The 70,863-nt window shown below is 45.0% G+C and overlaps 3 protein-coding genes, 2 long non-coding RNA genes and 1 pseudogene across 5 annotated transcripts; 1 reads left to right on the forward strand and 5 right to left on the reverse strand.

The window, feature by feature from the left end:
* Positions 1 to 15,788: 15,788 nt before the first annotated feature.
* On the reverse strand, positions 15,789 to 17,830 carry LOC120846227 (annotated as a pseudogene).
* An 8,488-nt stretch (positions 17,831 to 26,318) lies between these two features.
* Positions 26,319 to 30,315, reverse strand: LOC120846228. Its single transcript, XM_040217918.1, has 7 exons — positions 30,307 to 30,315; positions 30,121 to 30,228; positions 29,697 to 29,804; positions 29,485 to 29,592; positions 29,273 to 29,380; positions 29,061 to 29,126; positions 26,319 to 28,744 (listed from the first exon to the last, which is right to left on the reverse strand). The coding sequence occupies exons 1-7, from the start codon at positions 30,313 to 30,315 to the stop codon at positions 26,510 to 26,512; spliced, it is 2,742 nt and encodes a 913-aa protein (XP_040073852.1). The 3' UTR covers positions 26,319 to 26,509.
* A 90-nt stretch (positions 30,316 to 30,405) lies between these two features.
* Positions 30,406 to 30,858, reverse strand: LOC120846218. The gene is made up of 3 exons (XR_005716984.1): positions 30,757 to 30,858; positions 30,545 to 30,652; positions 30,406 to 30,440 (listed from the first exon to the last, which is right to left on the reverse strand). It is a non-coding gene; the product is annotated as an uncharacterized LOC120846218 (long non-coding RNA).
* An 89-nt stretch (positions 30,859 to 30,947) lies between these two features.
* Positions 30,948 to 33,089, reverse strand: LOC115321142. The gene is made up of 10 exons (XM_040217919.1): positions 33,039 to 33,089; positions 32,864 to 32,965; positions 32,667 to 32,759; positions 32,455 to 32,562; positions 32,243 to 32,350; positions 31,817 to 31,924; positions 31,605 to 31,712; positions 31,393 to 31,500; positions 31,181 to 31,288; positions 30,948 to 31,076 (listed from the first exon to the last, which is right to left on the reverse strand). The coding sequence occupies exons 1-10, from the start codon at positions 33,048 to 33,050 to the stop codon at positions 30,948 to 30,950; spliced, it is 984 nt and encodes a 327-aa protein (XP_040073853.1). The 5' UTR covers positions 33,051 to 33,089.
* Positions 33,090 to 33,108: 19 nt separating this feature from the next.
* Positions 33,109 to 37,047, reverse strand: LOC120846219. Its single transcript, XR_005716985.1, has 4 exons — positions 36,001 to 37,047; positions 33,397 to 33,498; positions 33,208 to 33,267; positions 33,109 to 33,125 (listed from the first exon to the last, which is right to left on the reverse strand). It is a non-coding gene; the product is annotated as an uncharacterized LOC120846219 (long non-coding RNA).
* Positions 37,048 to 50,100: 13,053 nt separating this feature from the next.
* On the forward strand, positions 50,101 to 56,539 carry LOC115321146. Its single transcript, XM_029981440.4, has 4 exons — positions 50,101 to 50,404; positions 52,498 to 52,565; positions 53,603 to 53,819; positions 55,678 to 56,539. The coding sequence occupies exons 1-4, from the start codon at positions 50,116 to 50,118 to the stop codon at positions 55,812 to 55,814; spliced, it is 711 nt and encodes a 236-aa protein (XP_029837300.3). The 5' UTR covers positions 50,101 to 50,115; the 3' UTR covers positions 55,815 to 56,539.
* Positions 56,540 to 70,863: the final 14,324 nt, after the last annotated feature.

Consider the following 70,863-nt stretch of genomic DNA (forward strand, 5'->3'; position numbering starts at 1 on the left):
CCGTGGTGGGCGGTGCACCCGGGCACTGAAATTCCTTCCCATCTTTATGGGTTCCAAAACTAAACCAACTGATCGGGCCCTGAAAAGGACCCGCACCGAAGTCATTGACATTTCCACTAAGACCCCTGATCTTTTCAAATTTCTGAAGTTTCTTGTTCTGCGCTCTGAGGACAAAAAGCCACTGGCTAAACTTTCTCCTTTTTTAGTTTCCGAAGTGGTTGAAGGTGTTATCGGTGCGAACTTTAGCGCCAAAAAAATATCAGGCGATTTCCTTGTGGAGGTAAATACAAAAAACAAAGTGACTCACTTTTAGCCCTGAACTCCCTCTCGGACTACAAGGTCAGTGTGACCTCTCATTGAAAGTTAAACACCATCCAAGGGGTCGTCTCTGAAGATGACTTGCTTGACTTGACAGATACAGAGCTGGTTGAGGGTCTCTCTGGACAGGGAGTTGTTGCAGCACGACGCATTACCATTCGTCGCGATGGCGTTGAACGCAAAACAAGGCTTGTTATTCTCACTTTCGACTCCCACGACTCTACCCACTAATGTAAAGGCAGGCTACCTTCAGTGCCGTGTCCGGCCTTATGTGCCGAACCCTCAGCGCTGCTTTAAGTGACAGAGGTTCGGCCATAGGTCGCGGAGCTGTCGGGATAGCGAGACCTGCGCCAAATGCTCCAGTAAGGAGCCCGTCGCAGATGTGTGTGAGAACGAAGCTCAGTGTACTAACTGTAATGGAAAACATCCAGCATACTCCCGATCTTGCCCGTTATGGAAGCAAAAAAAAGAAATTCTCACCTTGAAGGTTAAAGAAAACATTTCCCACATTGATGCAAAAAAGCGTTTTGCCTTTCTCTCCAAAGGCTCTTATGCCCAGGCTGTACGTAGGGGACCGGTACGGCCAATGGTTTTGACTGGAACACGGACGTCTACGGACGATCTGCGCCTCCCGTCGAGGTCTCCTGCGTCCTCGGGAGCGGTGCCAGTGACACCGCTTTCGAATCACAAGGTGGATGCTGCCTCCTCAGCATCCACCTCAGGGCAGGGGCTGACCCCCCCTGCTCCACCTGGCCCTTTGGCCCCTAAGGGCCGAGGCCTACCCCCTCGCACCTCTGCTCCCCAGAGGAAGCCCGGGGAGCCGCCGAAGCAGTCGACCTCCAAGGGTCAACTGCTGGCGGCAACAGACGAGCCTATGGACGTAAGTGGGCACAGGTCCGAGGAGGATGCTCCCCTTTCAGGATCGGAGTCGTCTCTTTCTGTCGCCAGTGACCCAACTTGGAAACAGAAAGATCCTTCTAAAAAGCAGAGTACCCCACGTGTAAAAATAGATTTTAAACCTTAACGGATCTCCCTTTTAGGTCACTTTTATATATTTTTTTTGTCTCTTAATGGCAAAGAACTATAGTATTACACAGTGGAATTGGCGTGGTCTTTTCCCTAATATTGATGACATAAATTTTTTTCTTGATGATCTTTGACCTGTCGCTATATGCCTACAAGAGACTCATCTCAAGGACACACAAACAAATGTTCTACGTCGTCATCAGGTTTTTAGAAAGGACCGTGCATCCCATAGCAACTCCTCTGGTAGAGTAGCTGTGGTTGTGCAGAGTGGTATTGCCTGTGCTTCTGTTCCTCTCAACCTCTCTAGAAGCAGTGGCAGTTCGTATTCTTCTTGACCGCCTTATTACGCTTGTTTCACTGGCCACCAAATATTCCACTGCATTCACATGACCTGCATGGACTTGTAGCGCAACTTCCGCAACCTTTTTTAATCTCGGGGGATTTTAACGCCCACCACCCCATGTGGGGTAGTGCTCGCAAAGACTCTCGTGGTGGTGTGATTGAAAGATTTTTATTGTCATCCGGCCTGTGCCTTTTAAATGGACGTGATCCTACATTTTTTAGTGCAGCTCATAATACTTTCACTTCCATCAATTTGTCTCTTGCATCCCCAACTTTACTTCCCTGTTTTTCTTGGAAGGTTTTAGATAACCCTTTTGAGAGCGACCTGTTACAAGTGTAAACCGAACTCGCTTCCAACCGGCCAACCTTCGTCGGCGGCAAGAAGCGGAAGCATGACAGATGCAGTTCGGTTCCAACACAACACTAACTGAGGGAGCCGTGTGGCCCCCTGTTTAATGTAGAGCCGCACTTCCAGACATCAGGCCACCAGGGGACCTTGTGGTGCTACGTGCTAGCCAGGAATATAACAGTCCTCCCCTCTAAGGTACAAAGACAAGCAACAGCTAAGGGGAGTACCGCTGCACGGCCCTCCTAGTCCTTGTGCTACGGCGCAGCTGGGGTGGACTGATGTTTGTAGGATGAGGAGTTACCCCAGTGCTTGCAACACTGTCGCTTGCACCCACGCTTGTTTCGCCTGGCTCGAACAGAGTGGCGGGAGCACCAGCAGATTCGCTCGTATTTAACCGTTGCGGTTCCAACTGCACTGCAGCACCAACAGGTTGACACGTCTCTGCCTCGGTCGTAGCTGCTGTAGGGGCGTCGGTCGGTCTGGAACGCAGGTGATCACCGTGCCGATGCCACAGTGTGCCATCTTCAAGGCAGACTTGCGCTGAAGATTGACTTGTGGCGCCGACGACTCGAGCAGGCACCCAGGGCATACCCTGGCGGAAGTTCCTGGCGAACACATTCTCCTCAGGGTTGAGCGGCGGTCCCTGTCGGCAGCCTTTATCAGTATACAGTTTCTGTTTTAGCTGCTTGAGCAGCACTGATGATTGGAGGCTGGGACGCAGGACATCCAACGGCGTCTTGAACATCCTTCCCGTCAACAACTCGCATGGTGCTCTGCCCGTGACCTCGTGCGGAGTAGTCCTGTAATGAAACAGGAATCTGGAAATCCGAGTCTGAAAATCCCCAGAGCCACTTTTCTTGAGTTTGTTCTTCACGGTTTGTACAACACGCTCCGCTGCCCCGTTTGACGCTGGATGATATGGCGGCACGAGCATGTGGCGTATCCCGTTGCATGTTAGGAAGTCCAAGTACTGCTCACTTGCAAATGCAGGCCCATTGTCTGACACAATCAGATCTGGTAGACCGTGCTGAGCGAAGGCCATTCGCAGGGCTGTTATGGTAGCCTCTGCAGAAGTTGACGAGACAGGAAACACTTCGACCCATTTTGAAAAAGCATCCACAATGACCAAAAAAGTATGCCCCATAAATGGCCCTCCAAAATCAATGTGAAGCCTGGACCAAGGCTTCCGGGGGAACGGCCAGGGCGTCTGCTGAACTGGTTGTGGAGCCTGCTGATGAGCTTGGCAAATCGAGCAGCTCTTCACATGGTGGGTTATGTCGTTATCGATACCCGGCCACCAGACGTGACTTCTGGCGATCATTTTGCTCTTCTCGATGCCTGGGTGGCTGGAATGAAGCAGACCCAGGACTCGAGCCTGCAGCACTTTTGGGATCACCAAGCGTGCTTCCCAGAGCAAACAACCCTCATGCAGGCTAAGCTCTGAACTCCTTGCACAAAAAGGGCTCGTTTCTGATGCTAGTGCAAGGTTCTCTCCTCTGAGAACAGCGAGAACGACGTGTCCCAGAACAGGGTCATTCTTTGTGGCTTGAGCCACAACGGAGGGTGAAAGAAGATTCGGATATGCGTGCTGTAGCATGAAGACGTCGGCCGGCACGTTCTCTTCAACGTTGCTCCCAGGTAATGGAAGTCTACTGAGTGCGTCAGAATGACCTAAATTCCTTCCTGGTTTGTAGGTCAGCTGGTACTTGTACGCTGAAAGCTTAAGAGCCCACCTGACAAGCCAAGGTGACGCGTGGACAGGAACTGGCTTGTCAGCACTCAGCAATCCCAGCAGCGGCTTGTGGTCTGTGAAAGCTTGAAAAGGGGTCCCCCACAAGTACTGGTGGAACCGTTCCACCCCGTAGACCAAGCCTAATGCCTCTTTGTCAAGTTGACTGTAGTTTTGTTCTGCTCGGGACAAACTCCTTGATGCAAAAGCAATGGGTCGCTCTTGGCCATCGGCTTCACGGTGCGCCAGAACTGCACCGATCCCGTATGGTGATGCATCACAAGTTAGACACACCGGCTTCTCTGGATTGAAATGAGCTAGAACCGGAGCGGACGTCATCAAGTGCTTGCTTGTGGTAAAAGCCTCTTCTTGGTCTTTTCCCCACTCCCACTTCTTCCCGTCAGTAAGAAGCAAGTGCAGGGGCCGCAGGCGTTCAGACAGGTTAGGAAGGAAACGTCTGTAGAAACTATAATCAATCCTAGGAAGCTCTGAAGCTGCTTGACGTCGCAAGGAGCAGGAGCATGAAGTATGGCCGTGACTTTGCCCAGGCCTGGGGACAACCCTTCCTGGTTGATAATGTGCCCAAGGTATTCAATCTGCGGCACAAAAAAATGACACTTGTCGAACTTCAACTTCAGTCCGACATCAAAAAGGCGCTTGAGAACGGAACGAAGGTTGTGCAGATGATCCGAGTCAGTCGCGCCGGTGACCAGGATGTCATCAAAATACACAGCGATGTGCGGCAGCCCTCGGAACAAGTTTTCCATCTCCCGTTGGACGCACGAGGACACAGCGCACCCGTAACAAACACTAGGACAACGTTCACAGTCACACCAAAAGAAAGGGACACTTACACAGCGCTGACTTCAACTCTTTGTATATTCCCGCCTTTTCTCTTCTTTCACGTCTAATGCATAACCTAGGCCTCATCTTTTTCTTTCTTTGCTAAAGGTTAACTGTAAAAGTTTTAAGCCAGAAATTGAAAATTAAAAATTAAATGAAAAATTAAAATTGAAATTACTGTAGATCAATGATGCAAAGCTAAGTAATCCAGCTCTTTTTGTGACAGCGCTATAGATGGATTACTAATACACCTGCCGTTTTGCCTGGCAATGTTCTCCGCTTCTATTATTTCCCTTGTGAGCTGGTCTCAGCTCCTTGCCAACACCACACACTTGTCAAGTTCCGCTGTGCACCCACAGTCCCGAATGTGTATGCCAACATGTCCAGAGTTGAACATAGTGACAGTTGCGCACACAGGGACAAGGACAGAGAAGAGGAACACATAGACGACAGACAAGCACACACTCACAACTCATGTATTAACGAAAGAAGAAAAGAAAGTGGTACAGAACGCGGAATCCGCTCGAGCGTTGGCCACACAGGCACGAGGGACCAGAGGCCCGAGGGCTCGAGGGGTACTGTTAAAATTACCCACACGAAAATGATTTTAAAAAGGCAATTTCCTCCTCTGTTAATGACACAGACGGAAGGCTGACACATCGTTCGCCCATGCTTGGAATAATGAAAGCTTCAAAAATCTCTCTGGTGTGTTTTTCCCGGTACCTGCCTATTATCTTGGTGTCCGCTAAGGATGGCGTACAATTACACGATTTACAGTGAAGGGGTAGATGGCCCCCCACCGTAGACTTTAGAGAGAGATTGTGCTCTCGTAGCCGGTCGTTCACACACCGTCCGGTCTGTCCAACGTAGCTTTTACCACATGAAAGAGGGATACTATATACTACACTCAGGGAGCAGGGCACATAAAAGTGGGAGTGGTTTTTGTGGCACGTATGTTTTTTAAAATTGTTTACCTTAGCATGAACTTTTTGACAAATTTGAGCCATTTTTTGGGGGGCTGACATCACTAAAGGGACCCCGTAACGGCTAGCCACCTTTTTAAGATTGTGGGAAATTTTATGCATATACGGGACGACCACAATTCTTTTTTTGTCAAAAGCGGGCTTAGGTTTTTGAACTCCCTTCACTCTCTTGACCAGAGTTCCCACTACCTCAGTCAGCACCTGCATAGGAAAGCCCGAGGATGTCACCCTCTCAATTTGTGCTTCAAAACTACATTGGAGGGTATGATAACAAGACTTATTTAAGGCGCTTGTAAGGCATGACATAGCTATACCCCTTTTAACGACTTTGGAGTGAGAGGACGTGTAGTTTAGGATGCCTTTCTTGGAACGAGGGGAAAAGGTCCAGCACAGGTGATTGGGTAGCAGAGAAAGCGAAAGGTCCAGAAATTGCAAAATTCCTTCCTTTGGCGTTTCACAGGTAAAGACAAGTCCCAAACCACATTTGTGGAAAATGTCCATTGTCTTACAGACAACATCATTATCGACCGTTTTTTTGTACACCAGCAAGAAGTCGTCGACATATCTAAACACTTTTGTGACAGTCGTGGAATCAATGGAAGACTCAATAGCACGGTCAACACCCGAAAGAAAAATATCGCTTAAAACCGGTGCTACACATGAGCCAATGCACACACCCGACTTTTGTAAATAAACCCCATTTTGCCACTCTATGAAAGTGGAACTAAGGTAGAAATGGAGAAGTTCTAGGAAACTTTCCAGCGTTATCCCACTTGAGTTCCGGAACGAAAGTTCATCATGTGACTCAATGCAGGACCTGACAGAGGCGAGCAAGGAATCATGGGGAAGTGAGTAGAAGAGGTCTTGAACATCCACGCTGAAGACACTGTGATTGTTAAAGTCATTTGTCTTCAGAAATTCAAGAACAGCCTCCGAATTGCTGATCAAAAAGGGGTCGTTAATTTTTAACCCTGAAAGGTGTTTCTGCAGATATGTCGATACTTGCCGTTGCCACGAACCTCTTTCAGTAACAATAGCTCGGAATGGGCATGCTTCCTTGTGTGTTTTGGCACTGAAGAAGATTTCTAAGTGCAGCTCTTCAGCTTTTCTGATGTTGGCAGCTAACTGTGTTAACGTGAGACGTTCACACAGACTGAGAGCCTGGCTCTTCACTTTTTTCATCACAATCTGCACCTGTCGGAAGTTCTTTTGTACTGCTGCGCAGGCTTTTTCATTATACATGCCTTCAGGCATTATCACGAAGGAGCCTTCTTTATCGGCCTCCAAACACGCTGTTGGTTGTTGACCAAGAAGTTAACCAGACGCATAGGATCCTGGGTCTGGACTTTCCCCGAGACAGAAATAGCGTCAACACATTCCGATATACATCGAGGTCGTATCTTCTCATCAGTCTTGTACGCCACCTTTCTTGCCAAAGTAAGTAGTTCCGGAGGGCGCAGATTCGGTTGAAGGCAAAACTTGGGGCCAAGATTCAAGGTTGATTGAAGGGAATGGGGTACCACAATATCCCCGAGGTTGGTAAATCTCCCTGCAGCTGTAAAAGGTTTTTCTTCTTTTTGGGGAGGTTTTGTCGAACTCGCTGCCACAAAAACTCGGTAACATTACTCAATGTCCTATTCATTTCAGAAAAGGATCGTCGTTGCCAGTACGAATCGGCCCCATTAGCGCCACAGGCAACCCACAGGCAGTCTTTGAAGAATCTAGCCTGGCGCCAGTACTCAGATCTTAAAATTTTGCAAACCCTTCTCACATGCCCTACGGAGGGTGTAAGATAGCCACTCAAACCAAGTAGTTCAACAGGGCAGGTACCTTGTTTGATGTGCCAGGACGCAGCCCGGGCGCTGCACACACTTTGGGCGGCCAGGTTGACGAGAAGAATAGGGTTAAGGAAGGGAAGATTGCAGGAGACAGAAGAAGAGCCCGATGTACAAGAAATAAACTGAAGTAGAGTAGACAGTTGGGCGAGTTGGTAGTTATTGAACATAGTGACAGTTGCGCACACAGGGACAAGGACAGAGAAGAGGAACACGTAGACGACAGACAAGCGCACACTCACAACTCATGTATTAACGAAAGAAGAAAAGAAAGTGGTACAGAACGCGGAATCCGCTCGAGCGTTGGCCACACAGGCACGAGGGACCAGAGGCCCGAGGGCTCGAGGGGTACTGTTAAAATTACCCACACGAAAATGATTTTAAAAAGGCCAGAGTTCTTGTTGATGGTAGACAAGTTGTGTTCTCTAAGGCGGTGGTTTAAACACCTACCCGTCTGTCCGATATATGTTCTTCCACAGGACAGGGGGAAGGAGTAGACCACATTTTCAGTGCATCGAACGAACTTATTTCTGTGATTCGTTGTGCAGGACGTCGGTGTTCTTGAAGGAGTGTTTACCCTCTTGCACAGGCTGTAGAGCTTGTTCGGAGCGGAGAAAATAACGTCCGTTCCTACTTTGTTTGCTATTTTCTTGAGGCCATGAGAAAAATGATGGAGATATGGCACAATCACTGGTCTTTTTGCCCTGTCCCGATGACTTTTCCTAAATCGCTCATCATGCTTAAATTCTCTGAAAAGTCCTTCCGCCACTGATGTTAACAAGGATGGTGGATATCCAGCGCGTTTTAATCTCGACACTTGCCCATCAAAGCTCCTTTGGATGGAATGGAAGCATGACTTCGTAAGAGAGTTCTTAAGGCACAACCGCGCTATGCCTCTCTTTACTAGTTTTGAATGCGCTGAGTTGAATGGCAGAAGTGGCTTCTTTCCCCTTGGCTCGTAAGTCCAGCACGTATGGTACGGTGACGTACAAAGACGAAGATCTAAGAATCTCAAACTTCTTTCACTTGGAAGTTCGTGGGTAATCTCCAATGGGTTCATGCACCTTTTGAAACTGTTGAGAATGTCTGGTACCAAGGCTGTCAGATTTTGGTCATCGGTGGCGAGGACAATTAAATAATCGTCGACATATCTGAATACTTTTTTAACTTTTGACCCGTCGAGAGTTTGGTTTAAATTCCTGTCAAGGTGTGCAAGATACAGGTCACTGAGGATAGGTGCAATGCACGAACCAATACACACCCCTCTCTTCTGTAGATATGTGTGTCCATCCCAGGTGGCGAAGGTAGATTTTAGATAGATGTCAATTAAGTTTAAGAATTTGCTTTGGGATAGGCCTGCCGCATTCTGAAAGGCGGTAATGCCATATGTGTCTATGCAGTCCTCGATACACCTTAGGAGATGGGGTTGGGGCAAGGAATAATAGAGATCCTTAATATCGATGGAGAATGCTCTTAGATCTAGGTCGCTATTTTGATCGAAGAAGCTGATGACGTCATAAGAGCTATGAATCAAGTAAGGATCATCGATGACTAGCAGCTTCAGTCTTTCTTGCAAATATACACCTACCGACTTCTGCCAAGTTTCCCTTTCTGAAATTATTACTCTAAGAGGGCATTCCGGTTTATGAGTTTTGGCGCTGAAGAATAATTGAAGGCTCAAGTTTTTGCTGCGTTCAATTCTGGAGCAAAGTTGATTCAAATTCTGTGACTGACAAAACGTTTTTGCTACCCGTTTCACTTTTTCCAGGGAGATCTCGCCGTGGCTGCTGAAGACAGATTCGACCGCTGTTAAAGCTTTTTCTCCGAACGTCTCCTTGTGCATGAGCACAAAACCGCCTTCTTTGTCAGCTGGCGTAAGTGTCAGAGAGTGTTCTTTGAGGTATGCTTCTACTCTTTTGATAGGCAGAGGTGTAGGTGAAGGCTTGTAACGAACGAGCATGTCCACTCCCTCGGAGGTGCATCGATCTATCTCGGTCTCTGGAGCTCGTCGCGACACTTGCCTAATGATGGAGAGTAGCTCCGGTGCCGTCTTCTTGGGTTCCACTGCAAACTTGGGGCCCAAGCTTAGAACGTGCCTCACAGAACTTGGTATATCAATGTCCCCTAACGTGTGTACTGGGTTACTTGAAGCCGTTTCTTTCTTGGGTCGGGTGGTCCGGAGATGCCTTAACGTGAGTGTCCGAAGATGCTCAGTCGTACATTCCGTTAAAGAGGCGTAAGTTTGCCATATTCTTCTGCTGGAAGAAAGAGTGGTATCCTCATGCAGTAGTGAGAACAGGCTATTTCGATAGTGCCGTGCCTGCCTATGCCACTCGGCCTGGAGTATTTTACAAATTCTCTTCCCGTGCCCTACGGATGGTAGGAAGCCTCCGAAGAGGGCCATGACCTCAGGGGGCAACATCTTTACTCGTATGCAGTACCCAAAGGATCTTGCTTGGCAGACACATATGGCGATTAAGGTGACAAGGCCGTTACGGTCCAAGGAATGATGGCTAAAAGGGCCCGATGTACTAGAAATGAAGCTTGTTAAAAACAGAAGTTCGGGCGAGTTGGTAGTTCATGACGCACGAGGACACAGCGCACCCGTAACAAACACTAGGACAACGTTCACAGTCACACCAAAAGGAAGGGCTACAGAAGCTCCCCCTTTAGTAAGAAGGTTCAGATTAGGATCTGCTTGCGAGTAGTCTCGGGTGCCATGTAACAGACGGTCGCCGTTTTCGAGGGGTTTCGTGGCATGTCGGGTGCAAAGAGCTCGGGAGCTTCTGTAGCGGACAAGCAAACTGGGGTGGTAGAGAAAGCAGAAGCGACACGCGGGCAAGGCGGCTCGAGTCAGAACACACCGACGGGACAGGTCTGCGATGTATGTTGGATGTAGATATTTCATATTGTAAATAGTCTCCACTGTAAATAAATTGAAGAGACCTCTCTGTCATGTTCCACTAGCTCTCTCCTCCTGGACATTTCAAACAATTCTATTAATCAACACGGGAGGAGCGCCCTGTTTCCCCTTCACCTTCCAAGCACTTCTGATGCCCCTGTTTATGGCCATGTGATCAGTGCACTGATCTCTACTATAGGGGGCTGGATGGCGCTTAGCTGCTCTCCGAGCCTGGCGCAAGTGAAGCCACCCGAAGTTGGATGCTTGTCCCGGAAGTCGGGCGTGCGCTGGGCTTCCTAGTGCATTCAGTCGATATTTGAGACCATATTTTTTGTGTCTTTGATTGGATTTTAATACTCTCGTTCTGGATTAAATCCCGAGAATGAGTCATTTGAACGTGGGACATATTCACGCTTGATCAACTAGAATCTCAAAATGTTTACATTCAATGGCTTCCCATGATACTTCTCGGGTCTACATGCGCTCTTACTACGCAACAAGCAAGCTCCCTCGAGGGAACAAGTGAAATTCCAACGCCCTCGACGCTTTTCCAACCAGCACTCGGAAGGGTTACAAAGCCTGCCAAGCGCTCACTTCCGGAACAAGCCACTTACTTCCGGTGGCTTCATACCTGTTTGCTCAATGCGCCATCCAGCCCCCTCTAGTGGAGATCAGTGGATCAGTGGCTAGTTGTAAGGAGCCTTTATATGTGACTGCTTGTAGAATATTATTTAACAGCTTTTAATGCAAAATGTGTTTACATGTTAGTTTTCATGAAAAAGCTGCAAGATTGAACCGTCAGATGGAAGTAGCGGGTCAATGATGGTGATATGGTCACATGCCCATGATATGTGGGGTCATATGACCATTATTCATTGTCCATGATCATGTACATCATGCATTTGAGTGATCTCAACACATACTGTGCTTTCCTGGTCTTTGTCAGTATGATCAAGCTGGCCTAAATTTTTCCACTGCTATTTTCTCTACTTCTATTTTGCCCATTTTGCAATTATTATTATTATTATCTACTTTTATTATGTCTCTTTTCATTGGTATATTTTTATGCTGTCATCTGCCAGTGTGCAATATTTGCCCTTTGAAATATTCGTATATCATAAATTACTTTTGTTTGTTGTGTGTTGACATTATTTCATATGTTGCCACACAATGAACCTGGTTATTCTGGTGTGCCAATTAAATTGAAAACTGGTACATTCTGATTAATATTATTAGCAGCACTGCTATATTAAATGCAACATATTTTGGATAAATAATGTAACAGCTTCACAATATTGTGAGATTATATGTGTTTAAGTGCATACATTTATGCCAGAGGTCATTTTTCTTATTTCTTGCAGTGGGAGCTTGGCATTTAAAGCGTCAAAAAAGTAATTCAATAACCTTGTAAAGGTGTTTGTCCTCAGAGTTTTCCAGGCCTGGCTTTCTCTGATTCTGATAGAAGCGTGTGCCAAAAGCTGTGCTTCGACTGAAGAGCTATTAACCCATATATACCTAAACTTAGAAACAGTGAATAAAACTTGAAACGTTTATTATTACCATTGTTCAAATGGTCTAAAAGAGGCATACAAATATTTTAGTGGCTTTGCATCCTTTGCATGCCTTTCATCAGGGTTGTCTACATTTCGGACTCTAGGCATGTACACTACTAAGGAGCGCTGTGATACAACTTGAAGCATTTGGCATGGATACCGACGTTGCACTTCTCGCATCGAGTGATAGTTTTCTCATGACACTGAGCACACCTTGTTTCCTTTTCTTGTGGAATGACAAAATGGTCCGTGCAGTCGAAGCGACCTCGTCTTTGCAGAGCAGACTGTCGACCCTTCTCTCGAGATGGCTTGCAGCCGCATTTATTCAGGTAGAACAGTGCAATTGACCTACGTACTGTGAGGGGCTCAACATTCTCGTTCGCTTCCTTGTGTAGCTGCAGTGCGTTGTCCACTGAAGGATCCAGAAGATACGTAGAGAGGCAAGAGTACAACTTCTTTTCTCTGAACGAGGTGCGATACTTGGCAATGTTTCGATCAACACGATCTGCGCCACCCATCTGGGCATTGTAGTTTGCAATCAAGAAGGGCTGCTTCACCTGAACGTCGCCACTTTTTTCTCATGAATACCTTTTCACTTGCTGTGCAGGCTGAACACCATGATAATTGGAGATGACTGTCACAGTGCTGTTATCTTTCCAGCAGGAAACAACGATTTCATCAATAACGTCCACTCTGTAGTCCTCTATCCTTGCATCTCATGTCCTTTTGCGAGAACAAAGGTCATTTTTCAATTCTGCCTTTCTAGCGGTTCCTGTGCATCTCACCCCCATTGATGACAGCTTTCGCACAAGCTTTAGGCTCGTGATAAAATTATAAAAACACATGAAAACAGTAGTCAAGCTTGGTCTTGAGTCGACTGACCATTTCGACGACAACGGATCCACCTAGACCAAGGTCGTTTCTTCCATCAATGTCTACTCCAAATTTGCCTTGGTAGGGCTCCGTGGATACCAGATATCCCAGTGGCGTGTATATGCACCACAGTTTGTACCGGAAGCGTATCGGCTTTCCCCTTGTCAACTGTCTGCAGCCGTGCTCCCCAAAGTACTCGCACATGCCTTTGTTGATGCTATAACACACTTGAGCTGGTACATACAAAAGAAATCGGTGGTTCAAGAGCTTGAACAGAGGGTCCATCTTGGAGAACTTGTCATCTTGTGGGAGGTGATCATTGTCTGCAACATGGAGGTTTGTGACTATAGCTTCAAATCGGTCACGCCTCATTGCATTTGCGACAAGTTCATTGTGAGAGTCCTGGGAATTTTCCCACAGCATTCTTCGCCGAGGTACAGGAACGTACCCGCTTAGAAGGATTCCCAAAGAACACTTCATTTCATCATCTGTGACGGCTAAACTGGAATTTTTTTTGCTGCGCATAACGGTTGGTTTTTTGCGCCAGAAGGGCGATGACATCTCTATCAAAAAGCTTTTCGAAAGCATCGACTGGAGTCATTGAGTTTCTGTGCAGTAGTCTAGTCGTACCCTCGGTTTTAGGAAGTTTGGTCTTGATGTCGCGCTTTTTCCACCTGCTGTCGCCTCTTTTTGATTTCCTAGGTGGCTCAAGATCATCTTCCTCGTCTTTGTTGGGTTGGCTATAAAGGTCCACAACTTCAGCACGAAGGCTACTTCCCGGGAGATGATTCAAGTCTGTGTCATTTTCATCGCCACTTTCTTCGTCGGTCACACTCGCTGCATGAGTCTAAGGAGGAAGAATTGCAAGAGATGATGGTACGTCTGCACCATTGTCTTTGCTGTCCAAAATGTCAGTCTGCCTTCGTGAAACTTTGTTCTTGTCATAGAACTCTCTACATGGTATTTTATCTCTGCAAGGAAAAACAAAAAAAAAGGAAATTAGGTCTGTTGCACTCGGCCAGGGAGCGCGAGCGCGTCCACAAGAAACAAGCATTTATAATGTTGGCTTCGGCGTCTGCAAAATGCGACCATAAAGGCGGCGTTGTAGCGTTCGATTAGCAATGAGTCACGTTCGAAAGCTAGCATCTGTCAGTGTCTCTTCATGGCCATGAAAACATCTACAAAAAATTACAGATTGTAGCCTTATCGTCTATCGAAACACAAAGAACGCATTCTCTTCAGTTGTTTCATTTCTATTTTTTTCACAGCGCTTTTTAGCAACGTGATGAAGTGTAAGAGCTTGCAATTCAAATGTGTCCTAAAAATATTTTATTTTGCTCGCGAGGGACACTGCTCAAACCTTCAGGGTAGAGAGCCAGAGTTGCGCGGCGCGTTCATCCCCGTAGCGCCGTCTTTCCTGCACGGCATGTTGATCCTGCTCACGTGACTAAATTCGGCGAATAGCGGCGAACACACGGCACGTGCAAAGGCATGGAAATGTACGCTGGGGTGCGTGCAACATCTACTTTCCTGCACGGCATTTGATCCGGATTCTCACGTGATCGGATCTCGACGAATAGCGGCACGTCGGCACTTAGACGCGCAACTCTGGCTCCTGAAGAGCTGCATGTGCACCTCATCTGCCTATTGTGCTAAATATGGGACGGTGCAGTGGGTTAGGAAATAGTTCTCGAACAGTTAATAGCAAAGCACAGAGCTTTACTAACGCGTTTACCAAGGAGGCTCTATAGAAGTTCTGGAGCGGCGGTCCCCCATAGCCGCCAAAGCGAGCGGGTGAGGCCAAGCCAACCCGCGGTGGCCATATTGGAAGAGGCAAAAGCGAGCGGCGCGGTCTTGTCGCGGGCGGGAGTCCATGCAAGCGGTTTATTGTTGTGCGCAGGGTAGATTCCCCATGAAGAAAATGCAAATATTAGCCGACCACATTCTTTCTCTTATTTTCTTCTGCTCTGGGAAGTCTTCTCATCCAATAGATTTAAGCAAAATGCTTGGTGTCTCACAATAAAATTTGCAGAAAATGGCCCACGAAAAATCTGAGTTTTTGCATGTGTTCGTCTGAGTCGAGCCCGAGTAGAGGTCATATTTTATGAAACGAAAAAACCGACTCCTTTTAAGAGTGCCGCATGCTTTCAAATTGGCCAGATTTGTTTTTGAATTTTCACTTTGTAGAGTAGAGACTAAACACTTCATCTTTTTTGCGCAAATGCATTAATACCAGTTCATGGAAATTTTCCACCAGGTATGTCTTGTTCCCAATTTTCAAGCGAAATCGATGTTAGGGTGCAACCTTTCTTTTAAAATACCTGGTTTATAGCTGCTTCAGATTGTAAACATAACCAAAGCATTTACTGAAAGGACAAGAACATAGTTATTTAGAAGTTTTAATGACTAATGTCCCAATACTCCTGACAGGTGCAACCATACGGTGGAATTCTCATATTTTAAGCTTCAAACATGTCTTGCTCAAGGCACTGCTAGCAAGAAACGTTGGAAAAATAACCTGCAACATTCTCGTTAGCAAAAGTGATTTTATTTGGACAACAATTAGAAATGAGTGAAATGAGCTCGGACAATACAGTAAAGCATCTGCGTAAACCTTGCACGTCGCATGACTGCACAGCCACTTGGAAGTTCTTGACTAGTTATTGGTTCTTAAATATTATCAGCCTGCAGTGGTGGTCCAGCCATTTTAGGTTTTGGAGCAATTTTTGGAGCAAGAAAAACCCAATTTTGGGGCAATTCGTATCACATAAACTCCCCTTTTGGAGCAGGAAAAAGCTCGTTTTGGAGCACCTTGGTATCAGGAAAACTAAACATTTTGGAGCAGCATGAACATAGACCAGTTCTGTGCCACGTCTTTATTATTATATATATATTACGGCTGCCCTTGTCAATCTTACCTCACCCCCCATATATATATATATGTCTGTGTGTGTCACGAACATCTGAATTTCATATAGTAATTTGCAAAGAAAAAAACTCGCCATAAGAAAACCATTTTATTGATGACAGAACATTCTTGCAGCTAAAGCTTAACTATGTAACAAAATATCACAGATGAAAACTAAAATATTGCTTAATACTTCTTGCCTTTTGACTGTAGGCTATATATCACAGGTGAAAAGAAAAATATTGACTCGATGCTTTTTGCATTTCTTTTTCAGTTCGTCCAGCTCGCAAAGAGTGCGTGACAAAGTAGCATTGGCTTCAGCTAACATAGTTTGGCCACCTTCTACTTTTTCCAAGCTTTGGCACTTCAGTCCTGCACCAATGGTCTCTTCCGCCCTCTTCAGCAACGCACGGCACGAGATCACCCTTTCCCCCAACTGCTTCTTTAAGCGCTTGTCATGCGAGTTGTCAGCATCAACTTGTGTGCTGTCAGGTTTTTTTCTCTTCATGTCGGCCTCTCTGCTTCTAATTCTGTCTTCATACCGGGCTCTTGCTCTTTTGACGCTTCGCAGAAGGTCTGGTGACAGGGGCACCTTTGTGGCATCTCCATTATACCTCTGCAGGTAGGTCTTCACTTGCCGCTATCCGTTGATGCTCGCAATGCACAATGAGGCTCGGCCTTCAAGGAGATGCTTATTCTCACTGAAGCCTCGGTCACAGTCCGCGTTGCCATGAGGTAGAGGGAGCAGCGCTTTTACTAGCCTTGACAACAGTGGGTACTTCTGCTGACCAGCTGCGCACTGTTGTTGAAATACTGTAGCCCAACGAGTGTCGATCCATCCATCTTCCATCTACTAAAGGCTGTTAGCAGAGTCACATCTCAGCAGATGCCACTCATCGACCAGTGATGACACGTGGTCGCTCTCAAGCACTTGAGGCAGCTGGGAAGCAAGGTATCGCAAGGATCGGACTTCTGACTCCACGTCGCTGGGCTGCAATCTCAAGAGACTTGTGTGCTGAAGGACTTTATTGTCAAGAAGCAGCTTCTGCAGGAGGTCTTTCGAGCAAGCCAAGTAGAAGGCACGGGCCCCAAGAAGTAACCGCTTCTTTTCACCTGGATCCCATTTCAGCATTGCCTGCTCAGTGTCCATACCCACTTCTGGTTTGGTTTTCCACAGGGTAGAGTCCTGCACATCGAGTTTCTTCAGTTCCTTCGCACTCTTGTCCACATAGGCTGCACTCCTCAAACAACGGCTGAGGATTCGCTGGACTAGAGACAGCAACTCCGCGTGGAGTATGTGTAGCAGGGGCTCTTGCTTCTGAAACAGTGTCTGAAACCGAGAAAAAAGCTCGGCACAGTTCTTCAAGAACAACACCTTGGTATAAAGGTCTTTCTTTGAAAATGCTGCAGCAAGCTTGCTGTGAAGATTCTAAGTGTCCACTCGCTGCTTTGTCATGCTTGCCTTGTGAAAGTATGACTTCAGCGCTTCAAATTGTTCTAGGACACGACACAGTGAATCTTGAAGTGTGAGCCGTGATTGGAGACATGACGCAGAAACACATGAGAAGCAATCCCTAAAGCCTCCTGGCATTCTCCGAGGGCTTCAGCACGAACAGCGCTTTTGAAGTAGTAGTAGACGTTTCGGACGACCTCCTCAACATCCGAGCCAAACGCATCGAGACCTTTTGCAAAAGCATTGTGGACTTTGTGAAGGTTGCAGTTGTTGACATCAACCAAACTTGATGGCATATCCTTTTGGAGCTTGTTCCTCACGCTTTTCATGACGTTGGGCCCGTCACTGAAAAAACAAACAAGCCCTCTCTTCGGTAGCTCAGTCAGCGCGTCTTCTACGCAGCCCACACTTACTTCCGCGGTGGCACGCCCGAGGTTGTCCGATTGCGCATGCTCAACGACAACCTGTTGCTGGCTGTTAGAAAAGTACCTAACAAGCACATCCAGTTGCTGCGTTCTTTGCTCTGGCTTTGGGGTTTCGTCGATCATCACGGAGAAGAAAACATTTGGGTGGCACAGCTTACTCACAACTCTGGACTTGAAGTAAGGGCTGAGTCCATCGGACACGATGCGTGATAACTTGGACCTGCTGCAGCTAAACTTCTTAGCAACCTTGCTGTCCGGAAACATACACTCGTACATTCCCGTAGCACTGTCTCCCCACGAGAGAGGGATAGACTTTGAAACAACGGACTAGCGAAAATTGATTCCGCTTTCCACACTTGGTCTTGGAGTGATGTGCCAGAAGCACCTTGTGAGAAATCCATTGCGGCTTGCACCAATTTGGGGGGCTGAAGTTTTCCGTCCTCATCTCTGTGCCTTGCAGCAGCTTCAACATGTTTCTTCAATGCTGCGTGACGTTTGATGGCAGCTACTCCATGTTGTGCGCAGGAAATTGATGAATTGCAGAGGACGCAAAATGCATCAGTTTTGTGAGTCCCCTTTTTGCACCAGAGACTAATTAAATCATTATTTGAGCCCACCTCACTGAGTATTAAGTTTTTAAACTTGGTGCTTCGCTCTAGAAAAAAAGGAGAAAATTACAGTTTTAAACAAACTATGAAAATACGCCAAAGCTTTTTTGCCATGATCTACAAGCAACGACCACGCGATCGAAAAGAGTACCACGTTCGGTATTGATGCCGCTGGTCTGCAGGTGAACGAGCGTCTGAGCAAATTTCTACTATGGGGTCTGTATCTTAAAACGCGCATGCAGAAAAAAAAAAGTACTCACGTTGGCTCATCTTCAAGAGGACTTAGTAGTGGCGATGCAGAAATGAACAGCCACAACGCCGCATATCAAAACGGTGGCAACAAAACAATAATACACAATAATGCCACTGGGCCGGAAACCTGAATTGGATTGTGATGGCTATGGTAACGGCTCTATACTTCATATCGGGTGGCAGCTTGCGCCACCTAGCCTAGAAAATAAGACTCCCACCGGGTTGCCAGCCGAAAACGCCATTCTTCCAAAAAAGGATTAGTTCACGGACCGACTAGCCCTTTTTGGCGCAGTTTGACCCAATTTGTGTCTTTAGGCGGAGCAAGGCGCAGGTAAAGGAGAATTTATCAAAATGGCGCAGTTGGCGCAGCTGGACCACCCCTGAGCCTGGACAGCACTGTCTGCATGCTGTCTTTGCAATTTTCTCTGTTAACCTCTTTGGTAATGTGATGAATTCGTATCATCTAGTAATACTTGACAATCTTCTTTGATACCTTGTAGATGGGATGATCTAGTGGGTCACAGTCAAAGAGGTGGGGCTCAAGTTGTGCAAACAATGCCTTCTCGAAAACCAGAGTCAAGATTTCTATAACTAGGCTCTTGCATCTTACATGCAACATTTTCGTGTTGGAGCACTGAGTCTGCAAAACCCTGAGGCCTCTCTCTGCAGCGCCACAAATGGCAAGTGCATCCTTTGAGGGTGCCAAAAGTCCACCATGGGTCTTTGCTTTGATGAGCGCAGGAAGCTCGTTCGACTGGAGAGCAGTAAGGCAGTCTTCACAAAACGTACTAGAGGCAACCTTGCGGACTACAAATCCTGCAGTGTATGGCACGACTGACTCAACCACTGCTGACAGGCTTTGTGGCAGGTCCACCCGATAGGTATAGTCATGGTCATCGTCGAAAGCTAGAGTAGAACATTTTCTCTGCTGAGTGATAGCAGTGGACGGTTAGACGTCTGTTACACCACTTGACACGCGTCACTTCATCCGTAGAGCAGTTGCCTGCTTCGGGCGACTTGAGCTCTGTTTGAATGAGCAGGTGCTTGTAGGCCGCTTTGAATTGCGAGGCAGTTGGATTGTTGTTGTACCCTCCCTTTCCCCTGAAGGAGCCGAAAATTATCTCCAGGTGATCTTGGGACAGTTTTAGTATTAAGATGTACTTGAGCTTCCCTGTTGCTACCGGTCATCAAAAAGAACTTCAATGCTCTTGATGCAGGCTAGTAAGCCAAGAAACCCAGCTTTCTTTAACCCATCCGTTTTCTTTAACCCATGATAGGTCGTCCGCTTGCATCCCTCAGCCCTTTAATGTAGTTCTCTGCTTCTTGCAGAAATGCCTTCCATGCAGCTGCATTCCCGTGGCGCAGTGGTGCTTTGGAAGACCTGGCCAGAGGATTTCTTGAATTCAGGAGGTCAAACAGTCGGTCAAAAATACGTATGAACTGCGCTGTGGCATGTGCACCCTGGAACTGGGGCAGTTTCAGAGTAAATTCGCAGAAGCCAAGAGCATCTGCGACTGAGGAACTCAAAGCTTGCACCGCGAGCTTGACTTTCATTTTCTGCTTCGACCATTCGAGATGAACCTTCGTGAACTTGTTTCGAAGGCTAACCCCTCCTATGCTTGTAGGGCTTCCAAGGCCACAATGTACGACCATTTCACGGGCAAGCCTTTGTCATCCAGTAGGTGACTGACAGACCCCAGACAGTTACAAATTAATTTAATCATGTGGCAAGCGTCTAGAATTACAGACACTTTCTTTGATGCATCTGCTGGATGGTCGAAACTGGTCTTCATTGTATGACTGCTGATGTCGGCACCAAGACACTTGGCCATTTTGAAGTTGGAGGCTGCTCCGTCAAAAGTGAGTCACACAATGTTGACTCCTGTTGACTCGACCCTTAGAAGGCATTCTTTGGTGAATTCTGCTCTTTGTGTGCCTGAAAGAGAATTAATGATAAAGTATCCAAGGGCAGCTTGAGCCTCAAGTCGACTGCCACAAGCATGTAGACACAGACGTTTGTTGCTTCTGGAAGGCTGTCGGCAGGAATCTCTCTGCCAAAATCAATGTAGCCAACAACTTTGTTGCTGACAAGCTGAACATGCTTCTTTATGGCCATGTCATTCACCACGAGTGCTGCCAGCAGAGGCTCATCCCTACCTTGCGCCCCATTCTTCAAGAATTCCATTGCTTCAGATGTGAATCCAGGTTCACTGCTCGCTGCTTTATACCACTCACGCAGGGTGTGCTGTGAGGGCAAAGCATTATTAAACTTTGTGCACACTTATTCATAGGCAGCTGCAGAATAAAAGTGCATTGTTAAAGCGAATGCCCGTAGTTCAGGGGGAAATTTTTTGTTGCCCTTTTCTACAGCTCTTGAAAGCAGCTGCTAAATGTCAGGCGAAAAGGTAGCTTCAATGACTTCCAGGCCTTTCTCGGACGAAAGCTGTTGATCTTTAAGTTCCTTCAGGAGCTCTTGAGCGTTGCTTTAGCACAACGACAGCCTTTGCCTGGTTTACTGTAAGGTCTTCACCTTTTTTTTGAGTTGCTGGAGTTTGTCCTCAGACTCCTCTGCTTTTTGGCGGTACCAATCGTTTGTTGGTGACGTCACTTTAGGCTCTACATCAGGTCCCGGTTTAGCGGCGATATCAGGCGGTGTCACGGGTGCCATCTCCCGACACTTAGGACATCCAGCAAAAGCATTTTTGCTTTTGCTGGATGAAAATAATACAGCAGAAACGAAATGACTTTTAGTGTCTTACGATAATTTTGTTGACAAAATCTGGAGTTTGCTGCAGAAGGACACAGCGCGTGCTAAGTACAGTACAGGTCTTCATTTCATAGTACACGTAAAGAAGATTTTATATTCGCATGCTGCTATTTTTTGTAAGCTAAATATTACGAAAGGTATTTAACCAACCCAGGTACTCACAGGCTTCTGCAGATGGGCTGGGAATGCTGGGAAGTTTGTAAGTAGGCTGCCAGGCCGCAGTCTCACTGTTTGCCCAGTTTTGTCGAAACAATCAACTTCGAAGTGAACTGAGCAGAGACGGTCGTTGTCCTTCGGTTTCCAGCAATCTCGCCGCACAGCACGTTCCCAGGCAGCACGCGCACTGCTTTCTTTGGGAAATCTGCAAACACGGGCAGTATGTAGCGCAGGTTTCATGCTTTAATTTGAACGTATTCACTGCTTTGACCTGCACGGAAGCATTACAGGAGCATATATGCAAACAGACTGCTAATGTTTGCAAAAAGCCTCATGCTTAAAGTGCTAAGAGAACCATAGGACAGGAAACAGGAGCAAGTTCAATACATGGGAGAACTGCTGTGAGCAACATGAATACACAGAGGAGCTCGACGACTTTACCAAGCGAAAATGAATTCACGCCAAATGTTGCTGCTTTGCGAACCCCCCCCCCCCCCCCCCCCCCCAAGCAAAGAAAAAGAAACGCGCGGGCTATTTAAATTAGCTGACCGGCGGCGAGCGTGTTAACTCCCTTTTAACGTGCACATAGGACCAACACGAGCAGCTGGCGGTCCGGGAAATCGCAAATAAGAGGCGTTTAGCGCTTACATTTGCTGGTTTACGCATGCACAGGAAAATGGAAGGACGAAAGATCATGCATACTTATGAGTGAAATGTTATCCCTGGCGTCTCACACGATGCGTGCACCCGAATACGACGCACGAACCAACCATAATCAGTTGAAGTGCTTTCAGCCTGGCGAGAAAGAAATCAAAACACACCGCCCTGCTGGAAATGGCAGGCCTTTTCCCATTGAAATGCATAGCCAAAACCAATGAGCATGAATGTGCAATTGGCGCCAATGAGAAAACCCTATGTTTTGCACATTGGTACCACTGGAAATGCTGCAGAGAAGCCGCAGCACGGGGGAAGGCACACGAAAAGGTTCAGGAGAAGTCAACTTTAGGGGGCAAGCGCCATGATGCCAATTGTGTCAATGTGCACGACACTCACTTTGCTCATTGCAGGCAGTGGCGTTATACGGCAGAGCCATTGTACGGAAGATAGCAATGGGCCATGCACTGCAGAGAAGCGAACTCGGTGCAGTACAGCATACAGTGACAATGCTGAATTTCCAAATTAGCACATGAAAGGCTAATCAACAACCCTATCGGTTTTATTTGTTACCTTTTTTGGTGACATGTGGTGATGTACGGGCTTTTTAATTTTAAATCAATCTTTTTTTTTTTTAATATGGCGCAAGTTACATGCAATGGCACTCAGATAAGAGGATAACTGTGATGATATGTTGACTAATTAACCGATATTTGTTACTGATGTTTGGCACATTGGTTCTATTGGGAATGCTGCAGCGAAGCTGCATCACAAAGGAAGAGGCAAACATAAATTTAGAAGAAGCCAACTTTACAGGGCTTTCACTAAGTTGCCACTGCTGTCAATGTGCACAGCACCCAATTTTCTCGTTGCAGCCAGTGGCAGAGCCATTGTACGGGAGATAGCAATGAGCCATGCACTGCAGAGAAGCAAACTCGGTGCAGTATGGCATACAATGACAATGCTCCAGGGATGGGCAGTATTTCAAATACAAGTATTTGAAATATGTATTTCAAATACTTTGTGTGTTTTGCATTTGTATTTAATTACAAATTGGGTAATGCATTTGACGTGTGTATTTAAAGGAGCTGTGCAACGATATTCAGTTGGAATGTTTTTCTCTCTACACGAGCTTACTGGCACACCTGGGACTCAAGGATACTCACACGCAACGCCATTGGCCAAGAAACTCCTTTGTTGCGGTGTAATTTCAAGGACAAAAGCGATCGTTTTCATTCAATCTCTCCTTTGCAAAATTTGATGACGTAACTCGGGGATCGCAGTACACCCAAGTGACGATATTTGAATGCGGTTTATAGATTGGACCCGAGCATCGCGTGGGCATTCGACTTGGGCTCGTGACAATTGCTAGCTCGAGAAGCATTCGGGTTGTGACCCGTGTCCAATCGCTGCAACGACGACAACAGCCGAGCCATAACAATGTCTGGAACTCAGCGCGTGTCCTCCGCTTTGCCAACCCCAGCGCGTGGCTATGATCAACACTGGCGGCATATAATCGGCTCCAGATCACGTGGCCGCTTGTTCTGGCTGCGAGTTGAGGGGGCAAACGCTGCTCGTTTTTCTTCAATTTTTTTCTGGGACTTCTATTGCGTGGGGTGAAAAACGAACGCGTGTTTCATAGGTCATTAACATTAGGGATCCGTTTTAAGCGGTATTTGCGCAAAGTACAAAAATTGTTGCATTGCTCCTTTAAATACTAAAACGTGGGTATTTCAAATTCAATTAAATACATTTTTGAGGGCGAAAATACATTAAATGCACTGTCCCGAGCAGGAAGAAAACTATGTTCTGCACCGAATGCAGTGTCTCTCAATCATGCACAAGCGTTTAGTGACTTCGTGATTACGGTGCTAATCCAGGGCAAGAATAGTGACGAAATCGACGTTCCCAGGCAGACTGGCTAAAAAGTGAATGTGACAACTTGTGATGCTTTCCAGCCTGATATCCATCCACATTTTTGCCTGGAACATTCTAAATGCGCGGGTCGTCCAGATTTTCGTAACTGGTGCGAGTTGCAACAATAAAAAATTATCTAGCTAGTGCTGCGCGTCTTGGTTCTTTGCTGGTCTATACCAAAATGTAATCGACAAAAAAAGGTGCTTGAAACTCTGTACTTTTTTCGCCTATTACGTCCAAGCTGATTACATTTCTTTGTGACTATATTTTTATTACGTTACAAGAGCCTCGCACACTAACTCCCAAGCGTGCGATGCAAAATTAAAATGAGATACCCAGAAACCCGTTGCAGGTGCCCTGAAGTCGCTGACGTAAATTTTGAGGACTGTATTTGGAAAAGTATTTGGAGGAGACCAAATACATTTGGTTGTATTTGTATCTTGTACTTAAATGCTTTTTTGGAAATGTAATTAGATTTGTAATAAATACATTTTTGACTAATTTATATACATATTTGCATGTATTTTGCTCCATTTTCAAATTAGCATATGAAAGGCTAATCACAGCCCTGCCAGATAACTTTTTTTTTGTGACATACAGGCTTTTTAATTTTAATTCAAACATTTTTTTTTTTAATATGGTGCGAGTTGCGTGGAATGGTACTCAGATAAGAGGGCGACTGTCATAATATGCTAATTAACCAAAATTTGTGACTGATATATGTGACACGTTGGTTCTCTTGGGAATGCTGCAGAGAAGCCGCATTACAAAAGAAGATGCAAACACAAATTTAGAAGAAGCCAACTTTACAGGGATTTTACTAAGTTCACATACAGATACCGAAGGACTGAGCCTGTCAGTGCGATGCTCATCCAACTCAACTTGGCACCATTGGAAGAATGAAGGAGAGTAGCCAGATTAAAACTGCTGTATTTGATACAAAACAAAAGGTGAAACATAGATTAATTAGCTAGGACTTTGGGGCGGTCATACTGAAATGCTGATGCCGATGAAAGCCCATGGATCGACATTTTTAAGTATTCCTTTTTTCCGAGAACCATAGCTGAGTGGAACAACCTCCCACAAGATGCTTTTGCATGTGACACCGTTGAAGGCTTTGAAGCCGGCCTGAGAAGCCTCGCCCAACAACACATATAATGTATTTTTCTTTATTTTCTGTTCTTTAGTTTGCTTATATTTATATACATTTAAACGCATCTGTGTCTAAATCATTCATGTGCATATCATTCGTGGAAGTGCACTTTAAAAATGTGGTTATTTCAGTAATAGTCCATTCCTGTAACGGTCAGGCCAACAGTATGAATAAATAAATAAAAAAAATTGTAACTGGTGTCAATGTGCACAGTACGCAATTTTCTCATTGTAGCCAGTGGCGCTATGTGGCAGAGCCATTGTATTGGAGACAGCAAAGAGCCATGCACTGCAGAGAAGCAAACTTCTACCTTTACAAGATGTCCCCTTCCCAAAAAAAGGAAAAAAAAAAAAGACTTTACTCGCTAACATGGCTCGCAAACTTCAGAAACTTACAATACCAAGTTGTAACTGCTCTCAAAAACGTATTTCCCTGATCACATTTTCGTGCTAAAATATCAAGTCTGATTTCCGAGTACAGAGGAAGTAAAAAAGAAAAATTGATTTCAAAATGGCGTAAAAAAAAACTGTTTTTTGTTTGGCGTATTTTTCCTCCATTGTTGAAACATATCTAAAAAGCAGTTTTTCTCTTTCTTAATACTCCCGAGTTGAAACTTCCAAATAGTAGCACGAAAATTTGACCAGTGAGACACTTTTGAGTGTTGTTAAAACTATTGTTAAGTGTCTGAGGTATGTGAGCCACCTTAGCGAGTAAAGGTTTTGGGGGGACACCCGGGACATAATGGGAATTAATACATTTTCTAAATTGAGACATATATACCAGTTGTTAAGGGCTATCATTTCACCAGACCACTTGACATCGCCCCTTTAATTTGTCAGTTCTCAGGCTCGTTTCAAATCATATAAGGCACCTTGTGGAAATTTTAATAAATTTTGTTTCGTAATCAGGCTGCTGCAACAGCTGAATTTTAGCCCAGGCCTGCATCTTCTTTCCAAAATCTAGCGCCTAAAATTAGCAGATGCCAGCTAATAGTTTCAAAATTTGATGAGTGAATGCATCCAACATCCATTGCAAAATAATCATTTCATTCTTTTCTTTTCTGTCATATTTCTTAATTTTTATTTTGTAAACCTTGTAACAAGCATGAAAGGACTCATATCGAATGCATAATATAAACACTCTTCATCATTATAACCATGAGCCCAACTGTTGAGCATTGCAGCAGTTGTTTCACACAACTAGCACATAGCCAAAGCTGAAGGAAAATTTTTGCAAATGGCCAATAAGACAAGAATATGTAGACATATGCAGTCAGGCCAGGATCAAAATTTTATTTGGGAACAGGTTTTTACAAGCTCTTATTTTTTCAGCAGAAAATACCACACTATTATTAATCTTGCTTGACCTATTTGAACTCCATGTCCCACACGTGGGTGATTTCGCATTAAAATCAACAGGCCGCCCCCCCCCCCCCTCAATGTCATTTAAAATCATCCAGCTACTCATTCCTTTTCGTATGGGTTAGGCAACAACGAAAAGTACTCGCCCCCTCCCACTTTTATATAGAGACATTTCACGTGTATGCTTTCAACAGGTACAACAGTCACTACATCGGAGACAGAACACTCCTTCACGTGGTGTACATAAAAAGGGGCTTCAATTTTATGTTCCTGAAACAGAATAACAATCTTCTCATTTAGACCTTCCTTATATGCTAATATCTGTATAATTTCTCCTACTTTTCCATTTTTCAATTGAACAAAGCTGTTATTTTGTCGCTTAGCCAATAGATACTCCTTGGAGTGATATATTTCGCCACTGATGGACACCTTCTTAAAAGCTCTTAATCGCTGTGATGGCAACCCTAAGCATAACGTATTAATAATCTGTGAAATAGCACCAAGCTTTCCTTTTCCTAAAAGCTTAACACGAGTTCTTGAAGCCATCGGTGTAAAATCCTGGTGACCCATACGTTTTGCGCAAAACTGACGAACCTGTTTGTCTTTTCCATACTTGTTGACAAATGTTGAAACAGAGCGATAAAGCAACAAATTCTTGGCTATTTGCAAGGGAACTTTACGGGTCCCTTTCGAAAGCTTTAAAAGGAAGCCATTGCCCGACTCGAACGGAAAGGCCGAATGTGCCCACAGCGGGCCCCACTCTTTGACACTCTTTGCCATATGCGAGAGAACATGAACATTAAAAGTCATCGCATGGGAACCATAAAGTTCTTGTACACCACATACAAACTGGGTTAATAAAATATCAGCCTCATTCACGCCACTTCTACTTATAGAGTTCTTTAAAAGAATATAGATACCATTTGACAGAAGAGCGAAGTGTTTCAGGTAACGTTCAGGAAGGCACCCTTTGAGACATGGTATGGCATAGTAGAAAAGCCAACATTTCCACTCTGATGCCTTCCACTGACACCGGTTGGTTAGTGACCTTGGCAAACGTGAAATGGACCTGGGAGGACGAATGTTCTCAAGGTTTCTGTCAATGAGATTCATTGTTCTGGGTGATCCAATGTAAAAGGGTTCCCGAGCAGATGTAACCCACATCTCTGTAATCTGTCTGGCAACACCCAACAGAACTGCATGCATATAATCTGGAACAAAGCCAGAGACAATACCAAAAGCTGGAATAGACAGGAGTGCAGATGGTCCTTTCACACCAAAGACAGTCTTGTTTTCAAGAAAAGCAGTTTCCATTTGCTGTTCCATTTCTACATCACTTCGATCAGAGTATGACTGTAGAGAGACTGGATAGCGCATGGCATTTTCAATATACTCTCCAGGGTGGTAGCACCAACTGCATCCATGATGCCCATTGAACTGTGTTGTCTTCTGCATGATAGGTCGTGCTACACTGTCAACACAACAGCAAAGTCCAATGACTTTGCTGTTTACAACTGTTCCATCATGCCTTTGCCACGAGAATCCCTCAGTTGCCAAACTGACCGCATCATCAGCAAATTTCGAGAAAAACATGTCCATGTTTGTGTCTTTTCCGCCACACCACAAACCGGCCAGTAATAAATTCTTTTGTCGCAAAGTCGGAGGGAGCTCATTTATCGTTACTTGAATTGGCCAAATGGACATATTTGATGATTTGAAGACAGATGCACCATCAGAATTAAATGTGTACGAAAGATTGTCTTCACTCGCAAGAATTTGACCTGGCTTTGAAAGTTGTTTGTACAAGACACCATCGTATATGTCCTCAATGTTAGATTGGTGTTCCTTCTTCCTTCGGAATCGATAATTCAGGTTGTTTTGAATATCAGGATTGCTTTCTAGCATGCGTTTCAGCTGGGGAGCCAAAGGCAAAGTGATAAAATAAGACAACTTTTCTACAAGTGCAGAAGTTTGGCACTGAGCACAAGTCACATGCTTGCTTAAAAGTGCGTCTTTTGTAGCAATATAGGCAGAGCAGTAGTTGCAATAGACATGGATCGACATCATGTCAGATGGTACGGAGAACAGACCATTAAACAGGTACTTTGAACCAGGCAGCACTTCACAGCCAAATGTTATGTTCAAAAGTTGCAGGAAGTCAACAAGAGCAGAAAAGGTGAAACGATGTTTGCAAAACAATGTTAAGATCATGAGAAGGACCTCAGCCACCATGGTCTTCGAGCACCTGCAGATTGGAGAACAGAGCTCTATGTTGCCGGGATCCTTTGTCGCAGCTGCTGGGCTGGATGACAGTACATACTGTGGCTCAGGCGTACACTGGAACAGAAAAGAGATCCATAACTAGGATTCCGTGTTTTTAAAGTTTATCTTTCGTGAAATTCGGAGGGTGTTTTTCGGAGTTTAGATTTTATCTGAAATTCTGCGTTTATCTGAGTTTATTTCTCGTAAATTGCCAATTCTCCGAAATTCGGAGCTTAGCTTCGCTGTATTTAACCAAAATTTTGAAATAAAAAACAGGCTCCGGTAATGAACACCTAACAATGCAATGAACCAAAGCGCTTCAAATATTTACAATGAGTGCAGCCCTGGAGTACTGCACTCGCTGTAAATATCACAAGGAATCAGCACTTACGTCCAGGTGGCTGCCAGGAGAGCCTTGGAGACAGTCACCTTTGTCGAGCAAGCAAGCCTCCTGAACCTGCGGCGAGTCGGGAGGTTCCGACAAATGAGAAGGCTGAATATGCAAAAGGGAGTTTCAAGCACCTCAGTCGCATCGAGCACTACTTTATCATGGGCTGTGCCTATAGAGGGTCTTCACAGAAGTCATAATAAATCGGCACTTACGTCCAGGTGGCTGCCAGGAGAGCCTCGGAGACAATCACCACCGTCGAGCAAGCAAGCCTCCTGGACCTGCGGCGAGTCGGGTGATTCTGACGACTGAGACGGTTGAATCTGCAAAAGAGAGTTCCAAGCACCTCAGTCGCATCACTCACTACTTTATCATGGGCTGTGCCTATAGAGGGTTTTCGCAGAAGTCATAATAAATCGGCACTTACGTCCAGGTGGCTGCCAGGGGTGCCTTGGAGACAGTCACCTCTGTTGAGCAAGCAAGCCTCCTGGACCTGCGGCGAGTTGGGTGGTTCTGACGACTGAGACGGTTGAATCTGCAAAAGAGAGTTCCAAGCACCTGAGTCGCATCACTCACTACTTTATCATGGGCTGTGCCTATAGAGGGTTTTCGCAGAAGTCATAATAAATCGGCACTTACGTCCAGGTGGCTGCCAGGGGTGCCTTGGAGACAGTCACCTCTGTTGAGCAAGCAAGCCTCCTGGACCTGCGGCGAGTTGGGTGGTTCTGACGACTGAGACGGTTGAATCTGCAAAAGAGAGTTCCAAGCACCTCAGTCGCATCACTCACTACTTTATCATGGGCTGTGCCTATAGAGGGTCTTCGCAGAAGTCATAATAAATCGGCACTTACGTCCAGGTGGCTCCCAGGGGTGCCTTGGAGACGGTCACCTCTGTTGAGCAAGCAAGCCTTCTGGACCTGCGGCGAGTCGGGTGGTTCTGAGGACTGAGACGGTTGAATCTGCAAAAGAGAGTTCCAAGCACCTCAGTCGCATCACTCACTACTTTATCATGGGCTGTGCCTATAGAGGATCTTCGCAGAAGTCATAATAAATCGGCACTTACGTCCAGGTGGCTGCCAGGGGTGCCTTGGAGACAGTCACCTCTGTTGAGCAAGCAAGCCTCCTGGACCTGTGGCGAGTCGGGTGGTTCTGAGGACTGAGACGGTTGAATCTGCAAAAGAGAGTTCCAAGCACCTCAGTCGCATCACTCACTACTTTATCATGGGCTGTGCCTATAGAGGGTCTTCGCAGAAGTCATAATAAATCGGCACTTACGTCCAGGTGGCTGCCAGGGGTGCCTTGGAGACAATCACCTCTGTTGAGCAAGCAAGCCTTCTGGACCTGTGGTGAGTCGGGTGGTTCTGAGGACTGAGACGGTTGAATCTGCAAAAGAGAGTTCCAAGCACCTCAGTCGCATCACTCACTACTTTATCATGGGCTGTGCCTATAGAGGGTCTTCGGAGAAGTCATAATAAATCGGCACTTACGTCCAGGTGGCTGCCAGGGGTGCCTTGGAGACAGTCACCTCTGTTGAGCAAGCAAGCCTCCTGGACCTGCGGCGAGTCGGGTGGTTCTGACGACCGAGACGGTTGAATCTGCAAAAGAGAGTTTCAAGCACCTCAGTCGCATCACTCACTACTTTATCATGAGCTGTGCCTATAGTGGGTCTTCGCAGAAGTCGTAATAAATCGGCACTTACGTCCAGGTGGCTGCCAGGGGTGCCTTGGAGACAGTCACCTCTGTTGAGCAAGCAAGCCTCCTGGACCTGCGGCGAGTCGGGTGGTTCTGACGACCGAGACGGTTGAATCTGCAAAAGAGAGTTTCAAGCACCTCAGTCGCATCACTCACTACTTTATCATGGGCTGTGCCTATAGAGGGTCTTCGCAGAAGTCATAATAAATCAGCACTTACGTCCAGGTGGCTCCCAGGGGTGCCTTGGAGACAGTCACCTCTGTTGAGCAAGCAAGCCTCCTGGACCTGCGGCGAGTCGGGTGGTTCTGACGACCGAGACGGTTGAATCTGCAAAAGAGAGTTCCAAGCACCTCAGTCGCATCACTCACTACTTTATCATGGGCTGTGCCTATAGTGGGTCTTCGCAGAAGTCATAATAAATCGGCACTTACGTCCAGGTGGCTGCCAGGGGTGCCTTGGAGACAGTCACCTCTGTTGAGCAAGCAAGCCTCCTGGACCTGCGGCGAGTCGGGTGGTTCTGACGACCGAGACGGTTGAATCTGCAAAAGAGAGTTTCAAGCACCTCAGTCGCATCACTCACTACTTTATCATGGGCTGTGCCTATAGAGGGTCTTCGCAGAAGTCACAATAAATCAGCACTTACGTCCAGGTGGCTCCCAGGGGTGCCTTGGAGACAGTCACCTCTGTTGAGCAAGCAAGCCTTCTGGACCTGCGGCGAGTCGGGTGGTTCTGAGGACTGAGACGGTTGAATCTGCAAAAGAGAGTTCCAAGCACCTGAGTCGCATCACTCACTACTTTATCATGGGCTGTGCCTATAGAGGATCTTCGCAGAAGTCATAATAAATCGGCACTTACGTCCAGGTGGCTGCCAGGGGTGCCTTGGAGACAGTCACCTCTGTTGAGCAAGCAAGCCTCCTGGACCTGCGGCGAGTCGGGTGGTTCTGAGGACCGAGACGGTTGAATCTGCAAAAGAGAGTTCCAAGCACCTCAGTCGCATCACTCACTACTTTATCATGGGCTGTGCCTATAGAGGGTCTTCGCAGAAGTCATAATAAATCGGCACTTACGTCCAGGTGGCTGCCAGGGGAGCCTCGGAGACAGTCACCTCTGTTGAGTAAGCAAGCCTTCTGGACCTGCGGCGAGTCGGGTGGTTCTGAGGACTGAGACGGTTGAATCTGCAAAAGAGAGTTCCAAGCACCTCAGTCGCATCACTCACTACTTTATCATGGACTGTGCCTATAGATCTGGTCTTCGCAGAAGTCGTAATAAATCGGCACTTACTTCCAGGTGGCTGCCAGGGGTGCCTTGGAGACAGTCACCTCTGTTGAGCAAGCAAGCCTCCTGGACCTGCGGCGAGTCGGGTGGTTCTGAGGACCGAGACGGTTGAATCTGCAAAAGAGAGTTCCAAGCACCTCAGTCGCATCACTCACTACTTTATCATGGGCTGTGCCTATAGAGGGTCTTCGCAGAAGTCATAATAAATCGGCACTTACGTCCAGGTGGCTGCCAGGGGAGCCTCGGAGACAGTCACCTCTGTTGAGTAAGCAAGCCTTCTGGACCTGCGGCGAGTCGGGTGGTTCTGAGGACTGAGACGGTTGAATCTGCAAAAGAGAGTTCCAAGCACCTCAGTCGCATCACTCACTACTTTATCGTGGGCTGTGCCTATAGAGGGTCTTCGCAGAAGTCATAATAAATCGGCACTTACGTCCAGGTGGCTGCCAGGGGAGCCTCGGAGACAGTCACCTCTGTTGAGTAAGCAAGCCTTCTGGACCTGCGGCGAGTCGGGTGGTTCTGAGGACTGAGACGGTTGAATCTGCAAAAGAGAGTTCCAAGCACCTCAGTCGCATCACTCACTACTTTATCATGGACTGTGCCTATAGAGGGTCTTCGCAGAAGTCATAATAAATCGGCACTTACGTCCAGGTGGCTGCAAGGAGAGCCTCGTAGACAGCCACCCCTGTCGAGCAAGCAAGCCTCCTGAACCTGCGGCAAATCGGGAGGAGGTTGAATCTGCGAAAGAGAATCCCAAGCACCTCAGTCGCATCAGACACTACTTTATCATGGGCTGTGCCTATAGAGGGTCTCCAGAGAAGTCATAATCAATCGGCACTTACGTCCAGGTCGCTGTCAGGAGAGCCATGGAGGCCATTTCCATGGTCCAGAGATTCGGTTCTGCAGGGCTCTGGCAAACAAAATGGTCCTGACAACCTAGGAAGCTGCGAATAAAATATATTTTCAGTTTCTTTTCATAGTTAGACTTACAAAATAAGTAACAACTGAGCGGCATACCCTAGTTTGCATTCGCCAGAATGTAGCACGAGGCACCTCAACCGAGGCGTTTGAGTGCAAATATTGTTTCCGGGATGTTACTGTGTCCTATGAGAAACACACAAAATATAAAATAATGCACCATGACGTTTAGCCAGTTTACAAATTGATAAAATAGAACCAGACTCACACGAGACGATGTTGGTACTTCTTGCACTGAGGAGAATCTCGATGACTCTTCGTCCTGGAGCTAAGGAGCAGAAGATCACCTTGTTCACCCCTCTTGAATACTTATATATATATATTCAAAATATTTGAGGTGTTTCAATGCTTTATTCATATATAAAGCCCTGGAGTTTTATAACATGAAAGTGCTTACCTCACGCTGACTGCCATTTCGTGACTGTATATACTCATCATTGATGTCAAGTTCACCAGCCTCTGGTGAGAAAGCTCCCACTGATGAGCTAGCAACCTGTGACTTGAAGGAAAACAAGCACATGCAAATCACCTCCTAAAATACATTCTCTGCTTTATCGGCTCTTTAGCTGCAGTAAAATGACTCCAAAAGAATTACCAAGAAGCATTCATGAATTATATGCAGATTTTTTTTCCAATTCATCTGATCACAGAACTTCTCGACATGCAGCTAGTATTACAAAAAGTTTTCTTGAAAACAATCGAGATTCGCATGTTGCAATGTGAGATACATTGTATTTTTGAATCAGTGGCATAATATGTCGAAACCACATACAGGCTTTTCTTTTTAGTTCTTTACAGAATTTAAACAAAAAAAAAGAAGGTTATAGCTATGTGAACGCCATATTCATGTATGTTTGTAGGGCTCGGCAGACATTAGATGATGAGATAAACGTTACAGTATGTTACATGATTAACAAATTTTCTTGATTAACTTTTTAAATAGTGGTTTGATGGGCCTAGTTGCAATAGCAGTTTTAAAGGGGGCCATCAATAAAGCCAGCCAAATTGACACAGCTTCTGGAGAAAAAAGCTCTGAGATATTCATAGTTAAAACTTTGCCTTTCTTTACTTGATTTAAAACCGCATGCTAAAGGGTGCGCCTGATTATGATGCGTAGAAGAGAGACGCATCTATTTCGGGTCCATCGTCACTATCTCGACAGCATGTCTTTGGTCGATGAGCTGGTGTAACACTTCCAAGATAGTGACGGATACACAGAAGTAACTATAACACTCTTCTATATCACTCTGCTACTAAAGATTTAATAACAAAGAAATGAATGTGGGACAGATTCTTTTATATAGAAGCGGGACACATCAAGCAATAACATTTAGATTTCTGGAATCCTTGTGGGATGTATATCAAATTTGCCCAACTGATGCCCCTCCCCTCCCTATCACCTGCTTCTCCAAACATGCCAGTGCAAAGCAGCAAAGCTGGCCGGCCGCGCGCGCCGAGGAAAGAGATGGAGATACGCAAGGCACAGAGACTAAATGGAAAGCAACCTGAAAGGGCCGAGCACAAGACAAGACATGCGCCTCGGCCTGTGTTCGTTCCATTGTTGTTGCTTTCCTTTTTAATTCATGTGACTTTACCAACAAGGGCAAAAAGGAAAAAAAAAAGATTGGGAAATAAGGAAAAGGAGGGCAGCTGCAAAAGCAACGCAGGTCAACCCCTTTCTTGGGCTGCATCGTGTGAAGATGTTTGCACAAAACAAAGGGAAAGAAAAGGCGACAAACAGGAAATTAAAACATATGTTTCTATGGAAGTTAAGTTCTTTCGACATTCGTGCGCGAAGAGGCAGGAAAAGCTTAAATATAAACCGGAATCATGTCAACAAGGTATTGACGTCAGCAATAAGAGGGAAAGTGCTGTGGGTTTCGTACTAGTTTAATCCATTGCTTATTAAATAACTAAGTTTTTTTGTTTTTTTTTTATTGTGTTTAGGGCCACCCTTCATTGCGTGTAAATCATATAGTTAAAGGGCCTCTCCAATGATATGCTTTTCTTTGCACTCCCTGCTTTTTTAGTGGTTCAGGAGACACAGGGAATTAAAACAAAACCACAAAATAATAGTGCTTTATACTTTAATTTGACAAGGCACGGAACACTTGGATGTAAGGTGGCACTGTGTGGTGCTAAACGTGCGTGGCTGATGACGTTGAGTAACCTAGCTTTCTTATTAGCTACAGTCATCAAACGTTGCCCCCGAGCATGGAACAACGTACTGTGTTCACCATCCTAATTCTTTCAGTTCGTTTTTATCAAGTTTTGTGAGTGTTGAACTAAACAAATTGAGTTGAAAACTGTGGAAACAACTAGGAAACCACCCAGTTGACGCGCCCCACCGAGGAGCGGTGCCACAGTCCCAGCATTGCAGGCTCCTGATATCTTAGAGTCATTTTTCTTGCTTTTCTAATTTTAATTTGCCCATAACGTATGAAATAATGCAAATTTTGTAAAAAAAAAATGTTTCTTTGTGATACTACGCTGTCTGAGGTCATCCTCGCTGCAGGTTCCAAACCAGTCAAAAAAATCGTTGGAGTGGCCCTTTGGAAATTGGTTCGAGGAGAGTTTTAGATTTGGGCATGCGGCACTGTCAATTGCACACCACAAAGATGCCAGAATGCGTGGTGTACACATGCCAAGCACATATCCAGGGGGTGGCACTTTCACCCCCTCCTCCTCCTCCTCCCTGAAACAAAACTCTGGTCGTCCTGGCTACATGCCTGACAAATGCAAATAGTGTCAATCTCAGTAATCAGTGACACCGGCATGTTGCCTGTTTTGTCTGTCTTGGTTTAGGATTGAGTGCTTGCATAAAAGGAAGCAATCGGAAGTGGTAAAACTTGGTTCTTCAGGCAAAACACAAGAAAGCTCCAATGCTGTACGTTTTCGCACTGTGTCGCACAGTGAACGTTCAATGCACTTCAGCCTCTATTGTGCTCAAGTTGACAACTCTCTGCATATAGCATGAATTTAGGGACCGAGACAGACTTACTTGAGTCAGCAGTCGTCTCAATGTTTCTCTAGGCACTTTGGCTGAAGAATGTGGCTCAAGATATTGCTTGCGGCGCTTCATAATCCTATATAAAAAAGAACAGTCAGAAAATATAACAAAATATTTATCCCCACGGTGCGGAACGACTTTTAGCTATACACCAACGTGCAGGGGTGCACTGTCTACAAACACGGCCGGAGAGCCATGCACGGTAGAGGCATGTGCAAGAGCGACTGCTCTTGCCGTGTTTTCGCTATTGCGTTGCATCATGTATATTCGCTCGCTTGCGCTTCTGGCGTGTTTTAACTCAATTTCTGCGGGGTTTTTTTTGCGTAACAAGTCATGTCTGACTCTTAGCGCTCATTACCAGAGCCCGAACGGCAGCAATACAACGGCAAACTGTGCATTAACAGTGCTACGTCCCACCGTCGATCTGTCAGCCAGGGTGTCTGCCAACCTGGAAAACATGGAATTCTCAGGAAATTTTGCATTATCTACAGAAGTCAGCGAATAATCAAGGAAAATGACTAGTGAAAGTGCCACGGTGGTGCGGAACAAAGTTTGACGGTTCCGCATCAGTACGGCCATACTAAATAATGTTGCCGAAATGTCATCCTTAGACCCAGAAACTGTCAAGGAATATGGTCAGGGAAATCTGGAAAAGCTCAAGAATTTGAAATAGCAATTTGGTAGACACCCTGTTTAAGATTCAAGGCACGATTGTATCGAGCAACCGCCGAACGCAGTAAGAATGAAGTCCAGGCAGTCTGATTCAGACAACTGTTTGTCTATGGATAGGTGTGCCACAGTGCTGGGAATGGAGATTGCAGAGGAAGCTACAACTGCTACAGCTTACCTCCAACGAAGTGCTTGCCACACAAGCGATCGTCCGTACGCGGCAACCATTTTTGTGATCTACGCTGTTTATCCACCTTCTGCGCCTGTCAGGGTTCACGGGGCACTTGTGGAAGCTTATTCCGCTACTTTTGGAGTACCTTTCGGCACAATCAACATCCACACAGCTTTGCGGCACGCCAAAATGCTATGTAACACATGCAAGCTGTCCACTATTTTGCCCACACCTGGCACACCTGAGTCAGTTCAACACAATCGCAGCGCCGCCGCAACTCTGTGCATCAAACTCGTGCGCTGCTGTATACGTCGTTTTCAGATAAGAACGAACGGCCACGTCCAGTGACCATTTTTAACTTTGATTAAAAATATATATTTTGCTGACTCAGTGTCCAGAAGGACAAAACATCTTATTTAAGTGAAAAAAAATTTTGACTTAAGTGAGAAAAAAAGTTAGCAGCATCCCCTTCAGTCTGAAGCACTTTCTCCCGATTGCGCACCATCGGGAACCCACCCTCCCCACCCCCACCCCACCCCAAAAGAGTTGTGGCTATATGACCTAAATATTTTCTGTCATATTATGCGTGGGGAGGATTAATTCAAGGTATTTATCACGGACTACCGCATATATATATATATATTATATTTTTTAGATCATACATCTGTGTCCGGTCAACATTTTTGCTCTTTGTATTTTGATATCTTACTCCGTAATGTGTGGAGGGAACAAACTCACGAAAGTGTTTGCAAGAAAAATACTATTTTGTGACGAAAATAATTTAAGACAGAATCAAGGCGGCAACCCCGCTATGCCATTTCGTCAAGCTTGATGACACATAAAGACTAAGTACAAATAATAGAAAACTAAAATATTTTATAGAAATTCTAGCTTATAGTGACTACATTATGATGGACACTAACTAATGCAAAATATTTTTCATTAAAAAGACAACAATTTGCTGTAAAATAAGTTACTCAAATTTGAAAAAAAAAAATCAAATTATATAATTTTTTTTAATTGCACCTTCAAGCTGCGGAAAATTTCACATTGGGACATTATCGAAGCCCTCTAATAATTTTTAATTTTAAGCTAGGGCAATAATTTATATAATACTGATAGATGTTTTTGGGGAGAATACGTGAGAAGATCCACTGCTATATATTGTAAAACTTACAATAACAAATTTCAAATATAGAGTAAACACATAAAACTACCCAAGTATGTGAGCTTTGAAGTGCTATAGTTTTTTGACAGAAACAATATATTGCGGCATGTTCTTTTATGAAAGCACGCGCCGATGTGGAGTGGAATACTTTATCTGAATTCGAAGATTGAAAATATTTTTTTGCCCATAGAATTTGAGTAACTTTTCACTTCGGGACATGTTTGAAATACTGTAACTATTGTTAATTATACATTATAACCCCAATTTATACTTAGCTGACAGACCCTGTTTGAAAGAGCACATCAGAAAATGCTCAATAATCAAACTCCATGATATAAAAAAATAATGAATATGAGGTAAAAACTCTCTACCAAGATTATGCATTTGCGACACGCAATATATATTTTTCTTACTAAAATGGACAGTTGGGCAAGTTGGTAAGAATGCATGATGTAAAAGCGAAAAATGCAAGGACAAAGAGAACTCTGTTTTTTTTTTCTTAATACAATAGTTGGTACAGTCTGCACATTGTCCTGTGTCTTCTCTTCTCTTTGTCCTTGTATTTTTTGTGCTGTTTTCCATCCTGAATATATTTTTCACAATTCTATGAATATTTGTGAATGTGGTCACCATAGGCTATTTCTATCAAATATTTGATAAGATTGCTGCCTTGCTGTAGTTTTTTTTTTTTTTTTTTGCGAAATTTCTTTTTTTTTTTTTTTGTTTTAGAAACCTTTGTGGTCTCATTCTACAGGGTGTCACAAAAGAAAATTTACACGGTCTTTTTTACCGCAAAAATAAACTAGGCATCGCCGAACGCTCATTCTCCGCCCAAAGGTAGAAAAAAGCTAGAGGTCACAACCAGACAGAGTTTGGTCAGTCTATGATCTCGCCGCCGAAACGCTCTCCTCCCGAGTGAGCCAATCAGCACGCGGCGTAGAGCGAGAGGCGTGAGCGCATGCGCGTGAACTCCCGGCCGCTCCCACCTGAGCGGGGAGGACCGCCATCTTCAATCATTCTCCCGGCGTAATGCGTGGGATCGGCATCTAAATCTCGATTATTGCCTTTTATATCGCTGGCTCTGGCAAGAAAATGACATTCTGTTATTCCTCGGTGAGTTAAAAAGCTAATAAATTAAGATTTTTCGGCGTATGGCCACAAACTTTTATTCAGGCGAAAAAGAAGTCAGCCCGTAGCAGACGACGCGTAGCCTCAGCAGTGCTCTTCTAAGACCAGTCTCCGACAGCGTTGCTAAAAAATGGCGGTCGTCTCCTCTCTGCTCCCTTCTTTCTCTCTCGCTCCTTCGGTGCTTTCCTTCCTTCCATTTACTTTTCTCCTCTCCGGCGCCTTCGTCGCCACACCCACTGGCCAAACTCTCCCAATATACGGCTCTGCAGCCAGATGCCAAAGTCTTCTTTTCTGGTTTTCTGAAAATTTCAATGGGAAAATGAAGCCCATTTTTGCCCGTTTTCGGTTTCTGGTGCTATAGAGCCCCATGTGTTCGAAAACTCCGTCGGCCGCCATTTTCCCATTGAAATTTTCAGAAAATCACTTATAACTTTTGATTAAGTTATCGGATCGGGCTGAAACTTTGGCATCTGGCTGTGACCTCTAGCGCGACATTTGGGCGGAGAATGAGCGTTCGGCGATGCCTATAGTTTATATTTGCGGTAGAAAAGACCGTGTAAATTTTCTTTTGTGACACCCTGTATTTACACATTGGGAGTAACATATAAAGATATTAAAAAAGCAAATGTAGACCAGACATACATGCATGATCTTATCTGAACAGACCTAACTGTAACCATGTTTTAAATTGGTCATAATGAAGCCTCTGTATTTTGAATTCGAACGTTTAAGTGTCATAAAAAAAAATATATAAAGATAGTGACGTACCTCTTCTCAAGTATGGATAGGTACCAAACCTGCCCATTCATTGCAACCACAGTAGCGTCAATTTGTCCAGTTTTGTTGGCTTATAAATTTATAGGTTCACAAATATTGCATCATGTTTTTACACATCGTGCTGATGCATATTATAAGCGTTGATTTGGACGAGATAAAAAAAATCGAAGATCGATGGGCTTTTTTACAATTACGTTTAAACTAGCGCGTATTTCGTAAAATGTCCCTTTTTGAGTGCTTCCCGTAGATTTCTCCTGCTAACCAAAACAACAATATTAAGCTCGACAATTAACGGCATAAAGGCCAACACGCTGGCAAAGTTTAAAAATCCTGACTTTTCTGAGATGCGAAGGAAGAAAAAAAAACCTTAAATTCTAACATTGTGTTTCAGTGCAGTCTTTTCGATGTTTGGTTTCAAAATAACGACGTGGTTAGTCCGCGATAAATACCTTCAATCTTCCCCATGCGTAATATGAAAGTAAATATTTGTAGCCATGTAGCGACAGTATTTTTTTCGGCGGCAGGGGATGCCCGAACTGCCAATGTTAAATAACGGAGAAAGCACATTTTCAAACTGAGGCGGTGCTTCTGATATTTTTTTTTCCACAAAAAACTTTTTTTCTCCACGTAACTAAGATTGGTTTTGTTCGCTTGTGCGCTCAGTCAGCAAAATATATATTTTTCATCAAAATTAAAAATGGTCGCCGGACATAGTCACTCATTCTTATCTGAAAACGGACCTCTACAGAAGCGAAACTCCTGCCCACCCAGCCCTTACAAAGGGCTGGGTGTGCAGGAGTTTCGCTTTTATAGAAACTCACTGGAAATGATCGAGCTTCAATAGAAACTCTTTGCGAATTTCTGTGAGGACGTGGTTCTAAGTAAAACACGTTTCAAGCCAGGCAGGTCACGGAGTTCGAGAAGCCGCGTACGCAGAAGATGCTTTGAGAACACATAAGAACTCACCTCAAGAGACGATCTCGAACGAACGCACGAAACGATTAAGTTTTTTGTTTTTTCTACAACCAAGTCTCGATGTCACGTTTAGATTTCACAGAATGCACGGACTCACTCCTTCGTCGCCAACTCCACGTGTATAACCGCCATGTGAGAAGCCGTGCGTGAGAAATGAAGGGATACTCAGACACTACGTAGTTCACTGTGCCGCAAGCGCGAAGGCGCGAAGGGCGCGAAGTGGCGAAGTCAGCTAAGTCTTGAGAGCTGCTGGAAGACGTGGTACGGGAAAAATCGTTAATGAATCGAAATTGATACACACAAAGTAATTATTAATATATCTACGCAAATCCAATAATGTGTATAATCATGGAATGATGCACCTCGGCCCGCCTATGAGGCGTGCCTGAATGACGAATGGCACCTCCGGGCCTCCGGGACGCGGCCAGACCAGACGACGCACGACGCGAACGACGCTGCCGACGCGACCTGACACGACTGCGCACTACGCACCGCGCAGCTCCACAACCGCAACTGGAACCGTTGGCCTGGCGCAGCTTGGCTAGAGCACGCGCGTCTCCGCGGTTTTTTCGCGATTCCAGTGAGTACACATCTTATCGACTGTGCCTGCAGTGGATTGCTCCTTGTAACATCACGTTGGAACATTGTCACGGCACCAGTAAGTAAGATTTTGGCGTTATCTGTCCATGCGGGTCGCTCGTGAGCTAGGCCCAACGGCTTTCCTCGCAATGGCGGCATAAGAGCCTAGTTTAGCTTAGTGCGAACGTGGGAGTTGTGTGCGATTTTTAATAGGCTATAAGGAGTATTCACTGGGTGCCATATTTGTGGGTGCTGTTTAGAGTGCATGCTCAGAACGAACCCACAGTTCGTTCTGCGGAATCCACGTTACAAAAGAACTGTGGAAGCTCGCCATCAGCACGCACTCAGCAGTCGCGCACACAGCTGTGGCCGCCAGTGAATACTACCTATACTTCGTCTCACCTTAGTATGGACTATTGTTGTCCGCACGTGCTAAAGGCGAGAGCTAATTGCTTTAAAAGAAACCCCGGCGGATGCACAAGCTCTCGTGCTACGCGAGCACCAGTCAAGGCTACTGCGTGTCGCGCTGGTAGCTGGAGCCTCGCGGTTAGTCCATGCTAAGCTAAGACAAGGTATATACGTCCATAGATTAAAGAATGACTTATTATAATTTGTCGGGTTTAATACCGTTCAGTAATTTCGCTATAACTAGTCAACTACCGCGTAGTTGTAGTCGCAAAAAAGGTTCGTTTTATCGAAGCACGGTTCGGAGAATCTGGAGGCCTTAAGTTCAATGCTGTCTGAACGCGGCGGCACCCGAGAGTTCGTATATGTTCACGCTGCGCTCATCGTAGCGGGAGCTCGTGCTACCACTTCGAAGCATGCCCTGAAACACGTGGGTGACGAGCGTAAAGGCTGGCCCAAGGAGTAACTATAGCTTCCACAGCGCTGTCAGCTAAGGGGTGAATGGGGCAAGGAAAGCAACTTTTGTCTGAGTTTTGAGTGACGGGCTAATCTTCTAGAAAAAGAATAGCAGCTTCCGGGTGCTCAAACGAGGGTTTGGTATAATGCGCGATTTGTGAGTTGAGGAAAGCTATGAAGGGGAAAATGTTGAATTCCAAAAAGCGGCGCTGCTCCGATGGAACTTCTTATGTCATGACTATGTAGCAAGTTCCATAGGGAGTTTTAGAATAGCGCACGCTAAAGCTTTGCGTACGCAAAGAATAGCGTCGTCGCCACTGCGCATGCTCCGAACGCAAACCAGGTTTTGCGCTTTGCGTGCGCAATTTTAGCGCGCGCTATTTCTCGGAAATAGCGTGCGTACGCAAAGAGTCTTTGCGCTTCTCCAAGGAGGATTTGTGATGGGAAGTTGGCTAAAGCCAAGACGAGCACAGTTGAAAAAAATGGCGGCTGCTTTGGCGGCGTCGTGAGTGCGACGTCGGCGGCATCCTCGCGACTGCAATTTTCAATACGGGACGACATTGTACTCGGTTTGGCAGCGATCACCGGCAACTTGATGCTTGCGACGCGCGAACATTTCACGGCGAAGGAACGATGTGCGAAGGTCAGTACACGAGACCTCTCTTGCCGAGGCGACGCAAGCGGACACGACCGGTCAACCGCTCGCGTCGTGTTCTCATGTTTAAACAAATTAAAATGCTACTCTGGACCAAAAAACTCGTTTTCTTTTAAAGTTACATCATTTCGTGTGTGAAATAAAAATTTGACTATCTTAGTAGCGTCGCAAGCGCGAGATGCTTAGGCTTTTGCGTCGCGGCGGAGAAACGCTATTCTAAAACTTCCCTGCGTCGCGTGCACTAATACAAGCGCTAAATTTAGCGCTAGCGTGCGCTAAAATTGCGTACGTTATTCTAAAACTCAGATTACCGCCCAAATAGGCTCCACATGCATCCACCAGGTGCACATTGAACGATCGTTTAATTAGGTTTAAAATTAGTTTTCTTGTGCCTTTCAATAAAAGACTGGTATCTTTGAGGTTATGCTGCAACATGCAACACATTAACGCTAAAATGAGGGCTGGAATTTCGTTTCCGTAGTCCTTTAAGGAAGCCGAGGATGGCCCCCATCTGGGCAGAAACCGGACAGAGATTGTGCGAAGTGACCACGCTGGATAATAAGATCCAAAAAAAAAGAAAGGGGGAGGGGGGGAGGAGGGAAGTAGATAAAAACTATACCAGTTTGTGAAGCACTGACTCTGCAACGTAGTGGTTTTTAAATGTTTTTCTTGTTTCCAATGGGCCAGCCACCTACTTTGAGGGAAAGCCAACAGGGAAAACTATAACTTTCTCTTTACACCGATTAATATTAAACAAAATGTTAGTCTTCAGGGTTCTTCTTAGACTTTTCATATATTACACTTGAGCTAAATGCCTCCCAATAAATTGGGAAATTCTTGATAACGTCAAATCGTCAACACATGACCATGTTTTAAGTACCCAAGATTGGCTGAAAAGAGGGAACTTGAAACATGGTCAACATGCACACTCACCATCTGTTTGCTAGCACATATCTGCTCATCTAATCGCAACTCTTACTGTTAACTTCTTATGTGTGAAATCTGTTATTATTAATTTAGGGGGCAATAAAACTGCTTGACTCCCTTATAGCATTCAGTGAAAGTATGGTGGTCAGAAGTGCCAGTGGTGCAGGGGAATAATACAACCGCTTTTTATTTTGCAGGCATGAATTTCGCTTACGTCCAGTTTACGGACTGCAGCCGTCTGAAGGAAATCGTTGAAGTGACTGACATCAAAAATTTTGCTCCGCGTAGCCAGAAGGACTACTGCAAAAATAAGCTGTATGAAGTCTATTGGAGCCCAGATAGATCTTCCGGAATAGAAGGAGAACCCGGATACTACCCTGCGAGGATATTGCTTCTAGCAGGTGATATATTTTATTCCATATGAAAATCTGGACATGTAAAATGAGTTCAATGCGGGTCATACTTTTGGCATTCACTAAATTAAAGAGGAACCTCTTACGGACATTTATGGTTGGATATCAGACCTGACCTTGGTGGACAGGAACATGATTGTCTTTACTACAAGCTCCTGATTCTGACATGTACATCAAAAATAACTTTCTTCCAATGGTAGGTTTTTTTTTTTTTTTTTTTGCCTTTTAAAAGGCGACAATGCACCAGCTTGCTTGCCCAAGTTACCACAATACTGCAATGGTAGACGCATGTTGCAATGTAATTTAAGTACATGACACATTTCTGAGAAGTAAGTAGTGAAACACTAGTGCGGTGCCCTGAATGAGACTGATGCTGCCGTGGCGCCGAGGTTCATTGTTGCGGTGTTAAGAAAGGTGACCCACCTGCAGATTTTTATTTAGTGTTGGCAGACTGAACCGCCTCAGTGTTCAGGTCCTAAAAATTAAACGAAATGCTTTTCTTGTGTAAAAGAAAGGCTGCAGCAAACTTTTGTATTATTTGTAGTTGCAAGCAGAGACTTTTGAAATATTACCGCACGCGCAGCTGGCCAAGTAGGCAGCGCGCGTGTGGCCTAGTGGTTATTGCGCCTGCCTCCCACGCGAAAAGCCAGGGTTCGATTCCAGGGAGCGACGTGTATTTTGTTTATTCCTGCAATTTAGTGTTCTGGAAAATTTGCGAATCCTGTTGCTTGTTCGAGGTCCGAATGTTCTACGCCGATTATTCCAGAAGCCCACGCGTGTACATAAGGGGTTTCGCGTGGTGAGCCAAAGTCAGTTTCGCCTCAGCGTTTGATCCTGCTGCTTCGCCGCCTTCGACGCCCGCGACGCTCTGTTGTTACCTTTTTTTTTTCCTTTTATTTTTGGGCACAAGTTTGCCCCATTAAACGTTTAGTTTCTTCAGTTATTACCGCCTCATCACTTGTCATTCGTGACAATATTGACCGTCCTTGTGAGCAGCTACTAGTAGAGTTAGATTACTCTCTGTTTGCATTGATGCACAGAAGTACATTTGACACTTTTGTGTTTCCTTACAGCTTTATAGGTTACTCCCCAGTGTGTGAAGTGAACATAAACAAAAAGTTTAACATAAGAATAAATATTTCAATCTAAAAATATTTCTTTGCATCAAGATAGTACTCCATTTTTGACTTCTTTCATTTTTATCATATTTTATCTAAACTACAAGCATGAAAAGCTCATATTTTTTGTACAATTTAACGTGATGTTTATATAAACTTGGTGTCTATACAGGAGCACGGGAGAGCACACTGTTTACAAACAAGCGGCTTCTGGGTACATCGGGCATGGGCACTGCGCATGAGCAGCATACAATCTTTGGAGGGGAGAGCAAGCAGGCTCTGCTTGCTTGCTCTCATTGCGATAATGCCAATCGGCATGCTTGAAAGGGCGGAGTAATGAAATCACCGGTGCTCTTCCCTCGCTTAGTTTCGGTCTCGCGCTGTTTACCAGACAGCCTACCCCTTAGCGTCTACTACGAATTTGTAATCAAAATTTGATGTCACGGCTAGACCGTATTGATGTTGAGTTTCAATTCTCTAAATCTATTATGCACCCTCGGGCGAAAAATTAAAAAGTTAATTAAAACATTTTAGTTCACTAACTAAGTATCAAATTTCAACTTTTTTTTCTAGAGGCCACCATGGACATCAACACTGCCCCAGGGCTCAAAATTACCCTATCACGTTTACTTTTTTGTGAAAATTAAGTGCAGCTAAAAAAAAATGCCCTGTATACTTAATTTTTATATGTAAGGAGGCATATACTAAAGAGCATACTCTAATTAGATTGTGTGGAGGAAATAGTTAGTGGCACCGACCTCCCATACTTCCCAAAAATATATATTTTTTTAAAGATTTCTTGGAGATTTTATTTTTCTAAGAATTAGGGGACTAGACATGACAAATGAAAGAAGTCGAAACTGTAGATACCATCTCGACCAAAATATTTTTTAGATATTTAATTTCATGCAAAACGTTTTTGGTTACATTCCCTTCACACATTTGGGGGTAAAAGATAAAATATGAACAAAAACAAACATGTCAACTGCACTCATGTGCATCATCTTATTCAAGCAGAGCCATTAACTCTCTGATTATTTTAATATGTGACTGTGTAGAGACAAAGACAGAGATTGAGGCTCGGCTTCAAGGGGGCAAAAGGATTTCTGTCCCGAAAGTACTCAACTCTTCACCTGAAGACACAAAGGAAAATGATTGTAGAACCCTTCCAGAAAGCCCAATGGTAAGTACTTTATTTCTTGAGACCCTGCTGTTGCCTCAACTTTTCCAACAAGAACCGATTTGGTTCCAGCAAGCAATTCATCTATATAACAGCTTGCACTGACTTAATTTGGTCCTCCTTTCTGGTGTCCAAACTTCCGTGAGTGCCTTCTTCACTGCATTCAGTTATAAGGGGAGAGAGTTTGAATGGTTATACCTTTGTATCCATCACTTTGTGTAGTTCTTTGTGCCCCCAATGAGATGTCAGGCCAAATGAATTCCCACGGTTTCCCCATGGCACCATTAGGCACATATGGAAAAAAACAAAACAAATAATTATCTTCAATTTCGTGGCGTCGTCTTCTCAAGATTCGTGGGTATGCGATCAGGCCATGCGTGCTGGCACCATCACCATCAAGTCGGTCAAGTTAATACGGCCGCCATCTTCCTTGTCTAGTGTAGACCAACGTCACCTATGATTCCCGCAAGTTCTGACTAAAATGTTAAATATTTTTCTCGAACAGTGCAAATTGGCGATTTTCTTTTTCTGTGTGTATGTCAGGCACATATCCAGGGGGGAGGCCCATGGGGCCCAGGCCCCCCCGAAATCTTCAATTTTGCTGGGACCTCCTCTCCCCCTCCCCCACATACAGCATTTTCACTTCAAAGCCAATTATCTCAAAACGTCATTTTTTTGCGACGTTTGACCCTTTTTCTCTGAAACCATAAAAACTAGAAGTATATTTTTTTCCCACTAACAAGACCACACAAGGGGGAGTCTACTGAACTAGAATTATAAAAATTTATCTAGGCAATTTTGTTTCACAAGCTGTTTATGGTCCATTTTGGCATTCAAATTAGGAGGGTCTAGTAAAAGCAAAAGCAAAAAAATAAAATATGTATAAAAATAATTCTAGTTCAGTAAAGAGAACACAGAAAGCTAAATACAATGATACCAACATGAATCCTCTAGCACTAGTAGATCCCAAGAAAAAGGGTCACATACATAGGCTAAAACACATGGAAGGAATAGGGCCTACCCTGTTCCCTTAAAGGCTCGAAGTCATTACGTAAGTTTGCAATAGAAAAAGTACAGAACGTGAGTACGAAATATCGGCTAGAACATAACATCAAGACATATAAGTTAGTGATCTTCTAAAGGAAAATAAAACTGGATCATAGAGACAATTGTTTCAGAGAGGTGATTCCATGCTTATGCAAAACAATTGTTTAACCTTCAAAGTACATCTAAAACTTAATTTGAGCCCTGGGGCAATGTTGATGGCCATGGCGGCCTTTAGAAAAAAGGTGAAATTAGGTAATTGGTTGATTAACTAAAATGTATTAACTTTTTTAATTTCTCACTTGAGGGCACATAATGTATTTAAAGAATTGAAGCTCGACCTCAATATGGTCTAGCCGTGCTGTCAAATTTTGAAACAAATTTGTAGTAGGTGGTAGCTGAACCGTTATGAACGAGTTCACACTGGTTTGACTGTTATTCTTTTGGTTCTGGAGCCGAACCTGAACCGAACCAATATGTCTGAACCGTAACTCAAACCGTAACCGGAAAAGATTTCGGTTCGACACCCTGCACATAGCGATTACGGTAATTAATCTGTTAAATAGTTTTGCATAATTTACTTTTTTAATTATTAGACATACACCAAAGCTTTTGATGAGAAACTTGGCCATATTCGAAAACCCCTATATCAGTCAATTTGAGAGAGATTGCAAGTGCATATAAAGTGTACTGATGATAAGAAACAAAAAATCTTTGCATGCGCTAAGCATTTTGGTACATTTTCAGGGCCCAGAAAAATGGTACACCTGCACCCAATCTTCCTAATTTGACTGATTTAGTGTTTTTCGAGGATGCCCGGCAAGTTTTTAGGGGAAACACTACTCCGGAAGGCTAACTTTCGAACCGTTTGTCTTATTGCATGAAATTTGCAGGGTGTACTCATAGCACTGGACAAGGATGCTGTGGACATTTTCAACCCTATAAATTTATCCCCTGATGAGTTACATAAAAGTTCATAATAAAAAAGTGTATCTGCTGAGGAAAGCTATCGTTTAAAAAGGGTAATGGAAATGGCCAGTTTTTTGGCTGGAACATACAGCAGAATACTTGTTTCAAACGACTATGAAAAGAAATTTCAAAAATTACGAAATTTATTCATGAAAAAAATATGGAAAGAAGTTTTTTTTTGGTGTACATTTGATTTAAAAGTAATATAAACTTTTCATAACAAAAGAGCATAAAAATGCAGAAAGTAAGTTCACAGTCGTGTTCTCCAGAAAATTTCAATATAGAAAAACCGAAATATATCTGCACGCATAATTTTGATTATGAAATGACAGCTTCCCTGAACTGATATTTGACACTAAAAAGTGAAGCTGAGATAAATGCACTTGAAGTTTCATGATGACGTTTTAAAAATTTATTTTTGCGTCTTAAATGTCAGAAATTCTTTCCAGTAGTGTGGGTGATGTCTTCCTCAAACTTCTGATTTACTGACATTGCTTTCAGCTATTTTCACTTGTGGATGGCGAGTGCTACGCAGTGTAGCACACCTCACCAACATGAAAACAATAATTATTTTTGACATTGATTGTCAGTGCACACTGACAAGAGTTTGTGAGAGTGTTCTTTGTTATCCATACATGCCAAAACTTTGCAGTTCTGAATATGCATTTAAAAAAAAAAGGTGCAATTCACGGTAGTGTCCCCCCTTAAAAGTGCCATAATGCTAGTTCCCTTTCATTAATATTTTTGTCAGTCTTACATGAAACTCCTTGCATATACTTTGTCTTACCTTAGCATGGACTATTGTTGGCTGCATGTGCTAAAAGAGCTAATTGCCTTGGATGACGCCTCGCAGGCCACACAAACGCTCGTGCAGTGCGAGCGCCAGTCAACGCAATCAAGGCTACCGTTTCGTGCCAGCACAGCATTTGCGGTTAGCCCATGCTAGGGTGAGACGAAGTATAGTAATGATAATATGGTTCTTTTAGGCGGTCCAGTATTTTTAACAAAAGGAAAATTCCATTAGGATGCTTCTAATTTATTTTACAATTTGCTTACTCAAACTGGCAGACACTTGGAGAATTGTTGCTTGTGCAATTAGGCAGCTAATGAGCAAATATTTGTTAATTAACTGCAAGCCAGTTATTGTCTACAAATTTAAATTTGGTTTTACTATGTATATTTTTACTGCTTTGACTGACTCCAGTGATGCATAAAGGCTCAGAGGCGACCGCAAAACATTGTCAACCTTGAGAGGCAAGTAACCTAGCTATGATGGGATTGGAACCACATTGGGAATCCAACCAATTTAGATTTAATGACCCGTGGTGAAAAATAAAACAAAACAAAAGGCTATCTACAACATGGGTTGCAGGAGAGAAGACAGGGCAGGCTAGCCATATGTTAAAATATGGTGTCATAAAGCAAGTTTTATTTACATTTTGACCCACAGGCACATCAGAAGTCTGCAAAAATGGCAACTGCAGCAGCCATGAGGAAAGTGTTGTCCATGAAGCTGCAGCAGAAGCGAAACAGCCCTCTCTTTAGTGATCATGGAACCTCTTGCTCAGACAGTGATGACGGTGCAGTTGTGCCCGAGAAGGTTTACCAGGAACTTGTTGCCAAGTATCGCCGAGCGAAGGAGAGCATTAAGGAGCTAAACACGAAAATTGACAATCCGAAAACAGCTGGGCCAAGTCAGTTTGAGGAAATTATTTCAAGGCTGGAACAGATCGAGAAGAAACTCGATAAAAGTACCAGTGGTATGTTTCCCTACTTTCCAGTAAATGTGTGTTTGACTATTTTAAAAGAAATTTTGAAGCAGCTTTCTCACTTTGGCAAAGTAGTGCTAGGAATAAATATTTAAGCTTCATGAATTGAGAAAAAGGCATCAGTTCACATGTCCTGGTCTTAGCAAAAGTACAGTTGGCACGAACTGAAAGGTGAACGGCAGGCCGATGGTTTTCTACTCGCCACCAGTGCTACTCTGTAGCTTGGGGCCAGCCAATCAAGGGACTAACAGAAACTACTCCGATGTGTTAGACCTGCTGCACTCGCTGCATCTCAAGCTTCAGCGTAGCGCCGGCAGTGTGCCAAAAACTATCAGTCTACCGTTTTCAGTTCCTTTTGTGCCGATTGTACATATAAGGGGCTCACATTCTATTTTTTTCTGAACTGCTTTATTTGTTTTCGTGAAGATAAGGTCTCTCTGCCCCTTACTGAACCAATGAGATATCAATAGATACAGTAGAACCTCAGCGTGCTTTTCAGCGACCGTAGAAAAAAAATTGCATCACCCGGGAAAATGTAACAACCGATAATGCTGTTGGTGGAACTAGAGATGTGACGGGGAGCAACCCTCACACTGGGATTTACACCAGAATGGCTTTTGGGGGTTCGGAGAACTACCATGTTAGTTACCATATAGCTGGGCATTCTTTTTCGGCACAGTTGTTTAGAACTAGCACTCAACCTCTACCGTATCTACCCTATTAAAGCACGACCACGATTGCTACTTCGAGGGGCAACTTTTCATATTGCTCAGTAGGGAAAATAGAACCACGAACGTCGTGTGAGGCTAATTGAGAAATAAAACGGTACCTTTATTTTGCTAGAAATCGTTTCCAATACGATTTCTGACAACTGTACTCATTCACGACGAGCAGCGATCAAGTTTTTCTCAGCTCTTGCTCCGCTCCCGAAGCCTATAAACGGGCGTCACACTGAGCCCGCTGCATTGCCATCATTTCCATCAAAACGTCCGACAGGAACATAATCCGTGTTAAGATCCAAGAACTAAAACACGCACTAGAAACCAGTGAGTTCAACGGACTCTAATCGCATCATCGCTCGCTCGCTGGCCGCTGTAGATTCAAACGGATTTGGATTCGGATTTGACTAGATGATTTGAAGACTCCAACAGAGGCCGAGAGGCATATGTTGCCAACGGAAGACCGGAAATCCGCCACTCCCAGGATCGCGGGTTCGGGAGTGCCGAGGGGCAGATTTTGGACGTAACAACCTGGAAATCAAACGCAACAGACGGGAAACTAGTATATGTATTTCTATGGGAGTTAACAGGACCGGCACTTATGAACGTAACAGCCGTGAAAACGTATCAACCGGGAACATACCAACGAGGTTCTACTGTAATAAAGTTATTAATTCTTGATGGAGTTCGAACATAAAGGTTCGAAGTTTATAAGAAAAATTTAAAATGTATAAACAGCAACATGCTGCAGTCACTACTGCTCTGGCTTCCTGAGGTATGTAACACCGTAGAGACTGAGCATCGCCCTTAATTACGATGTAATTGCATGTGATCAGAGTGACAGGTGCTTGCGTTATCTTTTCTACTGCAGAAATTATGATTTAATTTTTGGAAATGCGCTAGCTGGGGGTCTGGCCTCACAGGCATGTGACCGTTTTTTTGTTCTGGTTGCCAAGGCTGAAAGCGCCGATTCGTTCAGGTACATTGACGTGAAGGGCAGGCAAACTTCGACAGCTCTGTTAGACATCGGGTTCGCGTTGCTCTTTCGACAAAAATGCTCCCAAGCACTCGACAACTTCCATATTCCCTTTGCGCTTGCTCTTCGAAACTGATGATAAGACATTTGAAGCAGTGACAAAGCGCTTTTGGATCTTCGTTGTCTCCCTGAGGCTCCGCGACCCACTCTGACCAGCTCTGGTATAGAAGCGTCATTTTTCTCCAACCAGCAGCTTTTTTTCATTGCCCTTGTCATTTTCAGTTTCTTGTATTAACAATTGTAAACCAGGAGCGAAGGTGTCAATTAGCCTAATGTGAACATTTTTGGCAATGGCACAGTTGAAGCTACCTTGCTATGATGTTTTCCAGTGCTCTCGGCAAAGCAGTGTACAGAACCCATCCCAAAAAAGGCGCGCTTGACGACCAACGGCGAAACGGTAAGTTCGAGCCCTAAATTGGTTTTTTTTCCATTGTATAAGGTTATTTTTCCATCGATAGATGTTAGTCTATTGATAAATCTATTGTCTCAGCTGGTTCGCTTATTTACGAAAATTAAATAAATAAAATATAAAATCTCCATTATACATTGCTGAGAAAAGGTTTGCTAATAAGCCATGTAGGCTGTTTTAAGTATATGCAGCTCCCGTTCAGAGATCAGGGGTAACTGGACGAAAACTCGCAGGACAAATGCTCAGTATTCCCACGGACCCAGACAAAAGCTAACCAGGCCAATAACTGGCAGACAAACATGATTGGTTATTAACATAGTTATTGCTTATTTTTCATGCTCTGACTAATTTTAAGATAAATTAATAATAAGATAAATTAATAATTGAATTGGTTGTGTACAGTTGGAAATGAAAGCAGCCTTGTGCAACAAGTTAGCCTAAAGGATGTGGCACAAGTGTGTTACATGCAGTGGCCTGCATATAATGTCGTAGAGTAGAAATGAAATTGGCCACTACTTTCGCTTTTCTGTTGTTTTATAAGGGTTTAATACGAAATTGAAACCTCAAGACAATTCTACTTGAACTTTTTGGCCCCCAGAAACAAAGATTCAGTCCTCGTATGAAAATAGGTGATAAAGACACTATTTTTGCCTCGTTAAGCCTCTGTTCAGGTGCAGTCAGAAAATAGTGAACTTTTGTCCGGGTCCATGAAAAAAAGGTGGATTCAGGATGCAGACTCTGGCAAAACCTAACTTTGCTGTGCCTTGTGCATTTTCACAATTTCGAAAGTATAGTAGCCATTATTTTTAGCTAAGGTTGATGTGCATCACTTGCCCAAGATCCTCTAAACATATTGGAAGACCCGGTGTTCGATACCTGGATGCAAAAAAGTTTTCTTTCATTTATTTGCTTTTTTGCGGTTTCTAATGTTGTTGTTTTTTTTTTCATATAATCAGTATGCTTCATTCATCTGCATATTTGAATTATTAAAATAATTTCATGTTCATTTAACTTTACAATTGCAGGTGTGTATCAACAACGTAGCGACGATAGCCCTCACTCAGTGGTTGACATGCCAGCGACAGAAGAAAGAATCCTTGTTCGTACGTAACCTCACAGTTGCTATGTGGGGTAAAGAGTCTCTTCAGCAACGATCAACGCAAGGCAAGCCAGCAAATCGTGGCCGTGCGGTTGGCATGCAAAAACCACAGCTAACGCCTGAGAAGGTTGCTGCATTGGAAGGTTCGTAATTTCATGGCAGCTTGCGGTAATTTCAAGCAAAAGCATTCAGTAGTAATGCTAACAGTGCAAATATTTTATGAAATCCCATTTGTAAAGTCCCCTTCTCCCTATACATTTAATTTTTCCCAATTATTTTGTTCGTTCAATTAACTTTGTCCACTTAATTTTTAGTGTCTGCATCTAGTAAGTTCTATAATCTTTGTGAAATACCGTATTTACTCGCGTATAGGTCGACCTGTTTTTCAAAAATCGCCTCATCAAAACTGGGGGGTCGACCAATATGCGAATCCCGATATTATATTTTTCAACTTTTTTTTTTTTTTTTTCGGGGGTCCCGAAGTTAGGGGGTCGACCTGTACGACGTATCGACCAATATGCGTGTAAATACGGTATATTTGAGGTAGGACATTTCAATAACAAGTATGTTCAAAAACTGTCTGCTCTTCAATATTATATTCAAGAGCACTAGGTTACCGCTTGCGACCATGACCACAAATTTCTGGGTCATACTGCAGCTGGCCAGTCTTCTGGCCTGTCTATGAATAAGCAGACAAAATCATTGAAATCTCCTGTTTACGGAGGGGTACGTACAGGCATCAAATTCGTAATATAGTGCCGAAGGTGATGTGTAGTTATATATCAGGTGGTCACGTAGGACAAAGCTGGGATATGACAGGAAGAATTCTAGAAGATCTGGTTATTATATGTAACTGCCAAGGGAGGCAGTCAAAATATAAATTCTTGACGGACTGTCGGAAAAGACACACAATATGTGACTGCAGTCGGTGTGCCGGCCATATCAGAGGACTATGTACAATACATAAGCTTACCTTGTACCTAAAAAAAGAAAAACATGGTGCCCTATTCAAGCTATTAGCCTTGGCTGATTCCACTTATTGCCCTAAAGAGACAGGCTGATTGAATAGGAGGAGGGATCACTTGGGGTCCTAAGCAGTCTCTGAAGATGAGTCCGTCCCTATAGACGCTTTGCAGCAGATGGGCATGGACGCCGTCATAACTGACCTTCAGTTTTTGTTTCCTCTTATTGCGTTTATTTCACTTCATCATTACCATGACAGGCCAGGTTATTGCCACATTATATTCAACTGTGTCCTTTTCTAAAGCATCGGCCTTTGTAGAGGATCGTCAACTACCGTTTCAGTTGCTCGGCATCTCGGTAAGACAAGAGAAGGTCGGCTATGGCGGCTGTAATTTGGCGCGTGTGTAAAGCGTCTATAACATAAAAACTGGACATACCTATGCTTCACGTTCTGTTACATTTACTAAGCCACCATACTCGGTCCAGGTCAAATATGAGAACTGATAGTTTTCATTAATCTTTATCATAACATAGTGACAAGGTTTTTTAGTCTAAACACATATTGTGTTAATATAAAATAATTATTTGGGAAACCTCAGCTTGTTGAAACAGTGTCTCTGAATTAAGGCCCTGCTAAAGCCAGTGCTTGAGCGGGAGTAGAAGGCAAAAGTCTCGTCTATTGCAGTTGCACACCCTATTTTTTTACCCTGCCTCCTTCAGTATCTGCGTTTACTGAGATGCAAGGTAGTAGGCACACACACACACACCCACCATATTTGCGCAAGCGGTCACACATAACATCGCAGCCATCTGAAATGTTTCAAAATTTCTTTTAACGTGCCACAGTAGCTTAGCAGTGTGGGTCACAACTGAAGGGACGCGGGTTTGAACCCAAGCCAGTACCACACTTTCTCAGATGCTTCTTTTTATGCAGCTAAATTTTCATGCGATCCACTTTTGTTATTTTGGACTGCCTTTGAGGAGTGCTTGGGACCAGTCTTATAACGGCTTTCTTTTTAAAATGTTTTTTTTATCTAGATTGCTATGAAGACTGGCTCAGGCAACATGGAGCAAGTGGGGACATCTTGGTCGAACGAATGGAACACATGAATAGCCACGTCATCAGCACGATCAGAGATTGCAATCGAGTAAAGAAGAACCTTTTTGATGAGTAAGACGGAGACAGGCAGCTAACACCTGCCTTCCTCTCTTCGCAATGCCCCTGTCTGCAGTTGCCTCGAGGGAACAAGTGAAGACCACCTTGACCACTTAATGTATCTTTTTGACTTCTGGTTACAAAAAGTTGGATTTTTAATTTTTGGTGTGTTCAAGTAAGACATAGGAGCAAAGAACTTCTCAGGTGCAGGACTCACTAATCACATGTGGAATTTTTTTTTTGTGTAGCTCCTTTTTGCCCTGCTCCAACGTTTTTAGTGAAGCTTTTTAAAGCCGAAAGTTGATGTCTTGCTTTGAGTGAAAAGGAAACTTTTCTCCATGCAGCTCCTTACTTGGGTCCGTCAAGAATGAACACCAAACACTAAATAACTAACATTTTTCGTGTTACCAAAAGCATAAAAGAACAATTCTCCATTTATTGTGTCCAACCAGCGCCAACTTGACGTGACGCTGATGAGCAGATACTTTATTTTCTCTTAGTCAATTTCAGTGTTTGTTGACCTCCTATGTGAATTGAACAGTGGATGCAATGTTCAACTAGATTTGTTTTGGACGAATTTAACTGAAGATTTCCTACATTTACCAAAAGCGTAAAGAAACATTTTTTGTGTGCCTAAGTACAGTACAACTTGAATTTTATGCAGGCCTTATGGGGTGTCTTATCGCCAGTCACTTTTCTGTTTATTCATGTAAGTTGTGAAATAAAATGAGCACATGTGTTCAACATTTGTTTTCTCTCAGCAACCCCTCTGGCAAGCATGAAAGACAAAAGATAGTGTGCACAAGATTGAAATTCTGCTCCTGAGTTGAAATTTAATGCCATGTTCGAAAGGATTTCCCGACTGACAAGTCTGAAATTGTTTAAATATGGCTCAGAGCTATGCAAGAGTCAAATCTGTTAGACCTTCTAAAATCTAAGTTAGACCCTGTACTGGTATGTGGCAGAAGGAAGACGTAGAATGAAAAGAGAACTATGCTGTTAAATGACTCCATTTTTTTGTAGGTGCCTATCATAAAAAGCAGGATTTGTTCTGTGCACATTGTATTGTTTTTCATGCTCATTGGGGCCAAGTGAATATCACTGCCACATCTCCAAAGTTAGCTTTTTATTTTCTAAATTGCAATGGCATTATGCATACATATGTTTCAGGATGTTCCATGGATTTCTCCAACTGGAGCGCACTTGGCATCTGAGCAGTGATAAAAACCTATGGGATTTTGTCCCAGAAATGCATACACATGCATTATATTTTTTTAAAGGGCCTGGTTTTTGACTAACCTAATGTGCACAGGGGCATCTCTTGTCAATTCCAGCTCATTGGTTTTCGCCCCATAAATGCTGTCCACGCAATGTGCACAGGGGTGCATATTGCCAATTGCAGTTTATTGGGTTTCACCCCATAAATACCATCAACCCAATGTGCACAGGGGTGTCTGTCACCAATAGCCGCTCATTGCTTTTTGCCCCATAAATACCCTCAACCCAATGTGCACAGGAGCACCTGTTGCCAATCGCCGCTCATTGGTTTTCGCCTTATAAATACCATCAACACAATGTGCACAGGAGTGGTTGTTGCCAATTGTTGCTCATTGGTTTTTGCCCCATAAATACCCTCAATGCAATGTGCACTGGGGTACCTGTTGCCAATTGCTGCTCATTGGTTTTTGTTTCATAAATAACATCAGCCCAATGTGCACAGGAGTGGTTGTTGCCAATTGTCGCTCATTGGTTTTTGCCCCATAAATACCCTCAATGCAATGTGCACTGGGGTACCTGTTGCCAATTGCCGCTCATTGGTTTTTGTTTCATAAATGACATCAGCCCAATGTGAGTTCCTTAAGGGATTACCAATGGGTGCACATGGATTTTTGTTCCGTAAATGCATATTGCTCAATGGGCCTGAACCTACAGTTGCACATTGGTTCAATGTGAATTTTGGCCTCATTTCCATCTGCCCATTTCCAGCAGGGCGCGTAATACCTCGATCAATCCATGCCACCAATCAATCGAGAAATCGCTCTACGCCTTGACCTCTTTTTACGGAGGCTACGACGGTTCACGGCGCTTTTTTCCCTTCGCAAGATGGCGAGTCGTCGACGTCAGCGCGAGGGCGCCCCCTCCACTCTAGAAGTTATTTATAACCTTGGCATTCACCTGACTCACAACAAAGAGGTACTTAGCATATTATAAACAATGTAATAGGAAACACAATGTCATTACTCATTTTTATTTCGGCAGCATGTTTCCTCTCATCAAGGGCGTCCGTCAGTCGAGTTTCAAACGTTACCACGTGGTGATCGCTGGTCCGAGTGTTATCCAGACTTGTCCACGCCGAGAACAGAAGATCGTAATGATGTTGCAAGTGGCGCTTGTTTTCAGTTTGAATTTTACAAAAAGTAATTATTTCGCAAAGCAGTGCCCTAAATTTAGTTCACTAGGCATATATGGGTTAAGGAAAAAAGATATTTACAAAAAATTAACTTAACTGGGTTGCTTTTTTGTTTTTGTGAATATTGTCACGTAGGCGAAGGAGACGTTGGCAGTGGTAGGACCCAAGAAGGGTTTAATGAGCGTACTGCAAAGCAGGATCAAAGAGAAAAAAGGCGAAGGGCCGGTCCGGTCGATCTGCTGGCGGCTCTTCGAGATTGCGCGGGGCACGAGAGAGCGCCAGGCGCGAGCCCCGTGCCGAACCGAAAAGGACCGAGGCGCGCTGTCATGCGCGAACAATCGAGGTGTTTGTTAACTGTGGCACTATCCCCCCCTTTAAAGGAAGCAGCGACCCGATGCTTGAAGGTAAATCTTCGCGGGAATAGACGGGCACGTATGTTCTTTCAACGTCTACCTGGCATAGTTTGGTTTCAGGCGGACTACATGAACAACTTCTGGGTGTGAATGGCGTCGCCGTGATGGCGAGTTTTCTTGGGGCATGACCGCGTAGGTTAATTGTCCAAGACGGCGGACGACCTTGTACGGGCCGAAGTAGCGACGGAGGAGTTTCTCGCTGCGACCTCGTTGGCGAATGGGGGTCCATACCCAAACTTGGTCGCCAGGTTGGTATTGTGCGTCATTTCGTCGAAGGTTGTAGCGTCGGGCGTCGCGTTGTTGCTGGTCTTGAATTCGGATCTTTGCTAGCTGGCGGGCTTCTTCTGCGCGTTGGAGGAACGTATCCACGTCGTCGGGATGGACGTCGTCTTGAACGTATGGTAACATGGCGTCTAGTGTACTTTTGGCCGCTCTTCCGTATACGAAACTGAATGGCGTCATTCCTGTCGTCTCTTGCGTTGCCGTGTTGTACGCGAAAGTAACATAAGGTAAAATTTCGTCCCACGTTGTATGTTCGACGTCCACATACATTGATAGCATGTCTGCGAGGGTCCTGTTGAGGCGCTCAGTCAAGCCATTTGTTTGGGGGTGGTAGGCAGTTGTCCGGCGGTGAGCGGTTTGGCTGAAGTGCAGAATGGCTTGCATGAGCTCGGCCGTGAAGGCTGTTCCTCGATCTGTGATGACGACCTCGGGAGCACCATGTCGCAGGAGGATCGCATGCACGAAGAATCGTGCTACTTCCATAGAGGTGCCGCTGGGAAGGGCCTGTGTTTCGGCGAAGCGGGTTAGGTAGTCGGTAGCCACGATAATCCATTTGTTACCGGTAGCAGAAGTAGGAAAAGGACCCAGCAAATCCATTCCTACTTGTTGGAAGGGCTGCATGGGCGGCTCTATGGGCTTCAACAGTCCTGAAGGTCTTGTAGGAGGCGCTTTTCGGCGTTGGCATTCTCGGCAAGTGCGTACGTAGTGAGCGACGTTGGTTGCGAGGCGAGGCCAGAAGTAGCGTTCATGGATCCTGCCGAGAGTACGCGTAAATCCCAGATGTCCCGATGTTGGCTCGTCATGCGCCGCTTGAAGGATTTCGTCGCGGAGGGCTGTGGGGACCACGAGAAGGTACTGTGCCTTGTTAGGGGCGAAATTCTTCTTTACGAGCATGTCGTTTCGCAGACAAAATGTGGATACGCCGCGCTTGAAGACTCTTGGGACTATGGTGGTTTTGCCTTCGAGGTAGTCGATAAGCTTGTTTAGGTCTGGATCAGCTCGTTGTTGCTAAGCGAGGGTACTAGCACTAATCGCACATAGAAACGTGTCTTCGTCGTCCGTGTTTTCTGGTGGTGGGTCGACAGGTGCACGCGAAAGGCAGTCGGCGTCGGAGTGTTTGCGTCCCGACTTGTGTAGGACTATGAAGTCAAACTCCTGCAACCTCAAGCTCCAGCGTGCGAGGCGTCCGGAGGGGTCCTTTAAACTGGCGAGCCAACACAAAGAGTGGTGATCAGTGATTACCTTGAAAGGCTTGCCATATAGGTAGGGCCGAAATTTGGAAATCGCCCATATGATGGCAAGGCATTCCCTTTCAGTCGTGGAGTAGTTTTTTTCGGCTTTTGACAAAGCGCGGCTGGCGTAGGCGATAACTTGCTCAAGTCCGTTCTGGTGTTGAACAAGAACGGCGCCGAGGCCTACAGAGCTGGCGTCGGTATGAACTGCTGTTTCGGCGTTCTCGTCGTAGTGGGCCAGTAACGGGGGCGACTGTAGGCGCTGCTGAAGCTCCCGGAATGCGTCTGCTTGCTTTGACTCCCAGGTAAACGGTACATCATCGTGCGTCAAGCGCATGAGGGGCTCGGCAAGTTGAGAACAGCCCTTGACAAAACGTCTGTAATAGGCGCAAATGCCTAGAAACCTACGAACAGCTTTTTTGTCGGCTGGCTGCGGGAAACGTGCAATAGCTGCAGTTTTCTGGGGATCCGGATGAACTCCACTTCCGCTAACGATGTGTCCGAGAAATTTTAGTTCCTCGTAAGCGAAGTGGCACTTCTCCGTCTTAAGTGTTAGTCCTGAAGACTTAATTGCTTCGAGTACCATTTCCAGTCTCCGTAGGTGTTCATCGAAGTGCGTCGAGAACACGACAACATCATCGAGATATACGAGGCAGGTCTGCCATTTGAGCTCTGCCAACACAGTGTCCATAACTCTTTGAAACGTTGCTGGCGCTGAGCAGAGGCCGAAGGGCATGACTTTAAACTCATACAGCCCGTCGGGGGTTATGAAGGCCGTTTTCTCCCGATCCCTCTCGTCGACCTCGATCTGCCAATATCCCGTCTTGAGGTCCATCGAAGAGAAGTATTTCGCGTGGCTTAATCGGTCTAGAGTGTCGTCGATTCGGGGCAAAGGATACACGTCCTTCTTAGTGATTTTGTTTAGCCGGCGATAATCAACGCAGAACCTGAGGGTGCCATCTTTTTTCTTCACAAGAACGACAGGCGACGCCCAAGGGCTTTTCGAGGGTTGAATAATGTCGTCAGAGAGCATCTCTTTAACTTGATGTTGAATTGCCTCGCGCTCCTTGAATGAAACTCGATAAGGAGATTGTCGGAGGGGGCGTGCGTCCTCGTTAGTTATGATTCGATGTCTTGCAATCGGGGTTTGCCGGATTTTCGAAGAAGACGAGAAAGAGTCGTGGTAGCGTTGAAGTAGGTGCTGTAGTCGGTCCTGTTTTTCCCGAGACAAAGCAGGGTTTACATCGAATGCGGGAGCAGCCTCTTCCGTCACGGAAATTGTCGAGCTTGTATCGGAGAGGGTCAGAGCATTACTGACCTCTGCGGTGTCCTCTAGGGAAGCGAGTGAGGTGCCCCGGCTGAGATGTTGGTATTCCGAAGTGAAGTTTGTGAGCAGGATAATCGCTTGTCCTTGTTCAAGGCGAGCGACTCCCCTCGCAACCGAGATTCCTCGTTGAAGCAGCAGAGATCTGTTGGTTTCAACGACTCCCTCGTAATCTCTGGATACGGCAGCTGTTACCGAGACAAGGACACTTGAGCGGGGTGGTAACGTAACATGCTCGTCGAGTAGTGTAAGTGACGTCGGCTGGACGTTGGGCGGGATGGCGTGCTCTGTAGAAAATGTGACCAACTTTGATTTGAGATCGATGACAGCGCTGTGCTCAAGAAGAATATCCATACCCAGGATAACGTCCCGCGAGCACTGGTGCAAGACGACGAACGTCGCAGGATAAGTGAAATGGCGGATTGTAACCCTCGCTGTACATCGTCCGGTGGGAGTCACAAGATGACCTCCCGCTGTACGAATCAGAGGGCCGTCCCAGGGGGTCGTCACTTTCTTTAGAGCTCTTGCAAACTGTCCGCTGACGACGGAGTAGTCAGCGCCCGTGTCGACGAGAGCGGTTATGTCGCGACCGTTGAGAGATACGTTCAGGTCGGCAGTGGTCAGCAGGGCGTCGTCGGGACGTCGTGACGTCGAATCGCGGCTGCGTCGGTGCTGGTTGGGAGGATGTTCGCGACCGTGCTGTACAGCAACCCCACCTCCAGCGGTTGCTGTTCTCAGTTTCCCCTACCGGGGCTGGGCGGCCTGCGTCTCGCGCCTTCTGAAGAGGGACGGCGTTGTGGCGAAACAGATCGACTAGGCGATGGAGACCGTGAGAAGCGCCGGGGTCCTCGCCCAGGCTCAGCTAAATAGTGTTGGATTTCTTGTGGTCGCTCTCCAACCCGGGGGCGTGGAGCGTCGCTAGAAAAACCTCGAAGTCCAAGTCGGCGGTATGGGCAGAAGCGGTATACGTGACCGGCTTCTCCACAGTGAAAGCAGAGAGGGCGGTGATCAGGCGTGCGCCAGATTTCGCTCTTCGGCGTGCCAGGGCGTTGTGGGGTGGCAGAAAAAGTGTTGGCGGGAGGCGGATGGTGATCTGATAATGGTTCCCATTGAGGGTTCGGAAGGTGGGCAGGTCTACGTGCCGCGGCAGCATACGTCATAGCCTGGGGTCGTCGGGCTTCTGGTGAAATATCCATGGAGCTCAACGCCTGCTGCAGTTCTTCTCGTATGACCTCGGACAATGATGAGGCTTGAGGTTGCTGCGTCGTTGGAAATAGCTTCCGCAGCTCTTCGCGCACGACGATTCGAACGGTGTCCCGCAACGTCTGGGCGTCAACTCCCCGGGTTTCGCCGTAGGTGGCGGAAATCGCTGGCACCTGTCGGTCGTACTGCCTCGTTCGCATGTCAAGGGTCCTCTCAATGGTTGAGGCCTCGGCGACAAACTCCGCAATAGTCTTTGGAGGGTTGCGTACTAGTCCGGCGAAGAGCTGTTCTTTCACTCCCCTCATAAGGATCCGGAGCTTTTTGTCTTCGGTCATGTCGGGGTCGGCGCGCCGGAACAAACGCTTCATTTCTTCAACAAAGACCACCACTGTCTCGTTGGGGTGCTGGAGACGTGTTTGGAGCAGCAGCTCGGCTCGCTCTTTTCGTATGACCGTGGAAAATGCTTGTAGAAAGCAAGCCGTGAACGAGTCCCACGTTATGAGTAGGCGTTCCTTGTTCTCAAACCACGTCCTTGCCGAGTCTTCTAGCGTGAAAAACACATGGTTGAGTTTTTGTTCAGCACTCCGCCTGTTAAAGGCAGCCACCCGCTCGAACTGTTCCAGCCAGTCGTCGGCATCTTCTTGCGGAAACCCGTGAAAAGAAGGGGGGTCCCGTGGTCGTTGGAACATGACCGGCGATGGTTGTGCACGTTCTTCCCGGTTGTTGGCCATTGTTGTTTTTCTTGTCCTCTTCACAGAAAGAAATCCGCACTCCGGGGACAGACCTTGGAGGCGACGGCTTCTGCAGTGCACGGGGGTGACGTCAATGGGGCTTGGTCGGCGAGGACTGTTATCTCGGCTGCTAAGAGGAGTCCGGGGCATACGTCGTACCCCGCACCTCCACCAGATGTCACGTAGGCGAAGGAGACGTTGGCAGTGGTAGGACCCAAGAAGGGTTTAATGAGCGTACTGCAAAGCAGGATCAAAGAGAAAAAGGCGAAGGGCCGGTCCGGTCGATCTGCTGGCGGCTCTTCGAGATTGCGCGGGGCACGAGAGAGCGCCAGGCGCGAGCCCCGTGTCGAACCGAAAAGGACCGAGGCGCGCTGTCATGCGCGAACAATCGAGGTGTTTGTTAACTGTGGCAATATGTAGTTAGGTATCCCTAGCAAACATTCCCATAGAGAAAACCGATAGTCTTTTCGTTTATTGACACCTATGGGTGTATCGGCCTATAGGTGTATCAGCCTATGGGTGTATCGGCCTATAGGTGTATCAGCCTATAGGTGTATCGGCCTATAGGCGTATCGGCCTATAAGCCTATGGGCGCATCGGCCTATAGGCGCATCAGCCTATAGGCATATCGGCCTATAGGCATATCGGCCTAGAGGCATATTGGCCAATAGGCATATCGGCCTATAGGCCTATATGTGTATCGGCCTATAGGCGTATCAACCTATAGGCCTATCAGCCTATTCGCAACTCCAACTAACTACAGATGGCGCAACTCATTTTCGAAAATGGCGGTTATAGTGAGGGTTGGAGATGCATGCCGCTGTTGAGCCTGTCTAGTGTGCTGGCTTCACTGAGCGACATAAATTATTGCTGATACGAGGAAGCTAGGGTGTTGTAAGCGTAGGTCATTTCTTTATCCTAAGAAAGAGAACGGTGTTTAGCGTAATATTTACGCGAGGATGCGCGTTTTAATTCTGGAGTGAAACCGAAAGTAACCTTTATTTTAAACTTAATTTCTCGATATATGTCTTAATTTCGGATTCTTTCTTAACTCAAGATGTGTCTCACATCGTAGTTATTTAGGCAGAGAAGTTGTTCGCGGTAACTTTATTTTGTGACGTACATATTCGATCCAGGCTGATATTTGTAGTTGTTGTAGTTGTTGAAAAAATCAGCGCCGATATTTGTGCGTTCTGGCTGCCTTTTCTCGCCCAGATTATTGTCATTGGAAATAATAAACTGCGGGCCTTTGAATGGGTTTCTGGGTATTTAGATGATTAATTGGTTTAACATTATTCCGAGCACAAGATGAAGAGAATTTCAATTTTTACAATATGTCCACAAAGTATATAAATTAATGAACGCTGTTCTCACTGTAACAACCCTAAGGCGGAATTCGAGTCAGACGGCTGAAGTGTGCGTGTGTTTTATAGCAACGCGTGACGCATATGCCTTTATATTACATCCAGTGTTTGACTGTTTCTTTATCTTGATAAGGATGTCAAAGTTTTCCATACGCTAAAAAGAAAACAAAATTATACCTTTTGGAAAGACTATTATGGGGCGTTAATTGGAGGCATACATTGCCGCGATTTGTATTATTATTATAATATTAACATCCAGATATTTTAATACGTAATCTTTCAAGCTCTAACATAATTTGTTGCTTATGATCTAATTTCAAACGCGCAAACAAATATGACAATCAAAAGTGTGCTAATTATTTTCACTGGTGCTAATTGCAACCTTTTTAATTACCGAGTAATAAAAAAAATAGTCTAAAATCAATGAAAACATTTGAGCTAATGTGAGACATCCATATAAAATTACATTGATTGTGGGTAAAGTATATTTTGTTATCAATGTCGCAACTTTTGACAATCGGCAAAACGTCTAAAGTCGCCGCGAATATCCTTCCAGACCAAATGCCCGAAAGTAAAAAAAAAAAGAAACTTTTTTCTTAATTATTAATCTTTTTATAACATTATAGTTACTTTCATTTTTACGCTCCGTCATTTTGCCGATCTCAGCAATTCCAGTTCGAAGGAACGCCTACCTGCTTGCACGTCTGCTCACTGCAGCACGTTTCGTTGGCGTTGGAAGCTGGTACAACAGTAGTAAGTTTTAGTATTGCATATACAAGCAAACGCAAGCGCGGTGTGTTTGCGTAAATTTTGCGTGTTCCACACTGCGCGTGCGTGGAGCCCGAAATTGCGGTCTTGGATGGCGCATGGCGACGAGGCGCACGCACAACGTGGGGCATGCAACTCTAACGCAAACGCACACCGCTTGCGTTTGCTTCTATGCGTATTCTATGCGCTATACTAAAACTCACCATTAAGGTACAATCCAATACCGGATGCAGCGCTGCGTTGGGACAGTAAAGAGTGTTGTTTACATTCGGAAATGCCATTTCGCGAGCCATGATTGCGTGCAGTTCCGCCGTGCACGCTGAGCAGGAGAATCGGGGGACCCTCACTAGAGCGCTTCCCCTTTCCGCCGCGGGAGGGCGAGCATCGAGCTGGAGACGCGAATAGATGTATCAACCTACTGGTGTATTGGCATATAGGCCATCTGCATGAGCACAAGGTATGGTGCATGGTGCCTTTTATATTTTATTATGCAAAAAGGGTCTGAGTCTAGAATGTGCCAGAGCAGAATGGCATACTTCTTGCTTGAAATCCTGAAATGAGCAGCAGAACAAAGAGTTAATCGGCGGCATGCAAAGGTAGAGGATGATGCAGTGTTGCCGCACTGCCACTTCGGTTTTTCCCTCGTCGAGCGGCGAAAATTCCATTTTTTTTCCACAACACCATTTTAGTGACAGAAGTCTTTTTTAAGATACGCATGACGCCAAGAATATTTGAATGCACCAACACCTCCCGTATGTTTTTGTTTTGTAGAAGTTTGCATCGCATAAATTACGAAATGTAGTTGACATTCGGCAAACTGGTCTCCCCTTCCCTTCTTTTCCGCACTATATATTGACTGAATGAACCAGGGGAACTGAATGAAGGCAAGTGGGCCATTAACTAAACTAAACTAAAATCGCCTGCTCGTTTTCGTGATGTGAAAGGGACCCACTGTGCATTTCATGATCCATTGCACTGACAGAGGACGAGTGTGCGTAGCTAGCGGTGAGGAAAACGCACGAACCGGCAGTACTGTACCGGCGGGCTTGCAGCACGCACATGATGTAAGTCGTGATGAATTAGGTTGGCTCTTCAAAACAGCAAACTGCTTGAATAGCTAGTGCCACTTCCTTTCTCTTGTTCGATGTAGATAAGAAAATTACGAAATTTTGGTTTAGTCTCGTATTAAAAAATATTTCCCACGTTTTACGTGTAAATAAATTCTGGTTTCCTTTTTTCCCTAGCTGTCATGCTTTTTCCCACAATATGAGAAATTTCCCACGATTCGGCAACACTGCGATGATGTCACCACGGCAATTGAATAAGGCTGAAGCCATTAGATAGATGACTGGAACATGCTGGAAATTTCAGACTGAGGAAAAGAAAATGAACAGGCTGGATTTCCTTTGTTCTGTCTTCATCACGAGCCTAACTGCCTTTAAAACTTATCAAGCAAGTCTCAATGTTCTGAAACCTCGAAATTAAATAATGTCAGATTAATATCAGCTTTATGTTCTTGGGATTCCTAACAAGGCTTCATTTAGTTAGGTAAAACAAATATGTAGGTGTGTAAACCCAGATCAAATTCTGGTTTACATATACCTACGCCGGAGTGGCAGAAACCTACAGAAAGCCCCCTCGTTCCCAGCGCAGCGACGGGGCGTTTGGCACATCTTCCCTTCTAGTACACCATACCGTCGTCCTGTCGTTCGTCTCCCCTTCTCCCCTTTTGGGAGCAAAAAGCGTGTGTCGCTCCGCGACACCTGCAGACGCGAGCAACGTGATCGTCATCCATGTTGTCTGTTTCCCGGACCTTGGAGACTGATGTTTTAAAACATCGCTCGTGTTATAAGAAAAACGTGATTTTATACTACCCAGTTGCTACAGACAGTATTCAATAGTTTAGGAAGTCTTCAGTTCGTTCAATGTAAGTCTAGGATTTATATTTCGCGAACGCAAAGCGAGAATAATGTTCCGCCCAAAACTCTGCGCTCTGCAAGGCCGCTTTCCCCCACAAACTTTGGATTCAGTTCTGCGCACATGATTATTCATCCACCAATACGGACTTGGCAGCGAAAGAAAAAGGAATCCGATACTCTGGCTCTGCGAGCAGAGCCTATACAGTTACTCGAAGAAAAGGTCCCATGATGGTTTGACATACGTAGCGTGCACCAGTTTCTTTTTAACCCTGAAAAACAAGTTAGCTGAAACACCCTGTATGTCATACTGAATAATGGACACATCACTTATGGAAAATGTACACATGCTGACCAGAGTCTCTGGCAGCTGCTGCTGGGACCTCTTAAGTTTTTCTGCAGCATGACGAAGCCAAGTTTTGATCACCTGTTCGATTTCACTTTTCTTTGCGGATGAAACCTCTTCTCACGCTTTCTGGAATGGTATTGCCCAACTTTTTAGAAAACCGGAATTTCAGTTATATTTTGCATGTGCATCATTCAAAGTGACGATGCTCAAAGTATAAACTTGGAGATCATTTTCATGTGTAGTTGTAGGAACCATGATTGGTGTTACTGATGGGCTCGTCCAGTGCTACCCGATGTCACATGGCACATTTGGCGAGATCTCATAATGCTTATCTGTGACGTCAAAAGGCAAACGTTTGATGACCAGGACAGCACTGGCTACAAGTGAGTCAAGATGACAAGAATGCAGGGGCTCTCACACCAAACTTGGTGCGAGTTCGGTATGAATCAGGACCGTGGGTGCGTACAATGCCTGCCGATGTTCCATCCAACCACATGAGGACAAAGGCAAGGATGTGCCGTAACTCTCAATAACACCATGATTGGCAAATGCCTACCAACCCAGGAACTGCAACAGCAATCATGGTGATAAATGAACAGTTGTACACAGAATTGTGTGTATATTAAACTTGGGAGTTGGCAGTCACTCACTGACTTCGAGGTTTTAAGGTATATATACGTCGCCTTCATCCTACGGCTGGATGAGAGAGCGGCCTATAGGATTGCCAGAGTCCCCAGCCCAGTCAGCCAGACTGTCAGGCATGATCCGAGAGCCCCCAGCTACCACCGTTCATCCTTTGGTCACGGGAACCTCATTCCCAGCACCACCTAACCTTTCACTTTTTGGGAGGATGGATGGGGATGATGCGACATCCTTATCACCGAAAGTGGGTCAGGTGACTTAAGGCAGCACCAGACAGTGGGTGCAAGTGCTGGCAGAGGGAGACAATGAAAGAGCTAGGACCACAAGGTCATCGCCAATACTGATCAGGCTTCCTACAAGTTTTTCAGAAAAAATTCCAGTTTTGCTAAGTATGATGTGCTAATTCATTCTAACCACTGCATCTAGTTGTGGCTAGCTGTAGTTTTCACTCTGACGTGTATGGGCAGGAACAATGGCTAGCTGCGGCTTTGAAAATGTCATAAAGCTAGAAAACGTTTCCAAGTACAACCTGCGGAACAAAACCCGTTTATTATTTAAGCTGAAATAGCTTACTCTCTGCATATCAGCTTGCACACTGCAAGCAAACTGAACTTGCGCTTTCCTTTCTGTCCAACCCAGCTCTACTCCACAGCCACCTTCTGCACCATGAGTGCTTCAAGGGCCCGTCGTTTAGCAAGGCTTACACTGTCTCCTCCCAGGCTCAAGAGTTTTTGCAGCTGTAAAAAAACAAAAAACAACGATTTCCTACAGAAATATGCAGCTCTGAAAAGATAAGAGCACAAAAGTCAAGTCGAGCCGCTGAATCTTCCTATAGAATAAGTGCGATATAAAGGTGTGAACAGCAGCAGAGGTGTTTATTCACACAATGTTTCGAGGAGTCCTTTCTTTTATTTTTCTTTAATTTCAGTGAGGTTATGCTGTAAACAGCAGCAGAGGTTTTTATTTACAGGGCGTATATTGATTACTGAACCGTCTTCTAACATAACAAACTGTGATTTCATAGTTCAGGGGACAACCGAATACGAAAGTACCTGATGTCACATGATGGTGAGCTTTCCAAACTCCCACCAGACACACGATACTACTGCTCTAAAACACCAGCCTTTTCTCATTAAAACCGAATTAAAAAAAAAAAAAAAACAACGGAACTCAGCATAGTTATCCGTTTAAACCAAGATGCAGAATCATATCTATGTGATAATTTGGTACGAACATGCGAGTTATTGAGTGCCAAGACTGTCATTGCAACATAGTCTAGTCATTATTAGACATAACATCTTGCCGAGAGTGCACCATAAATTTTACAGAAATAATCAGCTACTTGCGAATTTTCTGCAAAAGTGCTGCCTGTAGAGTATTTTGGCATTATAAAATCACATTCAGTCTTGTGGCGCTTGGCACCCATGGTTTCAAAGTGCTAAAAGGGGCAACTGGAAGATTGACAAACACCACAAAGTGCTCGGTAGTGTTTGTCATTCTTCGACTTGTTTGTTGTTTTTAGCGCTTTTAGCCTTGAGTCATGAATCACAAACTAGCCCAAGTACATGCCCTCCTCATTATTCACTCATCTCACAATTGTATTAAAAGCGAAAATTTCCAGCTTAGGAATAGCTCACCAACTTCAAATTCATCACATTGTTCTCTGACGAGTCCTGATCAAACCTTTGGAGGTCTTGTATATTAGAAAATGGTCCTCCCAACAAGTCCTCTTGAAGCTCGAGTCCGCCATCAGAAAGCCTGGCGGATATGGCGTTCAGCTGGCCGCCTTGTTGCTCAACCCTGATGAGTATAGTTTGCAGAAGCCGAACCATCTGTCTTTCTAGCCCTGAAATTTACAGAATCATGCCAAGATGGATTGGCTGAAAAACTTTATCAATACGCATCTGACCTGTTGTGGGTAAATCTTTTATGCATACAGAATACAAACTCCAAGCTCTATTTTTATATGAAACAGTAAGTGAGGCATCGGCTCTCTCAGATATTTGCTTACAGCTATTATACGACTGCACACTGGCACACAGAAACCATACCTGGATCTATTAAAGGGACACTAAAAGGGTATTGAAGTTAATATGATTGGCTGATGAGCGCCTTTGCCGTTTGTCGCAAACTTTGATCACATTTTTAATGAGGAAGTAGGCTGTGCATGGTTGTAATTGTCGAATTTTAGGGTAATTAGATTACATAGCACGTGTTATCATCATAAATAGACAATCTAAAAAACCTTTTCAGTGCCCCTTTCGAGAAAATATTTGTGATAAGAACAAATAAATGCAAGAATTTTCTAGCTCACTCCTGTTAGATGAAGTAATATTGTACTGGCTTAATATGGGGGGCCCATTTCCCGAGACCACTAGGTAGCCACCAGCAGCGGCCCTTCACTCTATGAAGCGGCAGTGAAAGTGCATAAGTA

Source organism: Ixodes scapularis, unplaced genomic scaffold (assembly GCF_016920785.2).
Source record: "Ixodes scapularis isolate PalLabHiFi unplaced genomic scaffold, ASM1692078v2 PGA_scaffold1__304_contigs__length_218370807, whole genome shotgun sequence".
Taxonomy (NCBI): domain Eukaryota; kingdom Metazoa; phylum Arthropoda; class Arachnida; order Ixodida; family Ixodidae; genus Ixodes; species Ixodes scapularis.

Bases quoted from the DNA above. Each gene is read 5' to 3' on its own strand.
- LOC115321146 (XM_029981440.4), top strand. From the start codon at position 50,116: ATGGCAACTGCAGCAGCCATGAGGAAAGTGTTGTCCATGAAGCTGCAG. The intron at 52,566-53,602 runs GTAAGTTCGAGC...TTACAATTGCAG, and splicing joins TGACGACCAACGGCGAAACG to GTGTGTATCAACAACGTAGC. The intron at 53,820-55,677 runs GTTCGTAATTTC...TTTTTTATCTAG, and splicing joins GAAGGTTGCTGCATTGGAAG to ATTGCTATGAAGACTGGCTC.
- LOC120846228 (XM_040217918.1), bottom strand. The intron at 29,593-29,696 runs GTAAGTGCCGAT...TCTCTTTTGCAG, and splicing joins CCCCTGGCAGCCACCTGGAC to ATTCAACCGTCTCAGTCGTC. The intron at 28,745-29,060 runs GTAAGTGCTGAT...TTTCTGTTCCAG, and splicing joins CTCCTGGCAGCCACCTGGAC to TGTACGCCTGAGCCACAGTA.
- LOC115321142 (XM_040217919.1), bottom strand. The intron at 31,925-32,242 runs GTAAGTGCCGAT...TCTCTTTTGCAG, and splicing joins CCCCTGGCAGCCACCTGGAC to ATTCAACCGTCTCAGTCCTC. The intron at 31,077-31,180 runs GTAAGTGCCGAT...TCTCTTTTGCAG, and splicing joins CCCCTGGCAGCCACCTGGAC to ATTCAACCGTCTCGGTCGTC.